Source organism: Tenrec ecaudatus, chromosome 6 (genome assembly GCF_050624435.1).
Source record: "Tenrec ecaudatus isolate mTenEca1 chromosome 6, mTenEca1.hap1, whole genome shotgun sequence".
NCBI lineage: Eukaryota > Metazoa > Chordata > Mammalia > Afrosoricida > Tenrecidae > Tenrec > Tenrec ecaudatus.
Window position 1 is genome coordinate 132,130,017 of NC_134535.1, and position 57,214 is coordinate 132,187,230.

At 42.5% G+C, this 57,214-nt stretch overlaps 1 protein-coding gene and 1 pseudogene across 2 annotated transcripts; both read left to right on the forward strand.

Moving 5' to 3' along the window:
* Positions 1-3,150: 3,150 nt before the first annotated feature.
* CCDC77 (coiled-coil domain containing 77) lies at positions 3,151-34,382 on the forward strand. Of its 2 annotated transcripts, none has more exons than XM_075552228.1 (12): positions 3,151-3,229; positions 8,237-8,290; positions 12,190-12,409; positions 14,991-15,133; positions 16,843-16,939; positions 21,354-21,426; positions 21,932-22,023; positions 26,765-26,913; positions 30,456-30,675; positions 31,941-32,066; positions 32,165-32,317; positions 33,417-34,382. In XM_075552228.1, exons 2-12 carry the CDS (start codon positions 8,253-8,255, stop codon positions 33,561-33,563), a joined length of 1,458 nt encoding a protein of 485 aa, XP_075408343.1. In that variant the 5' UTR covers positions 3,151-3,229; positions 8,237-8,252; the 3' UTR covers positions 33,564-34,382. The 2 variants fall into 2 exon arrangements, with proteins under 2 accessions (XP_075408343.1, XP_075408344.1); XM_075552229.1 differs by having other exon boundaries at positions 3,219-3,229; positions 12,176-12,409.
* Positions 34,383-49,328: 14,946 nt separating this feature from the next.
* LOC142451253 (ADP-sugar pyrophosphatase pseudogene) lies at positions 49,329-50,242 on the forward strand (annotated as a pseudogene).
* Positions 50,243-57,214: the final 6,972 nt, after the last annotated feature.

Here is a 57,214-nt window from a genome sequence, read left to right on the forward strand (position 1 = left end):
AAGATTGATGATGGCAACAAATGTACAAATATGCTTAATACAATGTATGTTTTTGAATAGTGATAAGAGTTGTACAAGCCCCCAATAAAATGATTTTAAAAAGATGGTGGCAGCAATTGTACAATCATGCTTGGTCTAAATGAACTATGGATTGTTATAATACCTGTAGAGATCCCAATACAATGGGGGAAAATGTTGAAATAACAAAGGTTTATTTGTAACACAAGAAAAAATTTAATGGTTTTGCTTTAGAAATGTTAATAGAGCCATGTGTTCCTGCTAGATACTCCGTATAACAGCAAGCTCCTAAACGTTTTTTGGGGTTTTTAAAATAATTTTATTGGGAGTCATACAACTCTTACCACAATCATTCTTAATATTCCCTGCTGTTCTTTCAAGTCATACTTACCTATTCACTTTGAAATGTCTCTCCAGAATATAAAATCATTTTAATTTGTCCCAATACTCCTGAGAAATCTCTAACAGTTGCTCCCCCGTAGCTATGAGTGGATCTGAAAGAGTGCTGAGTCAAGCTCTGGTAGGGATAGAAACACTTCTTGAGTCTCTCCCCCTCCATTTCTGCTGGTTCCCTCGTGGAGGGTCAGTGAGCCTGCTCTAACCCCTCCCATCCCCTGGCCCACCCCTTTGAGAATCACTGTTATGAAGATCCCAAACTTGTGTTTTACCAGCTTTGATGCTAGCATTCAGTACATGGAATGCTAAATTGCCTGTCATCATTCTAGTTGTATCACTGAGCAGAACAACTGAGAGATGTTTTTCAAATAATTATTTAAACCTTTAAAAAAATCAACAATGGAGCATTATGAATTAATCTAAAGTTTACTATCCTGAGAAATAAATCAGGATAAAATTAATACATGACTCTGGTAGTCATTGATTAGGCTGTGATCTCCAATTTTCTATTTAATTATTTATTTATTTTGGTCTCAAATTTTTTAAGTATGCAAACTCAGTTTGAAAGAAGGCGGGCTAGTTACAGAGAGGGTAAAGCTTAATTCACTGAATTAAAAAAAATAAATGCCATTCTCAACAAATGTACATATGTTCTTGACACAATGGAGAGATGTATGGATTGTGATAAGAATTGGAGGAGCCCCCAATAAAATGATAATAAATAAATGCCATTCTATTTCAAACACAGTTTTTAAAAATGGTTTGCAAACCTATTGGTTTTGGGGACCCTTTTCAGGGTTAATGAGAACTCCGCAAGTTCTTGTTTATGCAGATTATATATCTTGATATTTATCATCTTTTAAAATTAACCAAATATATATATTTTTAAATGACTCTATTATCTGCTAATAGGATAACATAAAAATAAATAAATTAAAAGTATGCGTATATATTTTTAAGGATAATATGTTTTTATGAATAATAACTAGATTTACCAAAGCAAAAAATTAAGTGAGAAGAGTGATTTTCCCTTTTGAAAATTGCTTTAATGTTTGGCTTAGTAGATGGGAATGCAGTTTTCATATTCCTATCTGCGTTTAATCTGCTGCAGTTTTGTTAGAATTGAAATCTCTGAAACAATGCAGAATCACAGATATGTTGTTGGGAAAAAGGAAATGATAACTGTAGTTTTGTAGTTTTGTAAATGAGAGCAATGTGGAATCTAAAAGTATATGAATGAATTTTTCTACTGATAGATTAAGATAGTAGTCAACCTTGCTGACTATTGCATCATGCACTAGTCTTTTGGAAATAGCAGTTCACTAAATTATACTGAGATCTAGCAAATAAAAGACATTCAATTTAAAAAATCACAAAATCTCACTGCCACCACCATCACCACTCCAGGGGGCGAAAACGACAGAAACATGGGTGCAGTAGTTGGTGTAAGATACAAGGATATTAATAATTTATAATTTATCAGTGGGTCACAAGGGTGGGAGGGGGTAGGGGAAAAAAGAAGAGCTAATACCAAGGGCCCAACTGGAAAGTAAATGTTTAGAAAATTATGATGGCAACAGATGTACAAATATGCTGGAGACAATTGATGTGTGGACAGTTATAAGAGCTGTAATAGCCCCCAATAAAATGATCTTTGGGGGAAAAAAACTCACCCCCCTAAAATGCCCAGTTATATATAACCCCCAGTTTTATCAGAAAAGTCTAATGTTATAACAGTTTTTATTTCAGCCACTAAACTTTAGGTGGTTTTTTTTTTATTAAAAAACATTTTATTAGGGGCTCATACAACTCTTATCACAATCCATACATATACATACATCAATTGTATAAAACACATCTGTACATTCTTTGCCCTAATCATTTTCTTTTTTTTTTTTCACTTTAAAAAAAAATTTTAACAATTTATTAGGGGCTCATACAATTCTTATCACAGTTCATACATATACATACATCAATTGTATAAAGCACATCTGTACAGTCCCTGCCCTAATCATTTTTTTCTCCTCTTTTCTTTTTTTACATTTTATTAGGGACCCATACAACTCTTATCACCATCCATACATATACATACATCAATTGTGTAAAGCACATCCATACATTCCCTGCCCCAATCATTCTCAAAGCATTTGCTCTCCACTTAAGCCCCTTGCATCAGGTCCTCTTTTTTTTTTCCCCTCCCTCCCCTTTCCCCGCTCTTAGGTGGTTTTTTTAGACAGCAAAAACTAACTGAAAAAAAATCTCCTGAATGTATTTGTGTATGGAATTTAATTGAACCCCAGGCCTTGCTCCAGTTGTAGGCAACTTGATCATTAGAGAGACATTTTCCCAACCAAGAATCTCATCCTTCTTATCAACAAGTTTGTAAATTACACTATTTCATATATAATAATTTGTACCATACAATGCTAGTGTTCCTATGATTCGTATCATGCTTATGCATCGATTTCTGCAACATTCCACGAAAAAAATGTAAGTGAGCCAACAAACTGGGAATATCTAAAATGTACGCCTTCGGACCACAAGCTCCACATAACCAGCATGGATTGGTTTGTAGTCTTAGGCTGGGACAGCCAAGTACTGAAGAAAACCTACATTTCCCGGCGATCTCTGCGCGGCCACTGGGGGGGGGGCGTGCTTCTTTGTAAACAGCTTTCTCATTGGTGCGTTTTCCAAAGGGCCGTGTAACCTCGCGCGCTATTGGATAAATTTGTGGACCCCGCCCCGTGGCGCCACGATAACCCAGGTTTAACTTTTGTTTTCGGTTGGCTTCTCTGACTCGGAAGCTTGGCGTGGAGTGAGTATGGGGTTTTCTGGGTTCGAATTGAAAGGGTAGCGCCTTCAGGAGAAAAGCTTGTGCGGGAGAAGGAGCTGTAGAAGCAATGCGGAAGCCTGAAAAACAACAAGAAATGTTTCTGAGGAGTTGGGCACCGGAAGAGGAAAGTTAGACGCACCGCAGTGAGAGCGCTAAAACGAGATGAAACGGAAAAAAGCAGTACAGGAGTACCTCGAGCTGGGTTCCGATAGTCCCTAACTTCATGGCAGCCTAAACCTCAGTCTCCTCCTGTGTGGAGTAAGGATTCAAAGGGGGTTTTGTTGTTGTCGTTTGTTTTCACAGTTGCGGGGACAAACTAAATGCCCCAGCGCTAAACAACTGTTGATTGTCAGTGGGCGAGCTGTAAAAGACTGTACCAAACAAAGCTGCCAGAGAGATGCAAGAATGGGAATTAGACGCAGCCCATTCATGTGGCTGTGAAACAGGGCACTTGCAAGAAAGATAGGAAGAGGAATAAGAGTTTCTGTACAGAACGTACACTATCGTGGGAGAAATGATAGTACAAGAACTATCGTAGATTTCCTGCCTTTTATAGAATTACAAGTGCAGTTCTCTTACAGTTAACTTACTTTGATGGTTCCGGCGCGGAGAGAAGATGAGGGGACGCAATTTAACAGGCGCAGTGGTGTCTGCGAACTCTGGTGGCACACTGACGTACGTACGTTGGGCTGCTACGCACAGTCAGCGGTTAAACACACCAGCTGCTCTGGGTGGGGAACATGAGGTTTTCTGTTTCCATTCGGCCTCAGAAACCCACACTGAGCTAGCTCTTCCCACTGGGAGACGATTGTTTTACATGTTCTAGCTGGAGATCATCTCTTGAACAAAGGCGTAGATTCCAGAAACTGGTAGAAACCAAGAGTTTGTGTACAGAGGCAAACAAGGCAGGAGAGGAACGTTTGCCCTTGAATAGAAAGCCGGGAGTTCTAGGCTTTGATGTAATAATGCATTAGATGATGAGGAACCACTGATAAACTCGATGAAGGTGCTCCAGGGGAGCTAAGGAATAGTAAAATAGTCAGGCTATTATAGGTGTTTGGGTAGGAAGTAATGAGATCCTTAATTTACATGGCCATTGCTGAGAGCAGATGTACAGGATTTGGATGGGAGGGTCATAAGAAAGCGTAATCAGATGGTGAATTTAGATGTTCAAATCCAGGTTGCTCGGAAAATGAAGTAGTAACTGCAAGAGGAACGTCAGAAGAACATGTTTGGGTGGAACAAATGATATATTAGGTTTGGCAAGTGCTCGATTTTAGGAGCTAAAAAAAAAACAACCCCAAAACATGTTAACTGAGTGGTTTTATTTTGAAGATAGATATATTTGAAGCTCTAGTGTGACACGGAAGTGGAAATATTCCGTTAGTAACTGGGAATTACAATCAAGAAACGGAAAGAGTTGTCCTGTTTCCATTCAAGTATTGTTGAGCAGTTGCTCTGTGGCAGACACTATTTTAGAGGTCATCTTAGAAGCTGCTGGGAATAGTGATGTTCTAAAAGGCGTGAGTGGAGAGGAAGTGGTAAAGAAAATTGAACCTTTTGAGCCCAGGGAATAGATTTAAGAATAGCCTGCATTTATTGAGTGAGTGTGTCCGACTTTGTGCTCAGCTTGTGTTTGTTACTTCAGTTGATCCTTGCAGCAGCCTATGGCATCTGCTCTATTATTCTCCCCATTTTGTAATAGCCACCTGTTGCCTGAGGGCACTTCAGGGACAGCTTTGACTCAAAGCTAGATCTATTTGGTTTCAGAGTTCACTTTCAACTGCAATATTTTTTAAGGAGTGTTTTAACGTTTAACACTGTCCAGACCAAGGAGTGACTTGTTGAATGAGAGAGAATGGGCACCAACAAGAACAATTTGAATGCATCCATTTGATGTCCACTGACCAAGGAGACCAACATCCATTGTGATGTTAGAGTAGAAGCCGTATTTTTGGGGATTATGAAATTAAGGAGATGTGAGTGTAGACATCTTTTTATGGATGTGGACTAGTCACGGGAAGAGTAGTGAGGACAGTCACTGAAGAAAAAGAAGGGTTGCAGGATTATAAGAACTTCGAATGTTCCAGTGAATAACCCATCAAGTTCCAAGCTACTCTTAAGTCATTTTTGTTGCTACTGGGTGCCATTGAGTCGATTCTGACTCATAGTGACCCCATGTGAGAAAGTGATCACTTATAAAGTGATCCTACATAGAGTTTCCTAGAGTGTAGTCTATGGATACACATTGTACTGCTCACCCCAAAACCAAGATCAGTAGTTCAAATCCACCAGCTGTTCTGCCGGAGAAAGATGAGGCTATATGTTCCATAAAGACTTACAGCCTTAGATATTTATTGCATGTACGGGGTCACTGTGAGATAGAATCAACTTGATGGCAGCAGGTTTGCAATTTTATGATAGAAGAAGATAGCCAGATTTTTCTCCCTGGTAGTCACTGGGTATGTTCAGACTGCCAAACTTGGTCAGCAAGTTTGCTAACTGTTGCACTGTTAGGGCCACTTTAAAGTTTTAGGACAGTAGAATTTATTTAAGATATCATCCCCACCCAATAAACATTCTTATTTTCTAAGTTCTTTTCGACAAGGGCACATAGATTCAATTTGAAGAAGCTTTGTAGAACGAGGTGAGTTTGAAGGAGGAGAGTCTTCAATTTGAAGGAGGGCATCAGGGAGGGCACTCCAGAAAAAGAAAGATGGCATATTCAAAGGCTTGGCTTTAAGAGAAAGCATGTGGGTAAGAGAATCAGAAATAAATGTCCTAGCTGGATTAGACATACTGATCAGTAGAAGAAGAAAAAACAAACCAAGCCAACTGCCATTGAGTTGATTGCAACTCATGTTGTTAGGTGCCATTGCGTTGGTTGCGGTTCAGCGACCCTGTGTACAACAGAGCGAAACACTGCTGGGTCCCGTACTAGCCTCTGGATGTTTCTTATGTTTGAGCCCCTCAATGTGGCCACTGTCAAAAACAACAACATGCTGACTGCCATTGAGCTTATTCATCGGCACCCTATAGAGGATGTCCAAGACGGTAAGGCTTTGTAGGAACAGGCAGCCTCGTATTCCTTCCTCAGAACTTGGTAGATTTGAACTGCCAACCTTGCAGCCCAGTGCTCAACCAACAGCACCACCGGAACTCCTTAGTAGAGGAAAAGGATGGTTAAATAAGAATCTTTCAAAGGCATACTGAAGGTTTAAATAATTTCTTTTCAATAATTATTTATTGAATGCCTACTGTGATCTAGGCACAGAAGATACAGCAGTAAACATAATAGATAAAAAATCCCAGCGTCTAATGAGTTTGGACATTATAGTGTGAGAGACACAGATAAAATTCATTGTAGGTTCTTGTTACAGAGAAAAGTAGAGGGAATGCTTCACCACAAAGATAACATTGAAACCTTGGAGGAATAGATACATGGAGACAGGCGAAGAGGGCTGTGAGTACCTTGGTCCTGAGTAGAAGTTAGTTTGGTGTGTTTGAGGAGCAGCAAGACATTTAGTGTTTTTGGAGCAGTGAATAAGCAAGGAAGAGAATGGTAGGTAGAGGTGATAGATAATCCACTGCCTTTAAGTCCATTCTGATTCATAGTCACCCCATAGGACAGACTACCTCTGCTATACAGGGTCAAGGCTATAAACCTTTAGAGAAACAGCTGTTGCGTCGTTCTTCCATGGAGAGGCTGATGGGTTGGAACCACTGACCTTCTGGTTAGCAGCCAAGTGCATAACCTCTGTACCATGAAGTGTCCTTTCTCTAAGCATATATTTTGATTTATGAAGAATCACTCTGTTGTGTTGCAAATAGACTTTAGGAGTCGGGGGTTAGGGTGGAAGCATGGAGACCAGTAAAAAGGTTATTGTAGCCATTGGGCAAAAGATAATAGTGGATTGGACCTGGACAATGTGGTTTTGAAGTTGTTTAATAGGTTGAATGTGGTATGTAAATCAGAAATAAGTATCAATTTCCCCAATCAAAAACTGTAGTGTCAAGATGGCATTTAAAACCATGAAGCCACATGAGATCACCAAAACAATAATTATAAATAGAAGTGAGGAAGAACTAGCAGGACTGAAAAGTTCTCACCAGGGGTGAAGGGAAAAACAAAACAGGAACATGTATCTTGGAAATGAAATGAAAGATATCAATAACCAAAGAGGCTTTGCAGGGAGCTGAGCAGAAAAATGGAGTTGATAGTGGTAATTATCTCATCAAATTCTCTTCCAAAGGGCTGAAAATATTAGTTATATACCAAGTAGGTAAGCATAAGACAATATCCCATCTCTTGACTTGCTCTGAGTCAGAGTAGATTGAGTTAGCTTTTTTCAAAACCTTTTGCTAGAGCCAATAAGTTCCCCTCCCTATTCCTAAATACGTGATATTCCCTTCTCAACTGATGCATCTTCCTGGAAATTTCAATGAAGTTTATTCAAAGTATAAGAACTAAAGGTCTCATGTTGCTCAATTAGCAAGCATATCGTGAATGACATTTTTAAGGCTTGAAAGTCTTTTCTTTTGATAACATAGAATTATATAGATAACACAGCACTGTAGAATATCAGAGAATTAAACCCCTGAAACTATTGCATTGAGATAATCTTTCAATTTATCCCCAAAATATTGCCCGAAGTCTTCTTAAAACTAAAGACTTGTGAAACAGCACTGGTGAAATCTACCCAACTATTAGAGAAGAGCTGACACTAATTCTATTACAGAATACAGGAAAGGATGGAATCCTACCCCACCTTATTCTGGGAAGCAAGCAGAGCCCTGATACCAAAACTAGGACCGGGTCATTAAAACACCTCCCAATAAAACCGAACAATCACATGACATAATGAGTGAAAAACATTGGTCCTATGTATATGTATACATATATATGTATATGATGATATTTTGTTTAGCTTGGGTGGTTTTTTTTTCCTATTCCTTCCCTCTGATTCTAAATTTTTGTGTATTTGGTAGGTGCGAAGAAGACGGCATGGACTTCACCCCGACACACACCCCTGTTTGCAGAAAGTAAGACCTTTGCCTAGTTTTCAGTTAAAACAAGGAGTCCCGACTTCTTTGGTCTTCGGGCTAGAGTTGTCAGAGTGGCTAGAAGCGCCTTGCAGTTAGCAGCCTAAAGTGTAATCACTACGCCGCCGGGGCTCCGCAGAGTCTTCATGGTTGATTTGAACTGTGCCAGATGTCATTTATTTTCTGTTCTTACTGTGCAAGCTTTCGATTAAAAAGTAGTTAGAATTTAACCCATTGCCATGGAGTTGGTTTTGACTCACGGCAGCCCTGGAGGACAGGTTGGAATGCCCTGTGAGTTCCCAGACGGTAATTCTTGGTTTTAGGGGCTTGGGGTTTTTTTCTTGATTAAGGGGTTTATTGAGGAAGTTAACAGTAAGAAGTGTTCAGGGTATTTGTTTACCAGGACGGGTTACAAAGTCTGAGGTCTGCTAAGTATGCTCCAAGGGGGCGTTATCACTCAGCTGTAAGCCTCCGTTGAAGGCATTCAGCTCAAGCTTCCTGGCTCAGCAAGTCCAGTCCTCGGTGACGTGCCACAGGCATCCCGTTCAGCAAGCCATCCTCCTGCACAAAAGCACTCGATTGGCTCTGTGGGTTGGGAAATCTATCACTCTGTTCCCTTCTCTGGCTCCGGTTCTGCTGCCGCTCCTCTGAAGGTATAGCTGTCCTCTGGCTCCAGGAGGTTCACTGAGCAGGGATGTGCTCCACTCCTGCCTCCTCCTGGTAATGAGATCCCTCCTCCTGCTTCTCAGCGGGGCTCTGTTACACACAGCAGGATGGCCTTGCAAGGAATCCTGTTCACAGTTACTCACAGGTGAATCCCATTGGTATCCTCCCCTACCTTCGTTTTTTTGACAGTTTATCATTTATTCAACATTTTTAGCACACTCAATTGGTTTCTAAAGCATCCCCAAGGTATCCAATTACCTTTTTTGATTATTAATCACTTTATTGGGAGCTCTTAACAGATTTTATAACAACCCATTATTCAATTAGATCAAGCATAATTGTACAGTTGCTGCCACCATGAGTTTCAAAGCATTTTCTTTCTTCTTGAACTCTTTGCCGTCAGCTCCCCTTTATCTCCACCCCTACCCCCAGTGGTTCTTGAAGAGAATAGAAAGCCTCCTCTTTCTCCTGTGGTTTCCAACTCCTGGCCGTATGGTTAGCCGCCCCGTGTGGAACCACTGCAACACCAGGGTGCCTATAGATCTCAAAAGAGTGCGTGTTAATGCACCCCTACTCAACACTTGTCCTCATGAAGTGATCACTAAACATATGGGTGCTATAGCAAAGTGTGGTGAAGAAAGCAGATGGTGCCCAACTATCAGGAAAAAAATAGTGTCTGGGGTCTTAAAGGCTTGTCTTAAAACAAGCAGCCTTCTAAGTGAAGTGTCAGCTAAGTCGACCTGGAAGGAGCGCACCAGCTTGTGGAATCCAAGGACTGTTAACAATAAAGTAATGATCAGAGGCAGGAATTGTATTAGAGCTTAAATTCTGAGCACTGGGTTTATAGAAAGCTGTGAATGATAGAGAGTGAAAGCCCAAATTCCATCCGCAGAGCCCCCACATAAAGGCTCCATTGAATTCTCTGACCGTTGTTGTGAATAGTCTTCCCCGTACAGAGCACGATGGAAGGTGGATTGCCTTCAGCATCCCACCCTCCAACCTGATCAAACCCAGAAGGGGTAGTCTCCCTTAGGGACTTGCTTGGATGTGTTCTTCTTTTTTCTTTTTAAAATCATTTTATTGGGGGCTCATACAACTCTTATCACAATCTATCCATCCATCCATCCATTGTCTCAGGCTCATTTGTACATGTGTTGCCATCATCATTCTCAAAACATTTTCTTTCTACTTGAGCCTTTGGTATCAGCTTCTCATTTTTCCCCTCCCTCTCCATACACCCGCCTCACAAACCCTTGATAATTTATAAATTGTTATTATTTTGCCATGTCTTACACTGTCTTCACCCACTTTTCTGTTGTCTGCCCACCAGGGAGGGGGTTCTATGTAGATCCCTGTGATTGGTCCCCCTGTTTCACCTTCCCCTTCCCCTCCAGGTATCGCCACTCTCACCCCTGGTCCTAAGGGGGCTTGGGTGTGTGGTTAGTGGAGATTGCATTACTAGGGTTTGTAGAGTCGCCAATCATGTCCTGACTGCTTCAGGGAAGCCCCTGGACCAATACTGTACCCTCCTCTGTTAAACTGAATATTCATGTTCCAATCACGGCTCTGATCTCGCTTTGGGAGTCCCACCGGTAACTGATGGATCGATCTGCCCCCAGCCACGTTGTTGTGACAGTGTTCTTTGACCTCCCAGGCCCATTTCAAAGCTCTCTATCTCAGAAGATGAAAAAGGGAAACAAACAAGGGGAGAGGGTCAGGGCTGGCCTGGTGGAGAGTTGGTGGGTGGTTTGGACTGGTGGACGCAAAGCGAATGTTCAGAAATGTGAACTCCCACCTCCTTTTTAACAAAGAAAGTGCATGCTGAGTGATGATACCAGGGTTCAGCATTTTCTGAGGGGCCTAGGACGACATAGGGTACTGGACTTCAGAGAAACCGCTGTTACACCAACGGGACTTTCAGTTCTGAACCTGCCACCAGTGCGCTATCTGGTGTGTCGTCTTCATCTGTCATTGCTGCAACTCTGATCTGTAGGACTCTGAACTACCTCTTAGTCATCCCCGACTTCCCAGGATTGTTAACACTGAAAACATGAAACACAAGAAAGATGGTATTTTCATCACAAGCTTGTGATCCTTGAGAAGAACATTAGGTTATTTTAGTTTTTCAATTTTTTCCCCTTCGTGCTAAGTATATTTTTAAAATCTCTTGTATAAAAATAATAATGATAAACAAATAGATTTCCTTGTACCCTTGCTCACACATGAAAAGTGCTGCCCCACCTGTGGTTTGAGTGTAACTCTGGGCTCCTGGGATTTATCTGTCAACATCCCACCCTGAGCCAGACTGGTATGATTTTCACATGAGCATGTCTCCACTTGTGCATCATTTGTCTGCTCGTTGATTGTTTTAGCTTAAGGCTTTGGCGTGCTCAAAACCAGTAACCTCTTGGCGAGCCTTTGAACGGGAACTTTTGCCACCGAGAGCATCTAGCCCTGGGATGTGGGATCCAGATGTTTCAGATCCTTAGGGACTAGGATCAGGTGGGGTGTGTGCTTGCCAACTGTTTTCTAATCCTGATTTTTATATTCACCATTCTCTTTAGTAATTTTGCTACTTATATAACTATTCCTAAGAATAAACTGGCTCCTTATGCAAGATTTGAGCCTAAGTAAATGATGGTATCTGCTGTGTATCTGCCCACATACATTTTTCATTGAATATTGCTTATGTGGTTCATTCATATTCATAGATGAGTCTTTAGTGTATAATTTCTAACAAATTTGAATAGCATTCTATTGTGTGGGTATGCCAGCATTTAACCAGTGTCCTATTAAATTTTGGTTGCTGACTTTTAAAAAGCACAATGTAATAATGTGAACAAGCTCATATATCACCTTGTGTACAAGATTTTCAAGAGCAAGAGGAATTGCAGTTGTATTAGATTTTCCCAGTTTGCACTCTGTCAACATCTAAGTGGTCTCCTTACCAAGAGCCCTAGGATTACATTCTGTAATGGCTACTGCTTCATCTTACTTAGTTTATATTCTATTTTTATTCTTCCACGTGTATTTTAAATTCAGTTTTAAGCCACTACTAACACTTGGAAAACAATTCACGAGATTATTTATTGAGGTGTCACACCAAACTTGGAAGGTTTCAATGCACCTTAATTATTATTATTTTTAAAAAAAGTCAATGTCTCATACATGTTCAGAGTTCAGTGACTATATCCTTTCTAATTTCACTTATAATAACAGCTGTTTCCAAACAGTGTTCCCTCCAGGGTCGGTGGTTCCAAAAAGTGGAGGGAAATGTCTTTCCCCGACTCACTGGCGTCACCGCCCCTGCCTTCCACTGAAGACCGCCTGGCTGTTCTCTGCCCTTCTCAAGAGCTGCTGGAGTATTTTCAAAAGAAGATGGCTGAGTGTGAGACAGAAAACGAAGACCTATTGAAGAAACTGGAACAATACAAAGAAACTTGTGAAGGACAGGTAAGAAAAAGACATTACTGCCCTTTTAAAACACTGATTCATTCAGTCTATTCATTGATGAGTAGAACTCTGGTGACATAGTGGACATAAATGTTGGCAGACTACAAGGTTGGCAGTTCAAATCTGCTAGCCCCTCTTTGGGAGAAAGATGAGGCTTTCTACTTCTGTAAAGATTTACACCTTTGAAAATATACAGGGGCAGTTCTAGTATATCTTATAGGGGCTCTCTGGGTTGGAATCAACTCACTGCAATGGGTGTGGGTTTTGAATTCATTAGCAAGAGATGAGCTGGAAGTGCCAAGGTGTGTCATGAGTAGATATTTCATAAAACATACTCACTTTTGGTTCCCTTCCGCCTTATCCCAGTTATTTACCTGTTGGGTCCTTCCTTGAACCAGAATCCCCTTAGAACTGCTCTGCAGTGTCCACTTATGTAAACACATTAATCCATGACACTCGTGGTATTGGCCTATGTACATATATTTATAAGGCAATACACTGAGGCTGCAGATGAGTCTTGGGTCTCGGCTCATACCTTCCCTCAATACAAGAACACTTTATTCTAACAATCCAGCATTCTGTGATGCTTACTCCCCTCTACACAATCGCTGCAGACAAAATGGGTGCATGAGCAGATGTGGTGAAGACAGAGAATGGTGCCCAGCTATTAAAAGATAGAGCGTCTGGGGTCTTAAAGGCTTGAAGTTAAACAAGTGGCCATCCAACAGTGAAGCAGCAAGCTCACATGGAACACACCAGACAGTGTGATCATGAAGTGTCATCAACACTGGGCAATGGGCATCAGAAGATTCATAATAAACAGTAAACAAACAAACAAAAATACAGTGGTGAGAATAAAGCGAGGTTGGAGCGAAGACCCAAAGCCCATCTATGGACAATGGAACATCCCCCCACAGGGGTCGCAGGGAGGGTTGAGTCAATCAGGGTGCAGTAGAGCACTAATGGGTCAATGCAGTATACCTCTGTTCCCTGGAGGCCTCCTCACCACCACCCCTCCCGCTATCACAACCTCAGTGCCGCCTCCCAATCGAGACTAGATGGGAGCATGTATGTAGGTGTAGGCAAGAGATAAAACTCACAACACACGGAACCCAGGAACAGGAATGGGAATAGAGATACCAAAAGGGTGGGGGAAAGAGGGTGAGAAGGAGGGGAGCACCAATTGCAATGAATAGCACATAACCACACACCCCCATCCAGAAGAAAGAACAACAGAAACCAGAGGGGAAGGAGACAGCGGTCGGTGTGCGATTTGAAAATAATTAACAATCTACTATCTATCATGGGGCCATGGGGGATGAGGGGCAGGGATGAGGGAGGGGAACAAAAGAGGAGCTGGTCCCAAGGGCTCAATGAAAGTAAATGTCTAGAAAAGAATGATGGAAAATATGTACGAGTATGTTGGATACAATTGACGTATGGAATGTAATAAGAGTTGTAAGAGCCCCCAATAAAATGGTTATTAAAAAAAACCTCTGCATCGCAGATCTTAACCACTGACAGGGTCTTCTGGTCCTGTTGCCCACTTATGCCCAGCTATCGTTTAGTGTCGCTGCTACTTCCTCCTTAGCTCCTGACATTGTCGTTTTCTAAGTTCATATGGAGCTCTGCTGGTCCAGTGGCCTGGGAATGGGGCTGCTCACCACAATATTGGCAGCTGAAGCCCACCAGCTGCTCTGTGGAAGCAGGATGGGACTGGCTCCCGTAGCGATGGAAAGACTCGGAAGCTCTGTGGGGCAGTTCTACACTGTCCTGTAGGGTCGCTGTGAATCGGAAACATTGGTGGCAGTGAGTTGTGGGGTTTTGTTGTACCGCCCTCTCTACCTACTCGACTGACAGGCACGTCGTGGAGATAGTAGAGCCCTGCAGTAAAGTGACTGGCACGATTAAGGAAGGCCCACTTATGTTTGAGTTTGCCAGGGCATGTAAAATTTATGTTTACATTGTGTTCGCTATTAAGTGCGCAGCTGTTGGAACCCACCCCTCAGGGGAAAGACAAGCCTGTGTTCGTGGGCGAGATTGAAAAGTCCAAGGGCAGTTCCACCCTGTCTCTTTGGGTCACTGTGTGTTGGACTTGACTCAGTCGCAGGGAGGTTTTTTGGGCCGCTTACCCTAATTTCCATGCATACTCCTCCCTTAGCTAATTCTTTTATTTTAATTGTTTGCACGCCATCTGCTCAGGAAATTCCAGAGCTCTTTCTGGTCAAGAATCCTATCTTTTTCACCTTTGTTTTCCACATAATCACAACAATACTCACTATATGTAGAAAGCATTAAAAAACTATCTGATTAGAACAAGTGAGTCACGTGGCATGAGAGAACCCCTGATCTCTAGCAGGAAGAGAGTAAGAGTTTAGGCATTACATACAGACTTCAAACTCATCCCGTAGCTTTTAAACTCAAGTCTATGGTCTGCTGCTGCTGTTTGCATTGATGGCACAGTGCACCTTGGAATGCTCTTACATGCACTGACTCTTCTCTGTAGAATGGAAATAAGACCCAGTATCTCCTCAGCCGCCTTGCTGATGGTTGTTTTGTTGTTGTTGTTGTTGTTTTTCAGCATAAACTAGAATGGAATTTGCAGCAGAAGGAGGACGAGATTGCTGAATTGCAGAAAGCCCTCAGTGATTTGCAGATCTGCCTGTTCCAGGAACGGGAACACGTTTTACGTCTCTACTCAGAAAACGACCGACTGAGAATCAGGTACCGAGTAGATCTATTGAAGTTAGGGCTTTCAATTCCTCTAGACAAGATCGGCATCTTTTGACAGCCATTCACTTGGCTTGTATTCCCAGGATACTTTGATTGCAGGGCAGTTATTGGGGAGGCTTTCAGGAGTAGTACCCAGGAGCAGATAAGGGGAGCGGGAGAATTTGAACTGTAGCATAGTTAGGGAAGAAGCCTCACACAGTGCTGGAGAGCGCTCCAAGACTGGTGTGGTCTTTCAGAGGCAAAGGGGTTGGTGGCAGCCCCACATCGACCCCTGGGAAGGATCAAAAATTGGGAGAAGCATACCTTTTCAACCCAAGACAATATCTGTAAAGGTCTCAGCTCCTAAGAGAAGGGCATCTTGGTTGCAAAGGGGCATCAGAGGCATGTCGCATGGGTACTTCTCCAGTATATTTCTGCACTGCTCAAATCCATTTACTTATTATCATAAGTTCACCCTGGGTTCCTGCTTGATTTCTTACTGGGGAAATTTAAAAGAAAGTTAGAGAATCTTCTAAAGCTAATAGAAGAAGTTAGCCAAGTTGCAGGATCCAAGGTCATCAAACAGGAATCAATTGAGTCTCTATACCCTAGCAATGAGAAATCTGCAATGGGAGGTATTGTAAGTTCCATTTACAGTAGCATGTAAGAGGTTAAAATACCTAGGAATTAAATCAAATCAGGAACATGAAAGAACGAAGCCAGGAAAATGGTAAAACACTGCTGTCAGATGAAAGCAGACCTAAAGTGGAAAGACGTTCTTTGTGCTCCAACCGGAAGACTTAATAACTATCTGTGGTGGTGGCTGTTGAGAGCTGTCATCGATTCTGTCCCGACTCACAGCCACCCTGTCCCCACAGACTGAACCACTGCCTCCCAGTTGTTCTTACATTCCAGCCCATGGTGGCAGCCACTTGTCAGGGTCTTCCTGTTGCTGACTGGCCCTCTACCAAGCACGATGGCCTTCTCCAGGGACAGGTTCAAAGTACATGAGGTGAAGTCTCACCATCCTTGCCTCTAAGGAGCATCTGGGCCGTACTTCTTCCAAGACATGCTGCATCTACTTTCTTGGTTCTACAGGATTCCGTGTCAGTGGATCAAGCACACTAAGTCTTCAACAAAAGGGCCAGCTGGTGAGAGCAAAGCAAACCCACGCCTGGAATCTGTGTCAGAGAAATCACTGTCTCTTCCACGGTTTATTATAATCAGCTTACCAGCAAGTGGCTATTGGTCTCCTTGAAGGTGGTGCTCAGAGATGTCCAGAATTCAGTCAGAGACATCGAGCTTTTGTGCCCCTCCATTAACCAGGCAGAGGCCTGGAGGCCGTAACTTAGTGAGGCAGTCCCCTTAAGCGAGGGCAGGTCTGGTGGAGAACAGCTCAGCAAGGAGCCAAGCAGGCAATGTTCCCGGAGGCTGGGGAATAGCCCATCAGTCCTGAAGAGGGGTCTGAGCAGCACCCCTCAGCATTTCATGGTACTTCCCTTCTAGCACTGGCCAAGGAAGTATTTCCTGGCCCTTCCCTCTGTCCTGAGAACAAACAAAGAACACTTTCACATCTGGAGGTAAGGCCTAGATGAATCCTGTCCAAGTTTAATTTGAGGTTACTATTTTAGAAATAAATCAGTCAGCTGGGAGATGCTTTAAACAGAAAAGTCGTTTACTCTTGACATATAATTTGTACTTACTTTCAATGAGAATTGCAGGGAGGTAGAAGACAAGAAAAAGATTCAAAGCCTCTTGGCTCTTGTGGGAACAGACACTGGAGAAGTGACCTATTTTTACAAGGAGCCTCCCCACAAAGTAAGTAATCGCTGGTCTAGCTTGGTGAGTACGGCTTTTACAAAATCCCAGACCAGGCTCCATCATCAGAACACTCGCTGAAGCAGACAGACAGAGACGCAGCCCAGATAGTCTCGGGTGTACCTGAGCTTTCCAAGACCCTCTCATTACAGAGAGCATTATAATTGTATTGTGTCCTTTGAAAAACCTTAGGAAGTAGTATTGCTGATCCCATTTCACTCCTTAGAAACCCGAAGCCCCGAGGCATAGGAGTTGTGGCTGAGATACGAGGGGAAAGCAAGCCAGGGGCAGACCGTGTGGGTGGGTGGGAGCCGTGACAGTTCTTCAGTGGCTTTTTTGTTTGTTAGTTTTACCTTAATCCTTTATGGGGATGATTAAAAAAAAATCATTTTATTGGGGCTCGTACAATTCTATTTTTTTTAAACGTTTTATTAGGGGCTCATACAACTCTTATTACAATCCATATATACATCAATCGTGTAAAGCACATCTGTACATTCATTGCCCTCATCATTCTCAAAACATTTGCTCTCCACCCAAACCCCTGGAATCAGGTCCTCTTTTTTTCCCTTCCCTCCCCATTCCCCCCTCCCTCATGAACCCCTGATAATTTATAAATTATTATTTTGTCATATCTTGCCCTGTCCCACATCTCCCTTCACCCCCTTTTCTGTTGTCCTTTCCCCAGGGAGGAGGTCACATGTGGATCCTTCTAATCAGTTCCCTCTTTCCAACCCGCTCTCCCTCTACCCTCCCAGTATCGCCACTCACACCCCTGGTCCTGAAGGTATCATCAGCCCTGGATTCCCTGTGCCTTCAGCTCCTAGCTGCACCAGTGTACATCCTCTGGTCTACTCAAACTTGCAAGGTAGAATTCGGATCATGATAGTGGTGGGGAAGGGGAGGAAGCATTTAGGAACTGGAGGAAAGCTGTATTCTTTATCGGTGCTACATCGCACCCTGACTGACTCATCTCCTCCCCTAGACCCCCTTGCAAGGGGATCTCCAGTGGCTGACAACTGGGCCTTGGGTCTCCACTCTGCACTTCCCCCTTCATTCACTATGGTAAGATTTTTTTGTTCTGATAATGCCTTATACCTAATCGCTTTGACACCTCATGATCGCACAGGCTGTGGTGTGCTTCTTCCATGTGGGCTTTGTTGCTTCTGAGCTAGATGGCTGCTTGTTCACCTTCAAGTCTTTAAGACCCCAGATGCTATCTTTTGATAGCTGGGCACCATCAGCTTCCTTTGCCACATTTGCTTATGCACCCGTTTGTCCTCAGCGATCATAGCATGTAGGTGTGACCCAATTATATGATTTTTGTTCTTTGATGCCTGATAACTGATCCCTTCGGAACCTCGTGATCACACAGGCTGGTGTGTTCTTCCATGTGGGCTTTGTTGCTTCTCAGCTAGATGGCCGCTTGTTTACCTTCAGGCCTTTAAGACCCCAGACGCTATATCTTTTGATAGTTGGACACCATCAGCTTTCCTCATCACATTTGCTTATTCACCGTCTTTGTCTTCAGCGGTTGTGTCGGGAAGGTGAGCATCATAGAATGCCAGTTTAATAGAAGAAACTATTCATGCATTGAGGGAGTACTTGAGTGGAGGCCCAAGGTACTTCCGCCACATTAATACTAAACCTATAAATATATGCACATAGATCTATTTCCCCATCCTCTATATAAATATATTTGCATATGTGCATGTCTTTATCTAGACCTCTATAAATGCCCTTTGCCTCCCAGCTCTTTCCTCTATTTCCCTTGACTTTCCTCCTGTGGTTTGTACAATTCTTGTCACAATCCATACATCCATGCATTGTGTCAAGCACATTTGTACATTTGTTGACATCATATTCATAATATTTGCTTTCTACTTGAGCCCTTGATATCAGCTCCTCATTTTCCCCCCTCCCTCATGAACCCTTGATAATTTATAAATTATTATTATTTTGTCATATCTTACACTGTTCGACATCTCCTTTCACCCACTTTTCTGTTGTCCATCCCCCTCTTCAGTGTTTTTAAATCTCCGTGGACACGCATCACAAAAGTCATACTCTATGGACTTTGAAGAAAGCAACAAACAGAATATAGCAATGTATCATATCGTTATCAGTCTCTCTCAGAATCTTTTACCCCAGAATGAGCCATTGTTAATAGTTGGTGTCTCTTCAGCTCTCTCTTCCATTCGTACAGCAGTAGTCGTCTGTATATGTGCACTCGCTTCTGCTTTCTCGCTTTACCCATGGAGACACTCGCACTCTCAGCTTCTAGTCGCCCTTTCCCACCAGCCCTTGTCAGAACAGCCTTGTGGCTTTATTTTATTTTAACTTTACGTCCTGAAAACAGGGTTTTATACAATCTACTACTTTTCCTATGTAGCTCTACTATTTATAGCATCCTTATATAATATACCATTTTTAACTAATGTACATTTGCCTAATTTGTCCAAAAGCCAAGACGAGAAGGCGGGGGGCGGGGCACGGAAGGGATGGAAAGGAGGAGAGCACTGACACTTCGCAGGACAGCCTCATTTTACTAGATAAGCTGAGCACGGTAAAATGTCGGGGAGAACATTTAACCCATTTAACGTATTGTTTTAATAGTTTTATTGATAGAAAATTCATCTAATATATAGCCATAGTTAAGTCGCTTTTAAAAAGAGTTGTATGTACATCAACACCATGAGTTGTCGTGTTCCCTCCCCCTCCCTCACTCATTATTTGCTCCCCAACTTCCCTTCCCCGCCCTCTGCCACCCTTCCCCCAAACCATTGCAGCAGCTATTGTCTCTGCATATACTCCTTCTGTGCTTCATAAATTGGGAAACCTAACAGAAAAAAATTTAAAAACCAAAATGAAGCAGAAAGAACAATATAAGGACCCCTCAGGACCAATAATGAGAGTAGTGATACCAGGAGGAGAAGGGGAAGGTGGGGGCAGAAAGGGGGAGATGATCACAAGGATCTACATACAGCCCCTTCCCAGGGGGATGGACAACAGAAAAGTGGGTGAAGGGAGACATCGGTCAGAGTAAGACATGAAAAATAATTTATAAATTATCAAGGGTTCTTGAGGGAAGGAAGGTGAGGGAGGGGGAAATGAGCTGATACCAAGGGCTCAAGTAGAAAGAAAATGTTTTGAAAATGATGATGGCAACATAGGTACAAATGTGCTTGACACAATGGATGGATGGAAGGATTGTGATAAGAGCTGTAAGAACCCCGAATAAAATTATTTTTAAAAATATATAAAGATAAAAATAAAGAGTAAGAAATTTCCGTAATGGAGCAAGCAATAAATATTTAAACCTAGAGCAAACTCAGGTTGGGTCAAGAGGGATGTCAACTCTCTAGGTATGGGATTATACTGTAGTTCCATCAACCATAATCAAGTTGACAATCAATCATTTCTGTCTGTTAGCACAGCTCTTCTCCCTGACTATGGCTGGAGGGGATCTGCCAGAGGCTTCATTTTGGACTCCCACTGTCCTCCATACAAAACCAAATTGATCTCCCACCCCCGCCACTACCATGATCCGAATTCTGCCTTGCAAGTCTGGATAGAGCAGAGGTTGTACACTGGTACAGATAGGAGCTGGAGGCACAGGGAATCCAGGGCGGATGATACCTTCAGGACCAGGGGGGTTAGGGGTGATATTGGGAGAGTAGAGGGTGAGTAGGTAGGAAAGGAGGAACCGATTACAAGGATCTACATGTGACCTCTTCCCTGGGGGGCGGACAACAGAAAAGGGGGTGAAGGGAGACGCCGGATAGTGCAAGATATGACAAAATAATAATTTATAAATTATCAAGGGCTCATGAGGGAGTGGGGAGCAGGGAGGGAGGGGAAAAAAGAGGACCTGATGCAAAGGGCTTAAGTGGAGAGCAAATGCTTCAAAAATGATGAGGGCAAAGAATGTACAGATGTGCGTTATACCATTGATGTATGTATATGTATGGATTGTGATAAAAGTTGTATGAGCCCCTAATAAAATGTAAAGAACAAAAAAAAACCCCACAAATTGAGTGTTCACAATTTAAGTTCTGACACTTTTCCCTTCATCATATTTGGATTTTGTTATTGTCATCTTTGGATCACATGGGCGGGTGTGCTTCTTCCATGTGGACTTAGTTGACTCCTTACTTCGATGGCTGCTTGTTTGAACACAAACCTTTAAGACCCCAGACACTATTCCAATCCATAGCCAGGCACCATCAGCTTTCTTCACCACACTTTGCTATAGCACCCTTCATCAGTGATCTCTTCCTGAAGGCCGCTGTCGAGCAGGGGCATGTTTAACCTATTTAGCTTCTGAACAGTGTTTGATCTGTGGGGCTCAGGCTAAAAAGTGGAATATTACATAGATAGGAGTGTCACTTGTATACGTCTTTTTGCTTCTCAGGTCACCATTCCTCAAAAGATTGTACAGATTGTAAGCAAGCATGAACAGAACGAACCTTCAAAGTTAAAAGCAGGTAACAGCCATATTATTATAAATTCGCATTGCTTCGGAATTTAAAAGCACGGTGCCTATAATGGGATTCTATGCGTAGAAACCAACTTGAAGGCAGTGAGCGTGGCTTAGGGTTACATGTTCATCACATCCTTAACGATGCCCCTGGTGAGCTAAGATCCTACTGAGCTTCTGAGTCATCCAAGGAATTCAATTTTGTTCTGTGCCATCTCAGTGCTGATTATTTATAAAATAATCCTGTCTTCTGAATATATCGAATGGGACCTCATTTCCAAAAGAGTTGGATTCCGTTGTTTTTGTTTCTTGCCCTCCCTGTGTAAATAAGAGACAAAAGACAGTGAGATTCCAGAGTTCCCTTCCTGATAGCATTTGATAAAGTCAGGCACAGTAATTGGTGTGTGCTTCCTTTCCCTTCTTAAGTAAATGAAGCTGACTTCCTGTGCAGGGGCACCAGTCCTTGCCTAGCAGGGGGACAGCTGAGCAAGGTTTCGTGTTTGCTCTTTTAGATCCTAAAGTAAGCCAAAGAAGACCAGCAGTGAGAGAGAGGGAAGAACGCTCTGAGCAATACCAGAGAGACATACAGACACTTATCCTGCAGGTAAAGAATGTGTTGGTAAATGTAGACAGTTTCTATCACAAGCTTTGCTTTGTCTAATACAATTTAATAACAGTGTGGTCTGTCAGAGAGTCGCGGAACCCCTGAGACTATTACCCAAAGACACTTTTCTGACCAGAGCCCAAGCCCTCCCCAGATGCCACCTTTTACCCAAACAATAGGCGGGCCCAGCAAATACACAGCTGTAGCTCTGACAGACCAGGAAGGCTGGTCGTTTTTGCCAGCTTGGGCTTTTGTTGGACATTTTTCTTCTGCTTTGTCTTGGTGGAGTGGTTGGGAGTGGTAACTGGTAGTTCTTGTCTCAGGGCCCTGTAGGCTGTGGTTCATGTGGCCCCTGAGTCCTTTGGACTAATTGCTCCCATGCGTCTTTGATGTTCTGTATTCTCCTTTGCCCTGAACAGGAAGAAACAATAGCTGTGTCTTAGATGACGGCTCGTAAGCTATTAAACCCAAAGACTACTCATTATCTTTCTGAACTATGTTGTGCCAATTAACACAGCTCTCTCCTGAACTTTGCTCCTTTGCTTTGAGCCCAGGAAGTTCATCCCATGAGGCGTTTGATTTATGTCTCAGAAGTTTCCATGACTGCGTCCCTTGTGTGCCCTGTTGTCTATGTTACGATCCATGCAGCCCCTACAATTATGTATGTGTGGGTGTGCTCCCTTACCCCTCCCACATCTCGTTAGCATATCTGACGACCTATGTATTGAGTCGCAAAGCATGGGTGGTTCATACCGTTGTTGCAAGATTGTCTGTGTAATAGTAGTCCTCATCATTTATTCTTGCCTTCCTCTCAGTGTCTCCTCTGCCTCGATCATGTGCTGATACCCCCTGTTGTGTGTGGCCTTTCCCTTCATCATCATGAACACGTATCACCGAGCTAGTTAGTAATTTCCCCCCTCTTTCCCTTCCATCCTGATAACCTTCACTTTCTTTTTAACCCATGTGCAAGCAAGCCTCTTCTGGCTCAAACACGACAATTGTCAGGACGGCACAGGACCGCGCGGTGTTTCCTTCTGTTGTACGCAGGGTCGCTATGAGTCGGAGCCAACCTGACGACACCTCAGAACAACACACCTTTTCTTGTTTGTTTTTCTTTTGTACGATTGTGTTCTCACACAATGTTTGTCTTTTTGTGACTGACTTATTTCACTCGTATAACGTCCTCCAAATTCATCCATGTTGTGAGACGTTTTACAGATTCGCCATGATTCATGAGTGTGTAACATTCTGTCATGCATATGTACCACAATTTGTTTTCCATTTATCTGTTTTTTTTGTTTTGTTTTGTTTTTTTTAAAAAAGCAGGTAGGAATATTTTATTTTATTTATTTATTTATTTAAATTTTTTTTTATTTTAACAATTTATTGGGGCTGATACAATTCTTTTCACAGTTCATACATATACATACATCAATTGTATAAAGCACATCTGTACAGTCTTTGCCCTAATCATTTTTTTCTCTTTTCTTCTTTTACATTTTATTAGGGACTCAAACAACTCTTACCACAATCCATACATATACATACATCAATTGTATAAAGCACATCCATACATTCCCTGCCCCAATCATTCTCAAGGCATTTGCTCTCCACTTAAGCCCCTTGCATCAGGTCCTCTTTTTTTTTCCCCCCCTCCCTCCCCATTCCCCCCTCCCTCATATGCCCTTGGTAATTTATACATCGTTATTTTGTCATATCTTGCCCTATCTGGAGTCTCCCTTCCCCCCTTCTCTGCTGTCCCTCTCCCAGGGAAGAGGTCACATGTGGATCCTTGTAATCAGTTCCCCCTTTCCAACCCACTCACCCTCCACTCTCCCAGCATCGTCCCTCACACCCTTGGTCCTGAAGGTATCATCCACCCTGGATTCCCTGTACCTCCAACCCTCATATGTACCAGTGTACAGCCTCTGTCCTATCCAGCCCTGCAAGGTAGAATTCAGATCATGGTAGTTGGGGGGAGGAAGCATCCAGGATCTGGGGGAAAGCTGTGTTCTTCATCGGTACTACATCACACCCTAATTAACCCATCTCCTCTCCTAAACCCCTCTATGAGGGGATCTCCATTGGCCGACACTTGGGCCTTGGGTCTCCACTCTGCACTTCCCCCTTCATTTAATATGATATATATATACATATATACACATACATATATACATATACACATACATACACACACATATCTTTTTTTTTTTGCATGATGCCTTATACCTGGTCCCTTGGGCACCTCGTGATAGCACTGGCCGGTGTGCTTCTTCCATGTGGGCTTATTTGCTTCTGAGCTAGATGGCCGCTTGTTCACCTTCAAGCCTTTAAGATCCCAGACACTATCTCTTTTGATAGCCGGGCACCATCAGCTTTCTTCACCACATTTGCTTATGCACCCATTTGTCTTCAGCGATCCTATCATGGAGGTGTGCAGTCAATGATATGATTTTTTGTTCTTTGATGCCTGGTAACTGATCCCTTTGGGACCACTCGATCACACAGGCTGGTGTGTTCTTCCATGTGGACTTTGTTGCTTCTGAGCTAGGTGGCCGCTTGTTTATCTTCAAGCCTTTAAGACCCCAGTCACTATCTCTTTTGATAGCCGGGCACCATCAGCTTTCTTCACCACATTTACTTGTTCACCCACTTTGGCTCCAGCCGTTGTGTTGTCCATTTATCTGTTGATGACACTGGCAGTTATATAATCTCCCGTCAACTTGAGCGGAGGAGTGGAGTCTAGCCTGTCAGTCAGGTCATAGCCAGTGAGGCCTCCGTGTGGGCATGGCCTTCTCCTGAGGATTCTCAGAACTCCTGTCTTCCTCCCCGGAGGTGGACACACACTCTCTCTGCTTCACATTTTGTTGACACGCCACACGAAGCTGTGCTTGATGGCAGTCCTGGAGCTGGAGGAGCCGCGTGGAGAGCCGGCCCAGCACTGAGATGCTTCTACAAGACTTTCCCCCCACTGGCCTGTGATCTTCCTGCTTTCAGCATCATTGCATGTGCTGCGTGAGTCTGTAGAAGAACTTATGGACCAGCATCGGACATAGGGGCTATTATTGGACTCATGGGCTGATTGATATTGAACTTCTGGACGAGGCCAGAATGTTTTCTTAATATACAATTACTATATATACTTGAGTATAAACCAAGGCACCCAATTTTACCACAAAAAACTGGGAGGCTTTTCAGCATAAAAAATGTGCTGAAAAAACTCGGCTTGAACTTGAGTATATATGGTACTCTTGGATATGAAGTTCTTTCTTACACATATCTGAGTGTTGATGGGTGTGTTTCTCTAGTCAACCCAGACGAACACAGCCACTTAGGTTCAGCACTTCACCTCCAAAGTTATTCATGAAGTTATAAGTCATCAGTCATCCTCTTGTGCTTAGGCGGCACTGGCTCAGTTCCGACTCCTAGTGACTGTGTAACGCAACACTGCCCGGCCTGCGCCACCTTCACAGTTGTTCCATTTGAACCCATTGTTGCGCTACTCTGTCAGACTATCCCTATTTCACTGCTCCACGACTTCAGCGTGCACCGGGTTCTTTTCCAGGGACTGGTCTCTCGTGACATGTTCAGAGTCCATGAGACAGTGTTGCCATCCTCGCTTCTAAGGAGCATTCTGGCTGTACTTCTTCCGAGACAGATAATTTGTTCTTTTGGCACGCGGTGGCATTTTTAAGTATCCTGCACCAGGACTGCGTTGGTCTCCGTATTCAGTGTGCCACTTCCACACACATAAGAGGCAGCTGCAAATGTCGTGGTTTGGATCAGGCATACCGTAGTCTGTCTGTTTTTAACAGTTTTATTGACATTTCATCCACATGTCACACAATTCAATATTTCAATCATAACAAGAAGAATTGTACAATCATTACCACAAACATAGATTTTAGAACCTTTTCTCCCCTCCCTCCATGGTTCAGTCTCCTTTAGAATGAGTTGTGTGATCAGCATCAGTTCTTGAGAGTGCTCCACGTCCCGCCCCACCTGCCCTCTGGCATACCTTAGTTCTCAAAGCGACAGCCTTCCTCTTCAGCACTTTTAAAAGGTCTCCTGTGGAAGGTTTGTCCTATATAATACATCGTTTGACTTCATGACTGCCGCTTCCCTGAGCACTGCTTGTGGATCCAGTCATCCTCTTACCATCTGGCTCTTAACCGTCATTTGAAATTTCATTGTCCTGCTGTTTGCACCAAGAGTGCTTTCCTCTTCAGAAGAGTCTGTTGATTTAAATGACAATGTTTACCTTTGGCCATTATCTCTGTTGAGAGTCCTGACAACCAGATTGGGGGGAGGGGGGAGTTACATATTATTCATGTATTTTTTGCACTTAAAAAAAGTTTTTTTGAAAAAAGGTCTTTTTTGTATCACAAGAGCCTTTAAAAATCTCAAAAGGGAGCCAGTGAAAAGTAAGGTTCTAAGGTAGGAAAAACTGGATTTTCTATGTTGTTGTTGTTGTTGTTTTTTGCATGGTCTGGAAAGTGGGCTTATCATGGATAAAGAATCTGCGCTTGTTCAACTTAATCCTGAAAGATTTTTTTTCTTTCCTGTAAGAGATTAAATGTAATACAGATAAATTTTTCTACCGGGATTTTCAATTTATTTTGCAACTGTCGTTTGTTGAATTATTTTTAAGTTTTCTAGAGACAGTCTTGCTTTTAGCAGTTACATCTGCAAGTCAGACGTGAATGGAGCTCAGGCCTGACCTCTGGCTGGCCCATCTTAGGTGGAAGCGCTGCAGGCTCAGCTGGAAGAGCAGACCAGGCTTTCCAGAGAGCAAGTTGAAGGACTCATGGAAGACCGACGGATTCGCATTGAGGAAATACAAATTCAGCACCAGAGTAACCAAGAGAAAATCAAGGAGCTAACCAAAAGGTGAGCGTTTAAGAAAAGCTATACCTAAAAGATGGTTGAGGTTTTTGAGTGGCTTAAAGGTTAAGCCCTTACACTGAGACCAGAGGAGCTAAATGGTACCTGGTTACCACCACTGACTGTTGTGATCAGGAACACTATAGATGGAGGATCCAAGTAGAATGGGAGCAAAATACGGAACAGAGCTCAAATTCTTAAAGCGTCCATACTTCAGTTGAGGCTGGAGGACTCCTTGCCACTATCACTCTAAGATACTCTTTTAACTTTGAACCAAAACTATTTTGATAACAGATTGGGTCATAAAAGAAACAGCCCTATCCATGAGTACTTGGCTCTTTTAACACATCATCTATAGGAGACCAAACTGTCAACATTACTCAGAAGCAAAGATGGAACGCAGGAGGCACAGCGGCTAAATTATCGCACACAGAACAACCAGAGTGGGAACACTGGGAGCGTTGGCCCTGTGGACAGTGTTCGTATGTCACTGGGCAAACAGTTCTCAGTCCTGACTCGAGCAGCATAGTGGTAAAGAACTTTCAAACGACTGTCTTCTTCAGGCACCCTTGCCGCCGCTGTGTAGCTGAGTGTCCAGGTTCTACCCAAGACAGCTGTTAAGTCTTCTTGAAAACCCATCTTAGTGTTTTAGCTTGATTCTGGAGGTTAAGAACTGTTCTTTGATCCACTGGTATGTTTCTTAGTGCAGTAGGTCTCTCTTGTTTGTTTCTCATGAATATGCAAAAATATGAGTATATACTTGCACAATAACAACAACAAACATGCAAATGCCTTAAACCACTACTTTTGTTTCTTACCCGGCTACCATTCATTTCTCATCTTTTTGTGATTTCTCCCTATCGTTTTATTAAACATGCCTTTTCCAAGCTCATCATTTAATTTCTTCTTTTGTGTATAATATAATAAGCTTGTTTATTTGTTAACAGTTTCACCTACATATAATTCCCATGAACATGTCCCTCTAAAAATCTGTCGATCCAGTTGTTGACTCTATAGGCTTACCTCATCTGGGTTTCATATATAGAAAATCATACAACATGAAGACAATACAAACAGCCCACCAACAATGATACAATGGGAAAAAATCCCCCAAAACATGATACAATGAAACAGAAAAACTTCAAATTAATAAGAAGCAGAAAATATTAAAACTGGACCAATTATACATTGGGTCAGAGGGAGATCATAGACAAGGTGTCGCAGTTTGACATCATTAACTTATTACTTTTTAAGACCAGTTAAATCTTTTTAGTCCCTCTTGTAATTAGTATCTCTTTATAGCTGACACACTGATCACTCCTTCTTTTAAATTAATCTTTTAAAAATTTCTGCACCATTGTCTCTTTTGGTTCTTCTGCCTCTCTAACCCTCCTCAGCCTTTTAGCTGGTCCCCTGGTCAGACCTGTGCTGGGGGCATCAGTAGTTGAATATCTCAGAATACCTCAGATCAGCCATGACTGTGATTAAATTGTTTCTCTGACTCAGCAAACACGCCATCCTTCCCATCTCAATCTACTACTTTCTTCTATTTACCATTTAATGTCATCACGTCTACCCAGCCTCCCAGCCTCCACACCTCAGGATCATCCTCTCTTACCCCCCAATTCTCAGCCCTCTTGAGTGTGTGCCCAGAAGCCTCTCAGACCCATTCCCTGCCCTCTCAGTCTTGCTACATTCAAGTTCAAGCTCTATTCCAGTGGTTCTCAACCTTCCTCATGCCGTGACCCTTTAATACAGTTCCTCATGTGGTGGTGACCCCCCCCAACCATAAAATTATTTTATGACCCCTGTGAAAGGATCATTCGACCCTCAGAGAGGTTGGTTGTGACCCACAGGTTGAGAACCCCTGCTCTATTCTTTTTGTTTAAATTCTATTGCAGGAATCTAACTGTCCTGCTTGATTCTGGCTCCTTTGTCTTCTACGGTGTTGCTTACTGCCTTGAGTCAGCTACTTGACAAGGCATTAACAACAGCTTAAAAATATTTGACAGTTCCCAGTCTACTTTATGATAAAGTCCTCACACCTGAACTTGAATTATTAGGCACTTCATCATCACGTGGCTCAGTGGGTGATTTGTTGGGTTCCTAATGAAGAGGTTGATGCCTTGGACCTATCAGCTGCTCTGTGGAGCATAGATGGAGCTAGTTTGCTTCCGTATTGATTTCCAATTTTACTCTGCCCTATGGGCTCAAGGTGTGTCAGAATCAACTGATGACAGTGGGTTTGGTTATGCTGAGTTTGCATCACCCAGCACCAAATTGACCTTTTCAGCCTAACGCCTCACCTGTTGTGCCGTTCACCTTGTGCGTCAGCCAGACAGAGAGCTGTTGCTTATGAAATATTTGCTCTGTGGCGGGCACCATGCTCAACACTGCCACCCCTAATCTGAAGACTTTCCCAGGCAGAATTAAGCTCTTTGTCCTTCACATTCCCATAATGATTAGGCGCCTCCACAGTGACGCTAATCACTGTGTGATAAGTGTATCTTTGTTCCCAGGGGCAGACGAGATAGCCCCTGCCTGGCCCTGCAGATCTTGGAGGCACACAATAAGCACTTGTTGAATACTTGATGGTCTTTATCAAGTTGTATCTCAACGCCTCTTTTTTTGGGGGGTGCCTCTTGTTGGATCTGAAACTCTCTAAATTTAAAGATATTTTTCACATCAGTTATCATCCCTTAGTCATTTTTTGTCAATGCCTTCTCAAACAGTTAAATCTTCACCTCCATTTTAAAGTACAGTGATTAAAACTGGACATGATAATCAACCTAGGACCGATGGCCAAAGCAGGGTAGAAGATGTATTCTGGACCTTACTCATGGTGTGAAATGTGTATATGTTGCTGGTACTTGTCCATCTTCATTTTCATTTTTGGCATTTTGTACTTAAACACAGCATCTTAACTTTTCATTAGATCATAAATGTTTTTATGGAGCAGTAGTTTACATTTTCTTGATAAATTGTAATTTTATTTGTTTTCCACAGTATTAATGATATCCTAACTCACAGCAGCTGTGTCGTGCAGAGCAGAACTGTCCCTGTGGGTTTCCAAGACATTCTTTACAGAAGTAGAAAGCCTCTTTCTCCCTCAGAGCAACTGGTGGTTTCAAACTGCCGACCTTGCCGTTAACAACCCAACCTGTAACACCACCAGGGACCTAAGTATTTTCGTAGTCCTTGTAATTACATAACCTGAAATGAGTACATGGGAAAAGATCTGATAAGGTGACTACAATAGGGCTTCAAAATGTTCGTGGAAAACGGAATTAGAAAGGTAATGAACATTTCCCATAACCCCTTTTGAAGTCCCTGCGTCCGAACCAGTTGTCCTGGGTAGCTGAGGTTCGACTGTGTTTGGGGAACCCGTGAGGCTGACAGTGGCCAGAGCCTCTCTAGTTCTAAGTGGCTGGTGGTCATAGAGCTTACACAGGCCACACTGAGGGACCTCAGGCTTCCCTTTGTGAGGGGTAACCACGCGGTGCATCAGACGTGCCGTGACCGCGCTCACATCCCTGCTTCTCTCCTAGCCTCCATCACACCCAAGAACTGCTCTATGAGAGCACCAAAGACCTCCTGCAGCTCCGGTCTGAGAGCCAGCACAAGGAGAAGTGCTGGCTGGCTGAGAAGGGTTGCTTGGTGTCAAAGATTAAGCAGTACAGGCTGCAGTGTCAGAAGAAAGAAGATAAGACTGGAAAAGGCTGTCCAGTTGTGCACCAGAGCCATCGCAACCAGAATGACTACATTAAGGTAGCTCCGTTACATCTAAGAGAACTTGTGTCTTTTTCTGCAAGAGTTGAAAGAACTCAGAGAGTGCCAGGGGATCTAAGAATTGTCACGACCAGATGCATTCATTCCAAGAAAGTTTTGTAGCAGCAACACGGGCAGTGGGTTTCACATCATCAGTGTGTGGCAGGTGTTCAAAACTTAGACTTCATTCGTCCAGCTAGTATTTATTGCAGCCTTCGTGTGCGGGAGGCTGTTGGGCTACGGCAGAAACAGGCTAAGCAAGGTAGAAAGTGTGTCCTGCATGACCAGATACTTGTGAAAACACTCACAGGTTACCAACAACACACAAGGTTATATGAAGCAAAACTGTCACTAGAAGGCACGTTTTAGAAGGAAGAACAGGGTGCTCTCTTGAACCTGGAGAGCAGGGTTTTTGCCAAGACCTTGACCGTAACCTGCAAACCTACAGCAATGCACAGTTAAGTTAGCTGGAATGGCTTGAAAGAAAATGTAAAGAAACTGAATGGAGACCAGTGAGACTATGCGCTCATCTGTATGCTAGGTTACTGGCTTCCTGGGCCCGGTGCCTGGAGACGGATAAGCTACGACAGCAAAGAACTAAAGTGTAGGTTACACATCAATTAATAAAATCGCTTTGACAAAGCTAGTACAAAAACAAAAACCACCTGTAGACTTGGGGTAAGGGCCAAGTGCAAAGGCCCTGGCGTCTATGCCAGGCATAGTGTGGGGACCGCAGGGGTTGTGGAGGAACAAGCGAGGAGGAAGTGGGGTGTAGGTAAGCAGGAGCCTCACAGGTGATGGTGAGGAATGTGGACAACGAAGTGACTTGATGTGACTGTAGGTTTTTATATCATTCTGGCTGCTCAGTAGAACATGAATAATCGGTGCTGCTGTTGATGTCTCTTCCTTTTTAAACAAGATCTTCAGAAATGTGCCCCCAAAATGTGAGGTGGTACCTTACTGGAGACAGATTCTCAGCTCCACCAGATGACTCTTCACAGGGTCAAACGTGTTTTATTCGAAATAATTTTTGCCGTGCCTACTTTTGAAAACGGCCTAAGAAGTATTCTGGACAGGTATCCTGCTGTCTTGCTTCTTTATACATTGTGTATTTCTGCAAGTTTCTCTCTCTCTCTCTCTCTCTCTCTCTCTCTCTCTCTCTCTCTCTCTCTCTCTTTAACCTAAGTGCTATTTGAATTATCTATAATGTAGAACAGATGTTAATGTTTTGTGGGCATACCCCCTCCCCACCCTTTGGCCTGCAGACCCTGAAGGAAAAGCTAGTACAAGAGAAACATCTGTCTACCATGTACCAAGAGCAGTGTATTTCCCTCGAAGAAGAACTCGCCCGGATTCAAGAGGAGGAAGGTATAAAGAGAGAAATCTTCAAGGTACAAACGTCTCTTCCATTTCTGGAGTGCAAGGTGTCCATAGCTCAGGGGGAAACTTCCCGCATTGTCCTGAGGGCTGTCTCATTCCTCACGTGTAGGACCGCACCAACAAGATGGGGAAGCGCTTACAGGTGATGACAAAACGCTACGAGGCCCTGGAGAACCGGCGCTTGTTGGAAGTAGAAGGCTTCAAGACAGATATTAAGGCTCTCCGACAGAAACTGAAAGACTTGGAGCAAATTCTGTACAAGGTAACCTTCTGCCGAAAAGGCAGGAAAGAAGTGCGGAAATAAAGTCCTTAGGCCTCTCCAGAAGAAGAGAGTGCCGTTTCCCTGGTGATTGTTCTGTGCTCACTGGATTAACTCCCCGACGGCTTCGCAGAGAATCCGTTTCACAGTTACACACTAGAGAAGGAAAACAAAAATAGAAATAATTAAAAGACGATGTCATTGTTCTTGTATCTAAACTAAACAGAGCAGAAATTGTCCTCCCTCCCAATCCAAGAAGTAGATTAGCAGAATTCTGTCTGTTTTACAAATGAGAGAAGTGAGTAATTGAGTTAGAAAGCTATTTTCCCCACTCAGACACAGCTTTATTTAGAAACCAGGTTGCTTCGAGAGTCTCACAGAGATTTAACCAGCCATCCACATACCCTAAATGATCACGGAATCCCAAACAAGGTGAATCGGAGAAAAAAAGAGGTGTTCTCTTTCCATCTTTAGCAAATTTACCAATTGTGGGTTTTACAATTGGCTTCTTTTTTCACCATTTGTTGGTCGGTTGGTGATCACGATTTCGAGGTCCCCTTTCTATTGTGTGAGAAAATAAGCAGCTCCACACCTTTTCTGCTTAAATTCAATGTTTCCTCTTCAGCTAGTCGCTGGATTTCAATAAACTAAAGATAGAGTTCCTAACAGCAGACCAGCAGATAAGTGAAATCAGCCCATCACAAAAGGACAGATCTTGTATGAGACCACTGTGGTAAAGAAAAACACAAAACAAAGGTTTTTCTTACTAAAAGAAACAGACTTTGGTGGTTCCCAAAAGGGGACGAGGAAGCAGGAGAGCAGAGGGTAGACAGGTGTTAGCTTGCATGAAAGACATGATAGTCCACAACAGGGGGAAGAATAATCAAAAGGGGTAGGGGGGCAAGATTTTAGGGGTCTTGATAAGTAGTTTAAATTGTTGAAATGTAAACCCTCACCTGATTTAAAATTTTTAATTACGATATTTAGCTTTTTTAAGAAAAAATCATAGAAACAGACCAGCAGAGCCTGGTCTTTATGACTGATCTCTCTCCCTCTTTCTCACAAATGTCATACTCATTTTTCCTTCTTTTCAAACTTCTAGACAACACTGAATACCCAGGCTAATCAGGACCTCGCCATTCTGTGTGAGGTCCGGGACAGCAATCGACGGGCACATAAGATACAAGGAGAACTGAAGACCCTGAAGTCCAAGTTGTTTGGTTTGGAGAATGAACTTAGACTCTGTTGACGTCCATTTCTGGTAATGCCTTCACCTAGAAGAGCTCTGCTTCCTGAAACCTGGCAGCCAGGCCCTCCCGCCCCAGAAGTTGTGAGACAATGGACGAGAGGCCTGCTCCCATCAGTACAGGGACAGGATAAATCATCAGGGCCACTAGGAAGTCTTTCCTTGCTCGCTAAACCACCCTCTCTACCTTTGTTGGTCTGGATTACAACCTGCTTTACTTAAGTTTTTTCTCCTATTGTTTATCTTGCTTGTATTGACAGTTTTTGGTTTGTTTTGCTTTTTGAAAGATGATTAAAACCTAGGAAGAGGGTTGTCTTCTGACGAGTCTGGCTACCAGGTAGAGCACCTTCCCTGAGCTCGCCTCTCTAAGGCACAGGGAAAGGCAGCAAAGCACAACATAGGAAGTCATCCTGCTGCTTTATTCAGTCATGTGGTAGGGCGTGAATTACCTTTTAAGGACACCCAATCTCATGAAATTTCACCAGAGGGCACTAGCGATTCTACTCTCAAGCAAACGTTTAATCTAGAAATACAGTCAAACCTGGGAGAGCTGGAGTTTGTGTCCGGTGAAAATCTGTCAAGAGAAGAAAAACTCGTTTCCCACCCACCGAGAGCCATAGAAAAGTGTCTGATGCACCCTGTCAAAGGCTGGAAACAAGGCGAGACTCAGGGAAACCAAGCCGTCCTGTCAAGGATGCTCATAGGTTTCACTGTAAGAAGTTGATAAGAGTGAGGGAAATTAAAATAGCAAATCTTGTACAAAAAGTTCCGCATTTACCAATACTATGGATTTTATAAAAAATACATCGCTTATATATGTTGAATTCACTTTTTCAATAAAATATGCGATTAGAAATACTCTGTTGGTGTTTTTTGTAGTTTCTTGTTAAGAGCACATTTCTATTCTGCTGACACATTTACCCCAGCCTACCTGTTGGTCTATGGAAGCGGTTCTCAACCTGTGGGTTGTAACTCCTTTGGGGGTCAAATGACCCTTTAACAGGGGTTGCCTGATTCATAACAGTATCAAAATGACAGTGATCAAGTAGCAACGACAATAATCTTATGGTTGAGGAGTCACCACCATATAAGGAACTGTATGAAAGGGTCGCAGCCTTAGGAAGGTTGAGAACCAGCGTTCTATGGTGTGTACAGTTGTGTCCGAGTGTAATCCTTTTCCTAAACGATTCCACCTGATGCTGGAGATAGCAATGATGCACAGCAAAGGGGGTGGCACTGGCACTTTGTCCTTCGTGTGAATCTGAGTGTTTGTTTTAGCCAAATTGCTGTGCCTTGGGGGCAAAATAATTGTGTGTACCTCGCCAGCTTCTGGGGAGTAGGTAGTAAACCATCATTTGATTCAGCTAAGGCAAAGACAACATTTATGTATTTGTAATTTAGAGAAAACAGTGATGAAATTGCCTCTAAGAAATATTCCCTTTTTCCAAAGGCCTCCATGGTTTTCTTCACTGATGATTTATGGAAACGTCAAGAGCAAACAGTTGCGGGCTTTTGGATTTCTATGAGAGGATGGTTCTTCCTTTTGTCCTAGTACATAGGGGGTTTTGACTTCAGAACTCCTGCCTTTCTTTATCCCCTTTGCTGGCAAAACAAAAGTATATGAAATTATAGAATTTCAGGATATGAAATAGAGCCCATTGTCTAGAAGACTCAGACCTACTGCCATTGACTACAAACAGCAATTGATGCTTCTATAGCTGGATCTCAATGCCAAGGGTATAATTGCAAATTATATACCAAAGAAACTTGTATGCTGAACAGATCAAAATAAACTCACAACTCAACAGTAAAAAGATAAATAATATGGAAAAGTATCTGAATAGATAAGCAAAAGATCAGTAATCACATCATCAGTTTCCAGGGAACTGTCAAAACCACAATGAAATACCACACATCCATACTCACTGCTATTGAGTGGTTCTACCTTCTAGCAGCCTTATAGGACAGTAGAACTGCCCATGGGGTTCCAAAGGTTAAAAATCTTTACAGAGCAAAAAGGGTCATCTTTTTTTGGAGTGACTGCTGGGTTCGAAATGTTGACCTTGGCTTAACAGCCACTGTTAACGCACTATGCAGTAACCCCTTATGCCACTAGGCTCTGTTTACATTGTTAGGTGCAGTCAAGTTAGTTACGACTGATGGTTACAACAGAACACAACTGCCTGGTCCTGGGCCATCTTCACAATTGTCGCATTCCAGCCCCTCATTGAAACCACGCTGTCAATCCGTCTTGTCAAGGGCCTTTCTCTTTACCAAGCATGATCTTTTTCAGGGACTGGTTTCATGACATACCTTCAAGGGGCAGTCTGCCCGTACTTCTCCCAAGACAGATGTATTCGTTCTTTTGGCAGCCCATGGTGCTTTCAATATTCCTCACCAGCACCATAATTCAAATGCATCAATTCTTCTTTGGTCTTTGTTATTCAGTCTCCATCCTCCACATGGACTATAAGGTGGTTGAAGCCTTGTGCAGCAGATTGACCCAGGGCAATGCATTGCTTGATTGCTTGATCCCTAGACGCTGCTCCCGTGAGTAGTGATTGTGCATACGAGCAAAATGAATCCTTGACAACTTCAATTTTTTCTCCGTTTATCATTATGCTTCCTATTGGTCTAGTTGTGAGAATTCTGGTTTTCTTCACATTAAAGGCTGCAATCCTTGATCTTCATCAGCAAGTGCTTCAAGTCCTCCTCACGCTCACGTAGGAAGGTGTGCCATCTGCGCATCGTAGGTTGCTATTGGAGCCTGCCTCCACACCTGATGCCTACTGCTTTATATTGTTTTTCTTCTCTGACTTTGACACAAGCAATAACAAATGTTCACAAGGACATGGAAAATTAGAAACCTCATGCATTGCTAGTGGAATGTAAAATGGTAGCTGCTTTGGAAAACAGTTTATAATTCCTTAAAAATATAAGCACTGTTAGCAAATGACCCAGCGGTTACATTTCTAGATATACAAGGGGGCTTTGAAATGTTCATGGGAAAGTGAAATGAAAAGACAGTGGAATTTTCCACGTGCTTTTTGAAGCCATCTTGTATACCCAAGAGAATGGAAAACATGTTCACGTGAAAATGTGAAAAAAAAATAGCATTATTCATAAAGTAAAAAAAATGGCAACTGCCTAAATATCCATCAACTGATGGGTAAACCATATGTGATGTAGTCATAGGATGAAATGTTCGGGCATGAAAAGAAGTACTAATACATGGTACAACATAGATGAACTTCAAAAACATATAAAAAAAAGCAGACCCCCGGGGACCACGTGTTGTATGATGCCATGCGTGTGAATTACCTAGAATAGGTAAATGCATAAAAGCAGGAAGCAGCTTGATTGTCAGGGAGGAAGGACTGGAAATTGCGAATTGGTACGGGCTTTCTCTGGGGAGTGATGAATATATAATTATGTAGTGATGGTTACCCAACCTTGTGAATACACTAAAAACTCCTGAATTGTATACTTTACAAGGGTGAATTGTGGTATGTGTATCATAGCTCAGGAAAAAAAACAATAAAAATAAACAAACAGAGAAAGCCCATGAAGTGGCTTAATCAGATACCTCAACATATCCCAGGGCTGTGGAGTCAATTCTGATTGATCAACTCTATAGAAGTTTTGCATGATGAAATTATTACAATCACTATCAGTCTTGCCTTTCTTCTGAACCACCACCCTTCCGGGGGGCAGGCCAACATCTAACCCACAGTGTCTCCAGTGCCCTTGTACAATCTACCCAACCCACTACCATGGAGTTGATTCTGACCCACAGCAACAATATGTATATAATTAGAACTTACTGTCATGAGGTCAGTTCCAACTCATAGAGGCCCTATTATAGAACAGAACTACTCCTATGGGGTCCTAAGACTGTAACTCTTCAGGGAAGTAAAAAGCATCGTCTTTTCCCCACAGAGCACCTGGTGGTTTTGAACTGTTGACCTTGCAGTTAGCAGCCCCACTGTGCCACCAGGGCTTTATATACCAAACTCACTGCCATCTAGTCAATTCTGACTCATGGTGACCCTGGACAGGGGGTCATTAAATTACAATTACATTTTAGTTTCGATGGATTTCCTACCAATTTATCAACATTGTCAGATTCTAAAATGTACGTACTCCCATTCTTTCCTGCAGTCATTGTTTATTTATTGTTTTGTATGTACTAGAATTGTGCTAAATCTTGTTTGTGGTCTTGCTAAATTAGCCATTGGGCCCCACAAACTGGTGGGGAAGATTAATGTGGAAGAAATTCACCTTGGCAATTAAATAAAGTACAAGGAATGCACAGAATAGAAATTATCCGCAGACAACATGACTTAAATGCAGTAATATTTGAGCCAAATCTTAAAAGGGAGTTTGAGGACAGCCAAGAGGTTGGGCATTGGAGATAGAGGGGATACTCTAGGTGTAAAGGCCTGGAAGGATGGAATGTGTGAAGCCCTACAAGTACAGGGGACAATATTATACAGGACAAGTGATAGAACATTTCACTAAATGATGATGCAAATCTGATGATTATATTAATTGAAAACATTTTGCATCATTTGCAAAAGTTTGGATTTATCTAAGAAGGGAACAAAGAGGAAACAATATAATAAAAATCTGAACTATTTAAGAATGTCAATTCCCAAATGAAGAATCCTAATTTGAAATGAAAACTCACATTCATTAAAATTAGGGGTGGGAGGAAGAATTGTACAACAGTACCTGTATAAAAGGCTTATCTCCTAGGAAATCCTTGGGCTGTAAGTGACTGATACCAGGAATTTATTCAGTACCTCTAGAAACCAAAAGAAAGAATGGTGCAAATGAACTTTTGAAAAGATCCATTCACAATCTTCTGTTTTGCTTACAAAAAAAATTTTTTTTGCTGCTGCTGCTGTTGTTTTTAAACTGTCAGTATTCTGATATATTTATTTCTTGTCCTTATCAATGCACATATTTGTTTATTGCTGTATCTCCAGCTCTTAGAAGGAGTATCTCATTGCAAGTGCCTGATAAGTACTTACTGAAGAAATTAATTAATAGATTTTACAAACAGCGATCACACTCTTCCTTTCTTTTTCAGATATCTCTTTTAACCTATGTATGAAAGCAACTCAGTAAGAAATTGTCTTTTAGCCATGAAATTTATGTGAGTTTTCACAATCGCAAAATACTCACCTGTTCCCATCAAGTAGATGTAGATTCATACAGGACAGTAGAATTGCCCCACTAGGTTGACAAGGCTGTCAATCTTTATGGAATAAGACTGCCTCATCTTTCTCCTGGCGAGCAACTAGTGGGTTCAAACCACTGACCTTTCAGTTAACAATTAAGCTGCTTGCTCACTACGTCACCAGGGCTTTCTATTTCTAATGCAACATCCTCTGACTAGAAGACTATGTCATCATAAAACCTTTGTGTTACATTTGGTCCAGGCTCGTGATTCTTACCACCTTCTCCATTCCATATTGAACAAGTTCTACCAGGATTTACTGTGGTATTGGCAATATGGCAGACTCTATCATTAAGAAACATCTATGAGTGGAATGGACAGGATTTTCTGATAAGTGAGATTTGAGGATAAGGGAAGGAGACCTAAGGAAAATTCTCTATCTATAAGGTTTCTAGCTTAAGGAACCATGGTTGCAGTGATACCATTGACTGAGATTCAGCATACATGAGAAGCAGCAGGTTTGGTTGGATATGTCCAGTAAATTTGGGGAAAAAGTATATGAAAATCAGGAGAGAAGTCTGTGTTGAAGAAATAGTTGGAATTATTAGCATATAGAAGATAATTGAAATCATGAATCTAAACTATGGACGTGAGTGAGATCAGAAAGGGCAAACATTATATATTTTTTATTTTTATTTTTTTTAACATTTTATTAGGGGCTCATACAACTCTTATCACAGTCCATACATATGCATACATCAATTGTATAAAGCACATCTGTACATTCTTTGCCCTAATCATTTTCTTTTTTTTTCTCCTCTTTTCTTTTTTACATTTTATTAGGGGCTCATACAACTCTTATCACAATCCATACATATACATACATCAATTGTATAAAGCACATCCATACATTCCCTGCCCCAATCATTCTCAAAGCATTTCCTCTCCACTTAAGCGCAAACATTATATTAAGAGAGAAAACATTATATTGAGAGAGAGAGAGAAGATAGCCAAAGCGGAGAAACCTAGTGGCCAGAGAAGGAGTGTGGTAGTTACATAATCTGTTGTCAATTTGAGACTATTAAGAGTGAAGGGGTGAGGAGGAGATGAGTCAGTCAGGGTGCACCATAGCACTGATGAAGAATACAGCTTTCCTCCAGTTCCTAAATGCTTTCCCTTCCCCCCCCCCCCCATCCGACTACCATGATCTGAATTCTACCTTGCAAGCCTGGATAGAGCAGAGGTTGTACACTGGTGCAGATAGGAGCTGGAGGCACAGGGAATCCAGGGTGGATGATAACTTCAGAACCAGAGGTGTGAGGGGCGATACTGGGAGGGTAGAGGGAGAGCGGGTTGGAAAGGGGAAACTGATTACAAGGATCTACATGTGACCTCCTCCCTGGGGGACGGTCAACAGAAAAGGGGGTGAAGGGAGACGCTGGTAGGGCAAGATATGACAAAATAATAATTTATAAATTATCAAGGGCTCATGAGGGAGGGGGGAGCGGGAAGGGAGGGGAAAAAAGAGGACCTGATGCAAAGGGCTTAAGTGGAGAGCAAATGCTTTGAAAATTATTAGGGCAAAGAATGTACAGATGTGCTTTATACAATTGATTTATGTATATGTATGGATTGTGATAAGAGTTGTATGAGTCCCTAATAAAATGTTACAAAAAAATTTTTTTAAAGAGTGAAGGGGTGGAGTTTAACCTGTCAACCAGCTCGCAGCTTAATGACCTCATTTTGTAAGTGCTAAGGAGATAAATAGCTTGCTAGAGGTGGGACACACCTTCACTCCCTGCAAGACAGTCCTGCTGACAAGACACATGGAGCTGGAGGAGCCACATGGAGACCCCTGCCAGTGCCGCGATGCTTCCACTGCCACTGGATCCACAAGACTTTCCACCCACTGACCTGTGATCTTCTTGCATTTGGCGTCATTGCATATGTTGTGAGGGTCTCAAGAGGAATTCATAGGTGAACATCAGACTTATGGGCTAATTTTGAACTCATGGACTTAATCTGGACTGGGCTGGGATGTTTTATTGATGGATCATTGCTTCTTGATATAAAACTCTCTCTTACCTACATATGAGTGCCTCTGGATTTGTTTATCTAGTTAACCCAGACTAACAAAAGGAGCAAACCAAACTCACTACTATTGAGTAGAGTCCCACTTACAGCATACCTATTGGAGAGGATGGAGCCATTGGTGGGCTTTTGAGACTGTCATTGTTTACAAGGGTAGAAATCCTCTTCGCTCTCCTCCGGAGCTGATGAATTCAAATTACTGACCGTGGGGTCAGCAGCCCAATGTGTAACCTACTACACCAGCAGGGCTCCCTCAGGGGATGGGTAGGAAGCGGAAAATGAATGGTTTACAAAGTAAATCGTGTCCTGGAAGCCCAGGAGAATGAGGACTTCAAGAAGAGGTGATAGCAGTCCTCGCGTGCTGCAGAAAAGATGGGGAGACTCGGCTTAAGACTAGACAGACTATTGATCCATGGTAGCAGTAACAGGTCAATTCAGAGCAACTTCAGTGAACTAGGAATGGAAGTTGGTAGGAGGCTGAGGAATATGGGGAGGAGACAGAGGAGAACTAGTTTACAAGTGGATAAAAACCAAGGAAAGCAGGTTTGCTGGACTGAGGCTGGCGAAGATGTCATCATATTTGTAGGAAAAGAGCCAAAAAGAAGGGACGACAAACAGAGCAATGAGAGGGGACGTTCATGAAGTTAGTTGCTGGAGGAGAATACCATCCAGTGCAGATGGAGGCAGAAAGAATGGATAAAAAGGTAACTCTAAGGGGGTGGTTTCCTCATTTTCCAGCCAGCAAGGAAATAGAATCAAGGTTATCCACTTAAAGGGAGATGGGGCAGCGATGTGATGGAGACCAAAAGGAGTGAATACTTGGAAAGATGGATGGGGGCAGACAAGGAGCAAGTGCTAGGATTTTGGGGAGCAGACCTTGCTGTAGGATTTCTTGAACTGATTGCTTGTTAGAGTAATCCAGCCTCTAACCATCATGGGGTTCGTAGGAGCAATTGTACGGCGCTAATATATAAAGATCGTAGTAAAGTCATAGAAGATAGGAGAGAGGATAAAATAAAGGGGTCAGACACATTTTATAGTAGCATGCTCACCTCCAGGTAACTATGATCCCAACAGCCAGATCAGCAAAGAGAGAGAGTGGGGAGAGACCAGTATATTTCTAACCAAGGCTTAGACATCCTGATTTCAGGTAACCATATACATAACAGGAAGGGGTTGTACCATGGGCAGTACACACAAAGGGAGGGGGACAACCTAGGGGCATACAAACAATAGGAAGAGGAAGAGGAGGGACTAGGGGTACACATGCAACAAGCTGGGCAGACCCTAGATTCAAGATGGCAGCCTAACCTTGGTTGTCCTTGAGTTGGCTCCTCCTTGTCTCTGGGCACTCCTTCAAGGAAACAATCCACTATCCTTATCAGCAGGGAGTGTGCCTCACCTGGCGTCTGATTGCTCTAGAAGAATGCCTCTAAGCAGCGGATCTCACAATGCGCTAGCAAGCAGTATGACAACCTGGAGAAAACCTTTCTGTACCCCACAATTGCTACGAAAATGCGTGCCTCCAGGACAGCAGCAGGTCACAGCTTCCTCTTCCTCCTTCCTTATTGTCCGAGCTACTGAGGGGCCCAGAGTCACAATGAGTCTAGAACAGGCAGAAGGAAAGTTAGACAAAGAGGTGGCACTAGAGGAAGGGTTTGGGGGCCAGGAAAGGGGAGACACTGCCAAGAAACCTGTTTGGAGAGTTGTTGGTTTTGAGTTTCTCCATGAAAACATTGATTTTCGGGTTTAAGGTGCATGACTTCTTTTGTGAACCATGCCATTCCTGACCTGGCTGGTGGCTTCCTTTCAAATGGATCCTACGAAAGGCAAGTGTGAGCACAACCTTCTGCAAGTGATTACGTTCACGGCTTTGTGTCTAAGGTAACCTCACAGCCTACCTGTACTATTGGGTGTATTCCTCATTCTGGGAGAGAGGCACATTTTCCCGTCACCTTTCCGGTGGTATGCAAGTGGACTTGGGGTAAGATGGTTACTAAGAAAACCAGTGCCCCTGCCTTAGCAGCCCTGGGAGTTGAACTTCAAGTGGCAGCAGCAGGTGGCAGCAGCAGGTGGCAGCAGCAGGTGGCAGCATCGTTCGCATTTGTTTGCAGAACCCCGCCCCCCCCCCCCCCCCCCCCCCCGACCCCCACCCCACCCCGCATCCCCTTCTCTTTTCCTGCAGAGCCTCTTTTCATTAAAACTGTGTCAAATCATCCCAGGAACAGGCAACCTGACGGCAAAAAGATATGAACTTGACAGATAGACCAAATTCCTATGGGAATCTAGGCTCTTGTCATGGAGGCATTTCAAAAGTGGAGTGCTACTTTCATTTTGGACTATGAACAAGTATTTCCTTTATTATGCTTGGCAACGACTATTTCCCTCTTGCCTGTAGTTTACTTTTTTTAAAAAAACATTTTATTAGGGGCTCATACAACTCTTATCACAATCCATACATATACATACTGTAGTTTACTTTTTAAAAGTGTGGTAAATATATGTGTGTGTAAGTTTGTGCATATGTATAAATCAAAACGTCGGTCAATTTAACAAGTTTTACATACAGAATTCAGCGGTGTTGACTATGTTCAACATGCTGCAGTTGACTGCTCTGTTTTGACCATGATGGCCCGTATTGATTGCACACCTACACCCCCAAATTGAGCCACAATAGTTACAAAGGGCCTAGTGTTGGTTGTGTGATATTTTCTCCCGCTTTGGCTGTCCATTGCCTGTGTACTAAGCACCTTAACATTTAAAAGAGCAGTGGTAATTTTAAATTAGTACCAAATTAGCACTCAATATGGCTATGTTGATTATTCCTATGAGTCTTTGTTAACAAGCTTGTCTTCACATTTGGAAAGGGATAATTAAATATTAAATAGAAGGATCTGGAATCTGAATGAGCCTAGTGTACTACTGTCATGCAAATTTTTAGAAGATTCCATTTGGCCCTAAGCTGTATAATAAGTCAAGTTTAACTACTTTGTAGCCCTACCAAAAAAAAAATGCTAATAAGAATTTTGTTGATGGTAGGGAAAAGACACTAAAAGTAACAAATATATAAGGGGCAAGGATCAAATTACATTATAGGGTACATGAAATATAAAGTCATAATTAATTACAACCACCAAAAGATGGAGGAGAGGAATTATATATAGATTTTCTATTGCACAATTCTTTTTACCATATTTAGACCATTGAATTTTATGGTATATGAATTATGTGTCAATAAAACTATCTCAAATATATAGAATTTCTATATATTACTGAAGCTAAATTGATACCAGCTTACCCTAGAATGTTATAAATACAATCCCTTAAATGTAATATTCATAGTAACCACGAAGAAAAATAGACAGAAGGAGAGGAGAAGGGAACCAAAAAGACTCATTACAATAAACCAACCAAACACAAAAGCAAGCAGTGTTAAAGGGCCCAGACAAATAGGGCTTGCTGTTTTTGGTTGGTGCGTTCCAACTCACTGAAATCGTATGTATGACAGAACGAAACACCGCCTTCTCGTCCTGCACCATCCCCACCATCATGTTACGTTTGGACCCATGGTGTCAAGCATCTCCTGGAGACGCTTCCTCTTCTTTGCTGATCCTCCACTTCACTAGCCATGATGGTCTTCTCCAGGGACTGGTCCGTTCTGACAACACGCCCAACGTCCTGGACCAGTTGGCTGGGGAATTCTGAACATTTAGAGAAAAAGCATGCCTATACTATTTCAACTCTTCCAAAAGATAAAGAAGGAAGGAATACTTATTTTTCCCTCTTCTTCATACATAAAAAAACAGTTTTATTGGCACTTAATCCACATATCACACAATTCAATAGTTCATGTTAAGGTGAAACTGAGGCACAGGGAGACGGACAACCATATCTGACAGGACAAAGGAGAGCAGAAACAGGAATAGCTTTATTAGGGGGGTTCTGTGACCAAGGCCAACAGGTCAGGGAAGTTGTGCTCAGCAGCTGGGGGCTCAGGTTTTTAAAGGGGTGGTGAGGAATGTATGGCAATTATGGCTGCTTTCTTTGACCCTGAGCATCTGATTTCACCTGTTCTTACCTGGTGGTTATCACATCTGGTGCCTTCTGCTGCTGACCTTTGGGATGTGCAGGGAAGCACCTGCAGGGCCTTGATCTGCTTCAGTTTAGTCCAAACAGGGCTACCTAGTTCAGACCCTGCCCTAATAGTTCAATCATATCAAGAAGAGTTGCACAATTGTGGGGGGAGGTCAGATGCTCACAGACATCCTCCCTGAAGCCAATTGCTGCCAGGCTGCTGTCTCCCCACACCACAGTTGCTGGAGACAATGGATTGCTTCTCCCTAAGGCTTGCAACCATTAACTTGGTTACTGTAGCTGGACTTCACACCCTACTGATAATGGTCTCTATCAGTTGAGCCAGGGAACAAGTCAAACAGGCTCTGTGACACCTGAAATTAGGCTGCCATCCTGTATCTAGGATCCGCCCATCTTGCCACATGTAACCCCCAATCCCTCCTCTTCCTATTGCATGGATACCCCTAGATTACCCCCCCCCCATAACTGTATTACCTATGGCACAACCCCTTCCTGTGACGTATGTCTTCATTTGTAATTAGGGGTCTTGCATGTCCCCAGAAGAGATAAAAGCCTTGGTTAGTATTAAAGATTCTCTCTCTCTCTTCCTCCGCGTGGACCACCAAGCGGGGCTGAGGTGACCATGCTACCATGAAATGTGTTGGACTCCATTTATTTCAATATTTTACTTCTATCTCTCATGCTCTCTGTAACTTTACTATAATATTTACTTATTATCGCTGTACAATTGCGTCTACCAGACCCGTAATGATGTTAGGGGCTGGCTTCCCCTGGCACACAATTATTGACTGCCACAATAAATTTTAGAACACACAACCCTCTTGTTCCCCATGGTTAAATCACTTTTATTTTACTATTTTTTTCATTTTAAAAATCATTTTATTGGGAGCCCTTACAGATATCAAAATGATCCATAGTTCAATCACATCAAACAGTATAGTACAATTGCTACTACAATCAGTTTCCAAGCATTTTCTTTCTTCTTGAACTCTGATCTCAGCTTCTCTTTCCCCTCCCCTACCCAACCCAGAAACCTTTTACCCCCCTTGTAATAGTTTGGTGTTTTGTTTTGTCTTTCCCCCATGTCTTTCACTATCTAATGTATACATTCACATACAATTCTGTTGTTCAAGCCCATTGAGTAGGGTTATACAGTCATCAGCTTCCAATTCCCCCTTTCCCCCGACCCCCACTGCTCGCTCTTCCTGTATCCTCAGGGAACCATTACTCCTGTTACTGTTTCTGAAGGGTTGTCTAGCTCCGCTCTCATGTACATAGTGATCTTAAATATACAAATAAGCATACTCAAATCTAACATGATTAATGAGGTAAAACAAATAAAAACCAAAATAGTAAGGGGAGGACATATTAGAGAACTAGACAATAGTTATGTGGTTCATCAGTGCCATACCACACCCTGGATTTTCCATCCCTTCTATGTGCCCTTCTGAGAGGGACTCCAATTATCTTACAGGTGGGTTTGGGGTCTCCACTATATCCATGCCCCTTCACATCAATTTGGTTGTTTGTTTTTGAACTTTTGGTATCTCTTCCTGTTGACACCTCATGAGCATATAGGCTTGTGTGCTTCTTCCATGTGAGCTTTGTTGCTTCCCTGCTAGATGCTCACTTGTTTAACTACAAGCCTTTAAGATCCCAGATACTATGTCTTTTAATATCTGGGCACCATCAGCTTTCTTCACCACATTTGCTTACGTACCCATTTTGTCTTCAGTGATTGTGCCAGGAAGGTGAGCTTAAATCACTTTTAAAATGAGTTGTGTAATCACCATCAGTTCTAGTGAATGCTCCCTTACCCCTCCCACACACATTGCTTGCTCCCTCAACCTCCTCTCCCTTCCTATCTCCCACCCCCACTCCTACCTTTCCTATAAACCCTTGCATCAGTTATATTTACACCTCTACTCTGGGAAGGAGTACTCTTTAATTCATTCTAGGAAGCAAAAAAAACCTTGAGAAAAAATACTAAAAGAAAATCTTGATGCTCAAGACAGACAAAGATACTATGAGAAAAGAAAACAATCGGCCATTATCACCTGTAAGTATAGATGCAAAAATATCTTCCACAAAATACTTGTTAGCATAATCTAATAGCATAATAAGCATCATGACCAAGGGGGATTTATTCCAGGAATGCAGGGACAGTTCAACCTTAAGAATTGGTCAACACATTGGGCCTCAAGTGCTCCCTCAATGCAAGAATACTTTGTTCTATTAAACTGGCAATCTATGATGCTCACCTACCTGAGAAGATCACTGAAGACAAAGCAGGTGCATAAGCAAATGTGGTAAATAAAGTGGATGGTGCCCGGTTATCAAAAGATCTATAGGTTCTAGGGTCTTAAAGACTTGAAGGTAAACAAGCACCCATCTATCTCAGAAGCAACAAAGTCCACATGGAAGAAGCACACCAGTCTATGTGATCACGCGGTGTGGAAGGGATCAGTTATCAGACATCAAAGAACAAAAAAATCATATCATTAATTTTTAAAAAATCATATCATTGTGTGCTCACCTTCCTGATATGATCGCTGAAGACAAATGAGTGCATAAGCAAAAGTGGTGAAGAAAGCTGATGGTGCCTGGCTATCAAAAGACACAGTGTCTGGGGTCTTAAAGGCTTGAAGGTAAACAAGTGGCCATCTAGCTCAGAAGCAACAAAGCCCACATGGAAGAAGCACACCAGCTTGTGTAATCATGAGGTGTTGAAGGGATCAGGTATCAGGTATCAAAAAATCAAATCATTGTGAATGAGGGGGAGTACAGATTGGGGACCCCAGACCCATCTGTAGGCAACTGAATATCCCCTTACAGAAGGGTCTCGGGGAGAAGACAAGCCAGTCAGGGTGCAGTGTAGCAACAATGAGACATACAACTTTCCTCTAGTTCTTTAATGTCTCCCTTCCTCTATCATGATCCCAATTCTACCTTACAAATCTGGCTAGACCAGAGGATGTACACTGGTACAGATAGGAACTGGAAACACAGGGAATCCAGGACAGATGACCCCTTCAGGACCAGTGGTGAGAGTGGGAGTGATACTGGGAGGGTGGAGGGAGAGTGGAGTGGAAAGGTTGCAAGGATCTGCATGTACCCTCCTCCCTGGGGGATGGACAACAGAAAAGTGGGTGAAGCGAGACATCGGACAGTGTAAGATATGATAAAATCATAATAATTTATAAATTATCAAGTGTTCATGAGGGAGGGGGGAATGGGGAGGGAGGGGAAAAATGAGGAGCTGATACCAAGGGCTCAAGTGGAAAGCAAATGTTTTGAGAATGATGATGGCAACAAATGTACAAATGTGTTTGACATAATGGATGTATGTATGGATTGTGATAAGAGTTGTACAAGCCCCCAATAAAATGATTTTAAAAAGATAAATAAAGTAGACCATTAAAACAATACTAAGAAAAATGAATCCATCAACATAATATACTACATCAAAAGAAAAAAAACATGAACATGATCATTTCTATGGAAGCAGAAAAAGCATTGGATAAAAACCCTTTCTTGAGTAAAACCTTAAGGGAGATTGGAATCGAGGGGAAATCCCTCATGATGACTGAGGGCCTATATATGAAAGGCCAGTCACCAATATTACACTTAGTAGAGGAAGACTGAGAGTTTTCCTTTGAAACTTCGAAAAAGACGGGGTGCCTCTTTTACAATTTAAATTCAATATTTTATTACAGTCCTTCAATATTATATTAGGATTTCTAGCCAGAGTAACAAGAAAAAAAAAGTTATCGATAGTGAGAAAAGAGCAAAGTGATTTCTATTCGCAACTTATATGATTTTCTGTATGGAAAATCCCAGAGTTGACTAGAAAAGCTAATAGAGGTGTACAGTAAATTGCAGTGTGCAAGGGCAGGCAACCAATAAAAAGTAGTTGGGCTTCTATACACTAACAATGAGAAGTCTGAAAGAAAAATTGAGGAAACAATCCCATTGACAATAGCATCTAGGGAATAAAATAGCTAGGAATATATTATATTTAACCAGGGATATGAAGGCTTTAAACAATGAAAATTACAGAGCACAGCTAAAAGAGATTAAAAATGACTTAAATGGAAAGATGTTGTGGACTGGAATATGTGATAGTGTGAAGATAAACACATCACCCAAAGTGTCCTATAAATTCAATGCAATCTCAATTAAAATTCTTCTTTACAAAAATAGAAAACCAGTCTCCCAAATCATATAGAACGGAAGAGGACATGAATAGCTAAAGCAATATTCAAAGAGAAAACCCACCTAAGAGGACTCACATTTCCTGATTTTAAAACAGATTATACAGGTACAGCTATCAGAACAGCTTGGTACTAGCAAAACTATAAATATACAGACCAATAGACTTGAGAGTCCAGATCGACGGAGGCGGCTGCCTTGGCTCGGCGTGTTGCTCTTTGCTCCTCACACCCGTCGGATCCGCTCCCTTCCCTGCACCCTGTGGAGTGACGTGAACTTCTTACCTGTGGACCATAAAGACTGGTTTGAAAATGGAAAACCAAGAACCAAAGGATTCTTCTCCAACTGCCAAACAGTCGATTATTTCAGAGGAGCTAATTTCAGAAGGAAAATGGGTCAAGCTTGAAAAAACAACCCACATGGATACTACTGACAAAACTAGAACGTGGGAAACTGTGAAACGCACGACGAGGAGAGGGCAGTGTGCCGATGGTGTGGCCGTTAGCCCCGTGCTACAGAGAACTCTTCATTATGAATGTGCCGTCTGGTGAAACCGTTCCGACCACCCATGGGTGGCTACTGCATAGAATTCCCTGCAGGTCTCATCGATGACAACGAAAGCCCAGAAGCAGCTGCCCTGCGGGAGCTGGAGGAAGAGACCGGTTATAAAGGCGACTTTGCGGAATGTTCTCCAGTGGTGTGTCTGGATCCAGGTTTGTCCAACTGTACTGTGCACATCGTGACGGTAACCATTAACGGAGACGAAGCCTGGGGATGGAGAATTTATAGAAGTGATTTCCTTACCAAAGAATGACCTGCTGAAGAGACTTGATGCTCTGGTAGCTCAAGAACACCTGATAGTGGAATGCCAGAGTCTACTCCTATACCCTGGCGTTGGAGCACGCAAACACGAAGCCGTTCGAAGTCCCCTTCCTGAAATTTTAAGGGCAGAGACGGACACCTGCCAAACGGTTTCACAGGCACGGCCAGCTGGCCGCCTCCACTCAGACTTGGCATGCAGCATAATTTAATGCAGATATGAAGTTAGCTCTTTTTCACACAATAAAAACCAACCGGGAATGCAAAAAAAAAAAAAGAATTGAGAGTCCAGGAGTAAATCTACACATCTATTGTCAATTGATTTTTGACATGAGTGTTAAGTCGATTTGAAGGGGAAAGAAGAGTCTCTTCAACATGTGGGGCTGGAAAAAATGAATTTCCACATACAGAAAAATGAGAAAAGATCCATTTCTCACATTGTGCATAAAAACAAATTGAAAATTGATTAAAGATCTAAGACCACAAAAAATTTTAGAAGAAAATGCAGGAGCAACACTGTCATTAACAATGGCCTATCTAGGAAGGACCTTGGGGCTCTACTCAAACACTCCCTCAATGCATGAATACCTTCTTTTATTAAATTGGAACTCTATGATGCTCACTCTCCCAACACAACGGCTGGAGCCAAAGTGGGTGAACAAGTAAATGTGGTGAAGAAAGCTGATGGTGCCCGGCTATCAAAAGAGATAGTGACTGGGGTCTTAAAGGCTTGAAGATAAACAAGCGGCCATCTAGCTCAGAAGCAACAAAGTCCACATGGAAGAACACACCAGCCTGTGTGATCGTGTGGTCCTGAAGGGATCAGTTACCAGGCATCAAAGAACAAAAAATCATATCATTGACTGCACACCTCCATGATAGGATTGCTGAAGACAAATGGGTGCATAAGCAAATGTGAAGAAAGCTGATGGTGCCCGGCTATCAAAAGAGATAGTGTCTGGGGTCTTAAAGGCTTGAAGGTGAACAAGCGGCCATCTAGCTCAGAAGCAAAAAAGCCCACATGGAAGAAGCACACCAGCCAGTGCGATCACGAGGTGCCAAGGGACCAGGTATAAGGCATCATGCAAAAAAAACCAAAAACAACAACGATATAAGTGTATGTATGTGTATATATGTGTATATGTATATGTGTATATATATATATATATATATACACCATATTAAATGAAGGGGGAAGTGCAGAGTGGAGACCCAAGGCCCAAGTGTCGGCCACTGGAGATCCCCTCATAGAGGCATTTAGGAGAGGAGATGGGTTAATTAGGGTGCGAGGTAGTACCGATGAAGAACACAGCTTTCCCCCAGATCCTGGATGCTTCCTCCCCCCAACTACCATGATCCGAATTCTACCTTGCAGGCCTGGATAGGACAGAGGCTGTACACTAGTACATATGAGGGCTGGAGACACAGGGAATCCAGTGTGGATGATACCTTCAGGACCAAGGGTGTGAGGGGCGATGCTGGGAGAGTGGAGGGTGAGTGGGTTGGAAAGGGGGAACTGATTACAAGGATCCACATGTGACCTCTTCCCTGGGAGAGGGACAGCAGAGAAGGGGGGAAGGGAGACTCCAGATAGGGCAAGATATGACAAAATAACGAGGTATAAATTACCAAGGGCACATGAGGGAGGGGGGAAAGGGGAGGGAGGGGAAAAAAAAAGAGGACCTGATGCAAGGCGCTTAAGTGGAGAGCAAATGCCTTGAGAATGATTGGGGCAGGGAATGTATGGATGTGCTTTATACAATTGATGTATGTATATGTATGGATGGTGATAAGAGTTGTATGAGTCCCTAATAAAATGTAAAAAAAAGAAAAGAGGAGAAAAAATGATTAGGGCAAAGACTGTACAGATGTGCTTTATACAATTGATGTATGTATATGTATGAACTGTGATAAGAATTGTATGAGCCCCTAATAAATTGTTAAAATTAAAAAAAAAAAACAATGGCCTATCTAAAAAATAAATAAATAAATAAAAATTAAAAAAAAACAATGGCCTATCTATATAATAACAAAAGCACACATACACGCACAGACAAAAGAAATGAATGGGATTTCATAAAAATTAAGCACTTTTGTTCATGAAAAGACTACTAAAAAGGTGAAAAGATAAGTTAGCTCCTTGAAGAATATCTTCAGAAACTAGATTCCTACAAGAGTCTGCATCCAACTATATATAAGCCATCGACAGCCTAAAGACAAGAAGAAAAATAATCCAAGTATAACATGGACTTGAGTAGACATTTCACCAAAAAGGACACTCAAAGGGCCTCCATACATGAAAAGTTACTCAGCGACTTTAGCCATCAATAAGATAAAAATCAAAGCCACCATGAGATGTCCTTTCATCCCCAATGGAGGGCTAAGATGGGATGGGGGTGGGGTGGGGAGATGGGGACCCCAAACCAACGCTGTTGGTGAGAATGTGGAGAAACTGGAACTCATCCACTGTTGGTGGGAATGCAAAATGTAGAGCTGTTAGGGAACGCGGTGTGGCGTGCTTTTGTTGCCTGCCGTGAATTCAGTGCTGACTTACAGCGAACTTATGTATAAGAAAATAAAACTCTGTTCAGCTGTGGACGGACCATCCTCAAGCAGCGCTAGTTGGGCTGCTAGCTCCAGGTCAGCCATTCAAACCCACCAGGTGATCCAAGGCAGAAAGATGAGGCTTTCGATTCCAGTAAAGGTTTACAGCCTCAGAAACCCACAGGGGCGGTTCTCCTCTGGCCTACCGGGTTGCTATGAGTTGGAATAGATGTTGGCAGTGCGTTCTTTGGTTTGGGCCATCCTCACAGTAATTGTTAAGCATGAGTCCATTGTGGCTGCCATGGTATTAATCCATCTTACTGAGGGCTTATTGCTCACCGACTTTACCACACATGGCGTCCTATTCAAGGTACCGGTCCTTCCTGGTAACATGTCCCAAATACAGGAGATAAAATCTCACCATCCTCCCTTCTACGGAATATTCCAGCTGTACTTCTTCCAAAACACATCTGTTGATTCTTCTGCCAGTTCATAGTCTGGTCAACATTGTCACCACCACCACCACCACAATTTAAATGCATCGATTCTTTCCCAATGTTCTTTATTTGTTGTCCAGATTATATATGCATTTGAGGTGATTGCAAAGATCACGGCGTGGGTCAGGCACACTTTAGTCCTCACGGTGACGTTTTTACTCTTTAGCACTTTTCAGAGGTTTTGAGCAGCAGGTTTGCCCAGGACAGTCCTCCATTTGATTCTTCACTCTTCTTATCCACTGGGCCTCATAGGTGTTGATTGCGGATTCAGGTAAAATGGAATCCTTGACAACCCCGATTTTTATCTTGATGTTGTTTATTAGCCCAGTTGTAAAGATTTTTTTTAAATATTGAGTTGTAATCTATATTGCAGATTGTATATAGTCTTTTAGCTTCATCAATATGTGCTCCAAGTACTCTTGGCTTTCAGCAAGCAAGATTGTGTCACCTCTATTTCACAGGTTGTTAATAAGCCTTCCTTCCATCCTGATATCCCATTTTGCTTTATATAGTCTAGCTTCTTAAATTACTTGCGCAGCATACTGATTGAATAACTCTGGTGAACAGATACAACCCGATGCACACCTTCCCTGATGTTAAAGCATCGAATGTTCCTTTGCTCTGTTTGAATGACCGACTCTTGGTCTATGTAGAGAACTAAGTGCTCTCTGGCATTCGCATCCCAAGCGAGGGAAACTGATCAAAAGCCTATTTGCTAGCCAATCAAAACAGAAATTCTCATCAGGCTGGTTTGCAAAGAAAGGGAATGAGCTCGGGCAATGAATGTACAGATGTGCTTTACACAATTGATGAATGTATGGATTGTGATAAGAGTTGTATGTGCCCCTAATAAAATAATTTTTAGAAAAAGAAAGAAAGGGAATGAGCTCAGGGTAGTGATAAGGGACAAAGGCAGTTGGTCAAAATTATAGTCATATGCTGAACTGAGGTTTGGTTTGGTTTTGCTGTCCCCTTATTTGAGGAGGGAGAAAGCCTGGGCTTTCTACTCCTGTAAACAGTTCCAGTCTTGGAAACTCACAGGGGGTCACTAAGAGTCAGCAATGACTCAATGGCAGTGAGTTAGGTTTGGGTTTTATTTGAGGAGACTTCAAACGATTCATGGAAAAATTTCATTATCTCTTAATTCCATTTTCCACGAACATGTTGGAAGCCCTCTCATGTAGTCGCCTTAGCCACATGAGGGTTGAGGGCGATCAGGCAGGTATTCGGTATAAATAAAGGGCTTATGTTTCTAGTGCTTCGAAGGAGTCGGGGGAAATACAAATGGTTTATATGCCCAGATGCTAATAAAAAGGTTGGAGATTCAAGTCCACACAGAAGCACTTAGAAAGGCCTGTCAATCAACTGTGGGAAAATCACCTATTGCAAACCCTACGGAGGACAGTTCTACCCTAATGCACATAGGGTCCATCAGTCTGTCATACTCTGGTGACTGGTGTGTTTCTCGATGCTGGAAGCCATGCCACCATTATTTCAAATACTAACAGGGTCATGCATGATTAACAGACTTCCGTGGAAGGTCCACACTAAGAACGGACAAGTCCAGTTTTGAGGGATTAGCGACTGATAACCTTATACGTAGCAGTGGAACTTAGTCAGAGGTCGTGCCAAGAGGTGAGCCCTTCAGGTTGGAAGGGCCTCAAAATACGACTGAGGAGAGCTGCCTCCTCAATGTACAGTCGGTCTGAATAAAGTAGAAGGAACAAAGTTTTTGAGACTTTCATTTGCTGATGGGACACACTCAAAATGAGAAGAAACAGCAACAAGCATCTATTAATAACTAGAACTTGGAATGTATATAAACTAGAAGTCATCAAAAATAGAATGGAATGCATAAAGGGCAATATTGTAGGCATTCATGAGCGGAAATGGACTGGTATTAGCCAGTGTGAATCTGACCATCATATGGTTTGAAGACGCTTGACCTTAGCCTAAAGGCTGAGAAGCGATCAGATAGTTTATAGACAGAAATGAAGAGGAATGGTGTATCATTCATGATCAAAAAGTACATTTCAAGATCTAGAAGTGCAGTGCTGCCTGTAATATAATATTCATAAACCTACAAGGAAGACCAGCAAATATGTTATTATTTAAATTTACACACCAACCCATAAACCCACGAAGGAAACAATTGAAGAATTCTACCAACTTCTTCAGTCTGAAATTTGCATTGATAACTACTGGTGATTGGAATGAGAAATGTGGGAACAAAGAGGAAAGATTAATAGTTGAAAAAAAACAGAAAAAATAGCTTTGGTGATAGAAACGAAGCTGCAGGCAGCATAAAGAATATTGCAAGTCTAAGGATTTTGTCATAACAAATACCTGTTTTTTCAACCACATCAACTGTAACACAAGAGGGAAAATACAATCTTGAGTATGTTGTTAGGCACAATGGAGTTGGCTCAGACTCAGTGACTGTATGTACAGCAGAACCAACACAGCCCGTACTGCACCGTCCTCACAGCAGTCCATATTGGCTGAGCCCACTGAGGCAGCCACTGCGTCCATTCCTCTCACTGAGGACCTTCCTCTTTTGTGCCCCCTCCACTTTACCAAGCATAATATCCTTCTTGAGTGACTGGCCTCCCTGACAATCTGTCCGAAGTGCAGGAAGGGAAGTCTCACCATCCTTGCCTCTCAGGAGCATTCTGACTAGACTTCTTCCAAGACAGATCTGTCTGTCCTTCTGGCAGTCCATAGTACTTTCAATATTCCTCACCAGGACCATAGTTCAAATGAATCCATTCTTCTTCTATTTACCTATCGATTTATCGATCTATTTATTGTTAACCATTTTATTGGGGGTTCTTACTAATCTTATGACGATCCATTATTCAATTGTAGTAAGCACACTTGTACATAGGTTGCCATCAACATTTCCCAACAATTCTTCTTTAGTCTTCCTTAATCCATGTCCAACTTTCACATTCATGTGAGGCTGTTGAAAATACCACAGTTTGGGTCAGGCATACCTTCGTCCTCAAAGTAACATCCTTACTTTTCAACACTTTAAAGAGGTCTTGGCCAGCCGATTTACTTAATGCTTCCAAGGGCATGGATTGTGGGTCCAAGCAAGATGAAATCCTTGTCAGCATCAACCTTTTCTCCATTTGTCATGCTGTTACCTATTGGTCCAGTTGTGAGGATTTTGGTCTTCCTTACACTGAGGGGCAATCCACTCTGAAGGCTGCCATCCTTGATCTTCATCAGCAAGTGCTTCAAGTCCTCCTCCCTTTCAGGAGACAAGGTTGTGTCAGCTGCATATTGTCAGTTGGTAATACTGCATTCTTCTCATATTATATTCCTCTCATATAATCCAGCGTCTCTGATTTTTGCCTTGCCTTGAGTACGTCCTATCATAATTTAGAGGCCATCGCAAGGACAGATTCAAGGCACTGAACGATGTGACAATTCCTCAAAAAGCGACACCTAGAACTAACACGAGAGTCGGCAATTTCACTCCTTTTGGCTCTACGCCCCGAAGCCTCGAGACTTTAAATAGAGACTTCTTCACGAATGTATCTCACAGCACTGGTCACAATAACCAAAGATGAAGACAAACTCAACGGATACACCAAAACATGAAAGACAAATTCAACGGGTAAAGAAGATGTGGGGCATCTGTGTGACGGAAATGTAGGGTTAGCCTGGTCTTACCGAGGTTCTTTTACATGAATTCAGGGAGTTTCCCGCTTGCCTTAGTTAAGTACTGCTACTATACAGAAATACCACAAATGGGTGCCTTTAACAACAACAACAACAATTGTGTCGTGCTCAGTTTGGGAGACGGGAAGTCTGAGTTTAGGGCACCGGGTGTAGTAGAAGGCTTTCTCTCTTTGTTAGTTCTAAGGGAAGGCCCTTTTCAGTGTGTATGCATCGATGATCTTGATGTGACTCAACATCTATCTTTCCCAACCTCTCTTTCTTTCATATCTCAAGGGAGATCGGCCCAATACACACCGTATACTATTATCAATGTGACATTGGCTGAGGAAACTAACACACGAGACCACAACCACAGGGACAGGAGTTAGGAGTGATAATATATCTTTGCGGGGAGACACAAGTCAGTCCATAAAATATTCAAGTGAAAAAAAAAGTCCAAATTTATGAAAATTTAAAGAGGAAAAGGTTAAAGCCTAAAAAAAAATCATTCTGGCCAGTGTCACCTATAAACTTCTGCAGAG

Bases quoted from the DNA above. Each gene is read 5' to 3' on its own strand.
- CCDC77 (XM_075552228.1), top strand. From the start codon at position 8,253: ATGGACTTCACCCCGACACACACCCCTGTTTGCAGAAA. The intron at 16,940-21,353 runs GTAAGTAATCGC...TTTGCTTCTCAG, and splicing joins ACAAGGAGCCTCCCCACAAA to GTCACCATTCCTCAAAAGAT. The intron at 32,067-32,164 runs GTACAAACGTCT...CCTCACGTGTAG, and splicing joins TAAAGAGAGAAATCTTCAAG to GACCGCACCAACAAGATGGG.